This window comes from Mercurialis annua, linkage group LG2 (genome assembly GCF_937616625.2).
Source record: "Mercurialis annua linkage group LG2, ddMerAnnu1.2, whole genome shotgun sequence".
Lineage (NCBI taxonomy): Eukaryota > Viridiplantae > Streptophyta > Magnoliopsida > Malpighiales > Euphorbiaceae > Mercurialis > Mercurialis annua.
Window position 1 is genome coordinate 13,983,316 of NC_065571.1, and position 72,089 is coordinate 14,055,404.

The window sequence follows — 72,089 nt, forward strand, 5'->3', positions numbered from 1 at the left end:
TTCTCCATTCCTATGCCCCAAACCTCATTTCATCTTCTCTCATATTAAGACTTCTCAAAACCCCACAAAACCAGTATTGTGTAATTATTCATTTACATTTTACAGTTGAATGAGCTTTTAGAGGAGAAGGTGCAGCCATACATTCGGAAGAGCGACAATGGAGTTCTTTCCCGGCCTATCATAATACAATCAGAGAATAAGGACAAAAAGGTTCGAATTTTCTCCCTCTTTACGTTTCAGTTAATTTCCCAAGGACTTGAACTGAGTAAAAGTATCAAGATTACTGTGTGAAATACTATTACTAGTTGCACTCTTCTAATGCAGCCATGCTATTCATTTAGCTGTAGCAGTGTACAAATAACTGAACCAAATTGACAGATTTGATTGAGTTTGATTTGAAATTATAAAATGAATTTAGTTGATTGGTTTGGTTCGACTTAAAATTTTGAAACTTGTAAAATTAGTTGGGTTTGGCTTTGTAAAAATTAAAATTTTGATTCACTTTGGTTTGGTTTGAACCCAATGCACGCTCCTATTTACCTGTATCTCGGAAGGTCTCTTTAGTTGTGCTGTGCTTGGATGTGACTATTTATGGCATGGCTGTGCAATTTAAGGACCTGCAGTTGCATTTTCATTCCATGACACATGCAAGTACATGTCAAACATATTAAATGATCTGTGTTGCCTCTTTCTAGTTTAAGACAGTTTCTGTAGCTGTTGAATAACGGCTTATTGTATATTGATGTATGATGTATGATCCATAATGACTCATTACTAGCGTAATATATATATATATATATATGATTATGACGATACTGGTAGCCCTATAATTTTTCTTCTACATATTACCAGAATGATGGACGATCCGTGACTGGATATTTCATAGAAGTTTCTGTAATCTATCTCAAGTAAATAATTTTATATGTATAGATTATATATTTTTAGAGGCGTACTTTCTGTAATCTATCGTCTTGGATAAGGAAATAGGAGAGAATTACATACATTTGAATGGCATTTGGCGGAAGTAGGCACTCAGATAACAAGTGCAGCACCAGATTTAAATTCCTCCCGTACTTACACCATTAATTGCTAGTTAGTAGTTACTACTCTTTGTCGATCTATAGCTTGGTTGTACACAACCTTCTGAATTGATATAAATACCGGGATTTTGCCACTTAATGCAGAGGAGTCAGAGAAGGAGATGGTGGTTCTTCTGAGGCTTTATCTATTGATCTTGCGTTACGAAGCTTTGGCTTTCGTTGCGGTAATTTTTGTTCTCTTGCACTTGATAAGCTTGTTATAGCTGCTTCTAAATGTGTTTCTTTCTCTCATGTATTTTCAATTTGCAGTTTGCATGATCTCTTAAGGCCGCTGCAAGTTCATGTATTTTTGCTAGCAATGCTGTAATACCTTTTTTGATGCTCATGATGAATTTTTGGTTCTGCTAGAATACCCATTTCAAATGCCTCTAGTTTCTTCCCTAATGTTTGGATTTTTTTTTTAAAATTTGTTAGTATGAGGGCTATGCATAGGCCGGTTCGGTTAGAACCAAATAGAAGCAACTAAATCAACAAATTAAGGACCAAATCAAAATCGAACCGAATTGAACTTTAGGGTTGGGCTGGGTTAGGTTTTTTTTTTTTTTTAAATATATATTTTTGTTAATTATAGACTCAATTATAGTATTAAAAACTCACTGTTTAAGAGTATCATATCATTTATCAACTTTGTTGCTAATGGATCTTTTTTTTAATTCAAAAATGGAGTATATTTTGTTTACTAGATTATAAGTAAATATTTATTAGTGAAAAGGAATAAAATAATTTTAACTTACCTTATCAAACTTGCCTAATTAAGAACTAAAATTAAAATTACTGGAGAGTGATTCACTTGAATTTTCAAAATTAAATATATTAGAGCTTTTAGTTAGACTTTATAAATAAAAATATGAATTAATTAATAAGAGATGAAAGAACTGCAATTAAAGATTAGAATGTAGGGAAATATTGTGTTTAAAAAATTCTTTAATATATTTGATTTTGCTCCCTTAAAAAGATGATGGCGTATCAATGATCTTATTTAGCATAGAAATAATAAAACAACATAAAAAATTAATTTTTTTTTTAAAATTTATAGTATTTATGATAAGAAAATAATTATTATTTTATAATTAAGAATATAACTCTTTAATTCGGTTAATTTGGTTCTTACTTGAAAGTAGAATTGAACCAAATCTAAAAATTTAGTTTTTTTTTTGAAATATAATCGAATTAAAAGTACAACCGGATCAAATGGTTAATTTCAGCTTTTTACAAGGAAATGAATAAAACAAAAGCTACTATAATCTTGAATCACCAAAACTTTAATTTATTTCTTTTTGGTGCTTAAATTTTATTTTCTTTCACAATAGTCATTGGCTTAATTCAAACTCAATTTTACTTACATAACAATTACTGTGACTATGGTACGGATGTAACGTGACAACGGGGCTATCAATATCCCCTTCCCGACTGCCACAATGGCAATATTCAATCTAAATTGAAAGGAGTGGCATTCTATTAGTTGCAATATAAATATAATTTTAATATTTAAATAGAATTTAATATGAGAAACATAAACATGTAATTAATAAAAAAAATTAGGACCTAAAACAACAATACAAGCTTAACATGATGATAATAATGGCCGTTTGAATCATGTTATTTACATAAGAAATATATAGTTGTAGATCTGAAAATTAAAACATAATAATATAAAAAAAAATTAAAGAAAGAAATAAAATATGATATGAACCCAAAACTAATTAATAACATTGTATTATATAATTCATTTGAAAATTAAGAATAAAATAAATTTCAACCACCCACAACAACAACGAGAACAACAACATCCTGAAATTACAAAATATTTCTTGAAATGCAAAACCCAGAAATATAAAAACATGATCTAAAACAACAAATTTCATAACACAGTTTTCAAACATAAAATTACATAAATATTTTTAATTTTTCCCAAATTAATATTTTGATATTATTATTATTATTATCAAACTTTGCTTATAAATAGAATTAATGGGTGAACCTATAACATTTAGTGATGACGGTGCATGCACGCTTGTAAGGGTTAACCTTTCTACGAGATTGTTGTTTGCATGAATAATAAGAACGTCCTCTTTTATTGCATGGTGTCATATTAGCCTTCAAAGCTGCATAGCTTAGGAACCTTTTGCCCGAAGCCAAGATCCGGCGGCTCGCTTCCGACTCCATCAACATCTCGTCCTCCTCGCCGACTTGATCGCCGACTAACCCGCCGCTGTAGTTTTTGCCGCCCGAGGTGGCGGTTGCATCCCTCACCACCATGGCGATGGTAATAAGGAGAAATACTAACCAAAACCTAAGATTCATTTTTGTTTTCAAGAAAAAGAGATTTTATTTTCTTGATTATGTTTTTTTGATATCTCAACTTTTCTTTTTAAAAAGAAAGAAGAGAATGGAGAAGGATTGGATGTAATTTGTGGCCTTTTTGTAGAGGATTGTGTGATTTTACGTATTTTACGTATAACCGTTTGTGATATATAGGGTTGTTGTTTCTTTTTTTGTTTACCTAGAATTTTGTTGTTGTCTCTTGAAATTGCTACAAATGAGGATTTTACTGAGAAGAGGGTGTAAAATTAAGGCAAAAAGACATAATTTTACCAATATTTATTTTTTTAACATAATATCCACTCAATAAAAGTGAAAATATCAAAAAGTAAAAACTATATCATGCAATTTAAACAATTTTAAACAATATTAGTTGAATATTAGAATTATAAGTAAATAAAGTTGGTAAATTATTCACTCGTTTTCAAAAAATAATAAAAATTGAAGTATTTTGGTATGCACAAAAATTAAGAAAGTTTGTTAATCGTATTTTTTTTTGTTATTATCTTCCTAAACTATGTATAATTTCAATTCCAAAAATAATTTATATATAATGGCTCAGTTTATTTAAAACACATTGGAATATATGAAATGGACTTTTAAATAAAATATAATTGAATCGTCGACTACAATTGGGATATAATTATCAAAATTATTCCAAAATTAATGTTTTAGTAAAATTGAGATATAATTGAAAAATTTAAAAGATGGGATATTTTGAGTGATGGAGTTTAATATTTATTTTCTTTTAAGTAAAATATATTTAAATATAGTAAAAGCGGCCTCACTCGCGTAATCCGAATTTTCCCCATTCGTATTTGCTCAGACTTATGGCAATACATGGTGATCAATACTGGAATGAGGGTTGTCCCTAAATCGTGCTAGGAGTGCCATTTACACCGACTTCGATATCTTGGATGCATATAATATCTTCCATTAGACCAAATGAGTTATGTCCATAATATAGTTCAACTCACATAAATTTATCATTTTAAGTCTGTTTATTTACCCTAAAATACCCTCATATCATACACTATCATGTTATTTTTTTATTACAATCCGATTTCACATATCGTGATCAGCGCTAAAAATGATAGTGGTAGCTTCAAAATTCATAGCTAGTAATTATTCAGTCAACACATATATACATTTCAATATATTCAATGACGATAAGTAAATCATAACAATTCAAGGATACTCAAATCTGAGCTTTAATCTTTAGTAGCATGTAGTGCTATATATTTCGACAACGCAAATCCACAAGCTAAACATATAAATACAATCATTCGAATCCAACTATAATTTAATAACTATCATTCACACGATATTTAACATACCAAATCCCAACACGAACATACATAAATTTGATATAATTCAGATACAACATAACTTAATTTTAATGATTATTGCAGTTCTATATTAAAATGTTTACAACATACTTTGAAATGAAAAAGGACTTCCGAGAAGAACAAAGTTTAGATGTGATGCTTCAAGCAAGATTTTTATCACTTCTTAAAAAGTGGAGAAAAACAACGGGTTAGTCGAAACTGAGTGTAGACACCTATTTTTCTGACAGGTAAAAAGTGATAAATGACTGAAGCATCCAATGATAATTTTCAGAGAAAATCGTCCGAGTGTCGAGCTATCTATTTGCTTGGTGCAATCTAAGTAGGTGTAATCAGTGCATAGCTGAGAACTTGAAGGGTTAAAGCGTAACTAGCTGTGAATAACCTATAAAACTCCAAAGAGATTGTAGTCTAAGTCCAGAAATTGGACTAATTGCAATATCTTAGAAGTTTATGGACCAATTTGCAAGTTTGACGGGGTGAAATTGACCATACTCAAACTAATAGGGTCCTAAAAGTTATTTTAAACACTTTCAGACACCAAATAACACTTCTAAATGTAGTTATCCCCTAAAATTAAATATAGGGTTGTTGTTTCTTTTTTTGCTTACCTAGAATTTTGTTGTTGTCTCTTGAAATTGCTACAAATGAGGATATTATTGAGAAGAGGGTGTAAAATTAAGGCCAAAAGACATAATTTTATTAATATTTATTTTTTTAACATAACATCCACTCAATACAAGTGAAAATATCAAAAAAATAAAAACTATATCATGCAATTTAAACAATATTGGTTGAATATTATAATTATAACTAAATAAATTAAGTTGGTAAATTATTCACTCATTTTCAAAAAATAATAAAAATTGAAGTATTTTGGTATGCACAAAAATTAAGAAAGTTTGTTAATCCTATGTTATTATCTTCCTAATATATGTATAATTGCAATTCCAAAAATAATTTATATATAATGGCTCAGTTTATTCAAAACACATTGGAATATATGAAATGGACTTTTAAAAAAAATAAACTTTTCATAGCGTGCTTTTCATCAACTATATTATTCAACTACATTATTTCAATTTTTTATTAGTCCTTTATCTAAAATTAATTAATATTTTCATCAACTTTTCGATATTTTAAATAAATATTGAGATATTTGATTGTTTAGTAATGTTTCCATATTCAATTTATCTAGTATGGAGGTGATATACAAAATCTAATTTTTATGGCCGTTTCTATAGTTACTTTGTGTTTATTTATTTTATCTACTTCACTGTTGGATGAATGTCATTACTATTCACTTAATAGTGATAAGTGGATAAAATAACATTTATTTAAAAAAAAAAGTAACTATAGACCTATTTTAATGGCAAATTATTTGTTTTATTATTTTTTGCTTCGATTTAGTTTCTTCAATTGTGGCATAGGCACGATGGTTAGGGGTGAGCAAAAACCGAACCAAATCGAAAAACCGAACCAAATAGAACCGAAAAAATTAATGGAGTGGTTAAAACGGTTAAATTGGAGTGATTTGGTGTAGAGTTTTGAAAAATATCGGTTTGTAGAGATGATTTGGTTTGTAGGCTTGGTTCACCGAACCGAACCGAAAACCGAAAATACACTACAATACGACGTAGTTTTCATTATTTGTGCCCCATACTATAAATACCTCTTTAAGATTTAACCCTAATTTTCTAACCTAGCCGCCACCCTAATTCTTTTCCTTCTTCCTTCTATTTTCTCATCTCCTTTCCTCTCCATTCTCTCCTCTTTCACACCATGGAACCTTAAATTCATCTGCCCTCTCATACTTCTATTTTTTCCGACTTGACCACCAACGCCATCCGTTTCAGTTTATGGAGTCAGCTGCTAAATGGTATATTTATAAGAACAATAGGCTTGTCGAAGGTATTGAGATGGAGGAGATTGATGAACATGCTTTACTTAGATATTCTTTTCCTTTTCTTTTCTGTTGTTTTTGGTTTTATGTATATTAATTTTGAATTTTTTGGTTTTTTAATCTGTGTTGTATACTACAATTTGTAATAATGATTTTGCTACAACATAAAAATGTATGGAATGAAGCTCTTTTTATTAAGAACTAATTGTTGAAGAATTTCCAGTTAATTAAAATTAAGAAAAAGTTTTAGTAAATTTGAACTCCTAGCCATTTGATTCTTGCAAGTTTGTGTTTTCTTATTCGGTGAACCGAACCGAACCGAACCGTGCACACCCCTAACGATGGTTCCTTGGCGGTGGATGCACTAGGACTACAACAGCAATAGAGGAGTTGTTATTTCAGACATCATCGTCAAGAATGCTGGAGTAGTTTTAGTTGATATCTTTGATCTAGTTTTTCAATTTCCGAAAATTAGATTTTAATTAGGCCACCCATTTGGTGGCTAAAAAGCCCTTGTGGATGACTGTTTTGCAGTTCTCATCATTTTACCTTGGAATGGCTTACTCATTAATGTTGAGGAGTTATTTTCTATTTGTATATATATCTTTCTTCATTTTAATGAAGTTCAATCTTTGACAAAAAAAATAAAAATAAAATGACCAATGAGCTCTAGCTCAAATGGTATAAGTGCTAGGCAGCAAACTGCTAGGTCGTGGCGATTCTTCCCACAAGCGCTCCCCCCTCCCAAATTATCAATAATAATAATAATAATAATAAAATTGAATAGTCGACTACAATTGGGATATAATTATCAAAATAATTCCAAAATTAATGTTTTAGTAAAATTGAGATATAATTAAAAAATTTAAAAGATGGGATATTTTGAGTGATGGAGTCTAATATTTTTTTTTTAAGTAAAATACATTTAAATATAATAAAAGCGCCCTCACTCGCGTTAATCCGAATTTTCCCCATTCGTATTTGCTCAGACTTATGGCAATACATGGTGATCAATACTGGAATGAGGGTCGTACCTAAATCGTGCTAGGAGTGCCATTTACACCGACTTTGATATCTTGGATGCATATAATATCTCACATTAGACCAAATGATTTATGCCCATAATATAGTTCGGCTCTCATAAATTTATCATTTTAAGCCTATTTATTTACCCTAAAATACCCGCATATCATACACTATCATGTTATTTTTTTTTGTTACAGTCCGATTTCACAGATCGTGATCAGCGCTAAAAATGATAGTGGTAGCTTCAAAATTCATAGTTAGTAATTATTCAGTCAACACATATATACATTTCAATATATTCAATGACGATAAGTAAATCATAACAATTCAAGGATACTCAAACATGAGCTTTAATCTTTAGTAGCATGTGGTGCTATATATTTCGACAACATAAATCCACAAGCTAAACATATAAATGCAATCATTCGAATCCAACTATAATTTAATAACAATCATTCACACGATATTTAACATACCAAATCCCGGGTTATTGATTCTGGGAGTCATTGTACTTTCCTAAATTTGCAAAATGGTCACCGAACAATTTTTTGTTCCAAAATGGTCACTGTACTTTGTGATTAGTAACTTCCGGCGATCACTAAATGAAATCCGATGACTTTTATCCTACGTGGCTTGCCGGAAGTTTACTCACACCTTCCTCTTTACCATGTCATTGTCGATATCACTCTTATTTTTCTACATCATCGTCTTTTTCCCTAATTTTTTAAACATTTTCCGGTAAAAATAAAGGTGTGAGTCAGCTTCCGGCAGGTCACATAGGACAAAAGTCACCGAATTTCATTTAGTTTTCGCCGGAAGTTACTAATCACAAAGTACAGTGACTATTTTGGAACAAAAAATTGCTCGGTGACCATTTTGCAACTATGGGAAAGTACAGTGACTCCCAGAATCAATAACCCCCAAATCCCAACACGAACATACATAAACTTTGATATAATTCAGATACAACATAACTTAATTTTAATGATTATTGCAGTTCTATATTAACATGTTTACAACATACTTTGAAATGAAAAAGGACTTCCGAGAAGAACGAAGTTTAGATGTGATGCTTCAAGCAAATTTTTATCACTTCTTAAAAAGTGGAGAAAAACAACGGGTTAGTCGAAACTGAGTGTAGACACCTATTTTTCTGACAGGTAAAAAGTGATAAGGGACTGAAGCATCCAATGATGATTTTCAGAGAAAATCGTCCCAGTGTCGAGCTATCTATTTTCTTGGTGCAATGTAAGCAGGTGTAATCAGTGCATAGCTGAGAACTTGAAGGGTTAAAGCGTAACTAGCTGTGAATAACCTATAAAACTCGAAAGAGATTGTAGTCTAAGTCCATAAATTGGACTAATTGCAATATCTTAGAAGTTTATGAACCAATTTGCAAGTTTGACGGGTGAAATTGACCATACTCAAACTAATAGGGTCCTAAAAGTTATTTTAAACACTTTCGGGCACCAAATAGCACTTCTAAACGTAGTTATCCCCTAAAATATTATTTAATACGAATTTAATGATTGTAATTATCAATTTAAGAGTTTTAACCTCACCCATCTTATCACTTTACCTCACCACTTCACTCACTTGCACACACCTGACATAACTCTAACACTTAGAAACCATAGGTCACCCGCAATCACTATAAATACCACCCTTAGACAGTCTAGCTGAGGTCGGAAAAATTGATTAGACCAAAGCACAATAAACCCTAGAAAAATACCTCTATTGGTCAAACCCCCCTACCACACACACACACACACAAACCGCACTCGATTTCAGTCCTAAAACAAAGCTAAACGCTTTAATCAATCAAGAACAAAGCCACTACATGCGTTTTGAAGCTGGATTCCGCTTCCATTTTGCTAGTAAACGAGGTAAGGACTCAGAACGGTACTTTTGAGGATCCTATGCATGTCTATATCACTTCTTTATCATGTCTGTCAAAATTACATATTTAGATTGTATGTTTAGTCCGATTTTAATTGTCTAGCTATAATTGTTGTAGTAATGCTCTTTTCACAAACTGCCATGAAAATTGGATTAGGGAGCATGTTTTAGGTACGTCGTTATATTTTTAATCTGTTAAATTCAAATATGTTAAATTCTAAACACTTAGTGAGCATGTTAACTACCCCTTTTTTATGTTCTTGGCGTGCCTGTCGTCTCATTATTAAAACTGTCTTAGAAAATTACAATTTTGGGTGTATTAATGATTGTTTAATCATTTTAGATCGATTCCAGAATATTTGTATATCTTTCTCTACGCGTTTGATGTTTTTTTGAGTGTTTTTGGCATGAAAATTGAATGGAAAACGAACAAAAACGACCAAACTGCTGCCTCTGCACAGACCGACGCTGCCGCTGGTATGGACTTGCGCCGCCGCCATGAAGAATTGGTGGCACCGACACTACAACCGGCGCCGAGTTCGTCCCTCTCCTTCTTCCCAAAACCGTCTCCAGATCCTCTAGACTTCGATCCAATATCGTTTTTAGGTTTCTGAGCTCGTTTCAGCTCGGAATTAGGCCTTGTTTGAGCCTAGATTTAGTGTTTTGATGTACATTAATTTTTCTGTTTTAGGATGGGCCAGTCCCAATGTAATCCAGGCTCCGAAGCTCAAAAGTGTGACCTATAATGTAAACCGGGCCCATGAGCCCACAACCGGCGAACCCAGCAACTTCCAGACCGGATTTCGGGTCCACCCAAACTCAGAATCGACCCTAGTTCAAACTAGTGGAACCGTATCGTGTTCAACTAACTTTTGTGTTCTGCCCGAGAACTAGTTCAAGCCAGTCACCCGATTCAATGAGGATTAAAAGTATTTCTTACCTTATATGTCTATCCAACTGCCCATGAGTATGATGAAACCGTTTACCGCTTTCCAAAAGCATGCAAATCCAATATTAATAGGCTAAAAGACTAACCACGTTAATTTAGCAATCAAATCAATTCCGGCCAATCACCAGACATTTTAGGATTGCATATAAAATGTAATTAGAGGTTGTATAGATTTTCAAGATGACTTAATAAAATCAATCGAACTTAGACTTTCAGTTTAGGCTTTGTGCGTGTAATCAATCCAAACCAGCCAATACTTGTTATCTGTTAGAAACCGCCAGGTTTAGATGTATGCTTAGGAGTAACTACTACTTGACCAGTCCATATTGAGTCATATGCGCGTCAAACGTGTTTACTGCTTTCATAAGTGTTTATTTCCTTCAACACCATATCATGTGAACTGCAATTGAATTTCGAGATGATATCGATACATCCAGTAGGTAAAAAGTAGAGGTTAATAAGCTACGCATGAGTCTGATTGGTCCACGAACTGAATCTTTGGTTGGTGTACGGTAATCTTACCCATAAGCGAGTAAGGTTATCGAGTCGATGTAAAAGGTATTTCCTAGCTGAGCTAGGTGGCGACTCCATATTATTCTAAAACCTATCCAGAATAGAGTCCTGCCGTAAGTCTGGGCGAACGAGAGCCCCGAAACCCCCGCTTCCGTTTCAAAATGAGTTAATTCATAATGCTTGTGAGCGGAGTGGGTTTCGGGGGCGCTCGCCCATGCTTATGACTGACTTTGAATCTGGTTAGGTTCTTAAAAAACGGAGTCGCCATCTTGCTTAGTTAGGAAATGCCTCTTATATCGACTATGGGTGAGATCATCGTACATCGGACCAAAAGACCGAGTTCGATGGAGACTATCAAAATTTGTACTTGGCTTATTGATTTCATTCATTTACTAGACATATCCGGAATATCTCATCTTAATCATACAAACAGTCCACATGATAAAGTGCTAGAAAGTAAACAAATATGAAAAACTGGAAATGGGAAAGCTAGAAAGAATATATGACACACATATGACTCGATCTGAACTGGCATGTGAGCATGTATCAAATACTCCTAAGCAAGCATCTAATTATGAGGTTTCTATCATGTAACAGACATACGTGAATTTTATTCTTTTTGCATGCACAAAGCCGAAACCAGATGTATATGTGAGATTGATTTTATTAGTCATCTTGAATGCCTATGCAACCTCTAATTACTTTTTCATGACATGCCTAAGATTGTTAGGTGATTTGGTGGATTTAAAGCTAATTAACGTGATTATCTTATATATCCTGTTAAATGGTGGATCTGAACATGTTTTGGAAAGCGATAAACATTGTAAATATACACATTTACAGTTGATATGCATGTAAGGTTAGAAATACTTTCAAACCTTGAAGAACCGAAGTGTAGGGCAGTCGTTTGTCTATCTGTGCGATCATATTCTAGATCCGAAAATAATATGGAAGTTCTCTTTCTTGTCGATACTGTTTTGCTAGTCCAAATCAAGGTCAATTCTGAGTTCAAATAAACCCGAAATCACATTTGGAAGTTTTTGGTCTTGGCAGACTTGGGTTTCGAGGCCCACAATAATGTGCAGCCCACTGATTTGATGTAGCAGGTCGATGCTAACCGAGGAGGGTTTGAGAAATTATAGAAAGCAATTTCTGCAACTATTACAAATTCATGGGCTCAAATGGAGCTCAATTTTGAGCTCAAACGAGCTTATAAACACAAAAATAAGCTTACAACTATAAACTGAAGATCTGGAGAGGATCTAGAGCGACGAACACCGGCCCCAAGAGAAGTGAAGGTAGCGCCATTTCTTGGTCCGAGGCACTTTTGGGAAAGGTACGGGTTCAGTCCAAAAAACGTGCAAAAACAATAAAAACACGCAATTAAGATTCTAGAGTTTAACATGTTCGAAATATATAAATTACAAATTTATTAGTTTACTTATCTCATAAATAATGATCAGTCTCAATTAATTTTTTAATCCAATTAAAAGTCTATTTTATCATTCTTTTAAAAAATGATTTTTAATTAATATATTTTGGTTCCTTTTTTTTATGAGTTAGGATACGTTTCAATTTTTTGGCCTAATGATAAATTAAATTAAACTTTTTGTCGGTTGTTGCAATTTTCATTAAATGTTTTAATCTTATAGTAATAGCCTAATTCCAACATTTTATTGCAATTTCATTCATTTTTTTCAATCTATTTAATTTTTTTAATTTTTCACCTCAATACGATACCTATTAGTTTTCTTTGTTTTTTTTTTTAATAATTTGTAGCTTCAAATTTTATTTTATATTGCTTCAATTATGAAAACAATTATGAAAATTTTAATTAGATTTTCATGTTATTTATTATTTTTATTTAAAAATATTAGAAGTTAAATTTTAAAATTCTGTAAAAATAGATTTTGCTTATTACAAAGTTAATTTATAAATTCAATTAAAAAGTAGAACAATTAAGTTGGATGAAGAATATTTGATTAAATTTGCAACGAAATGTTGAAATAAAACTATTATTATAAAAATTTATATTTTTGGATAAAATTGTAACAACCCATATAAATTTATATTTATTTTAGGGTTAATTGCAAATGCATACACGAATTTTACCCTAATTTGCAATTACAACATAAACTTTGAAACTTGGCAATGTCAATAACCAACTTTCATTTTTTGGCAAATTGGTACACCGACCAATCACGCAACGACACATAGCGCTATATTACAATGTCCACGTTAGTATTTTTTGTGTTTGGTGTATCGATTTGCCAAAAGTGTAAAGTTGGTTACTAACATTGCCAAGTTTCAAAGTTTATGTTGTAATTGCAAATTAAGGTAAAGTTCGTGTATAAATTTGCAATTAAACCTTTATTTTATTACTAGGCCTATTTGTTTAGAAAGATTATTATATAATTCTATTGACCAATTTCGAACTCTCCTAACGTTAATACTCAACTCTTTTTTATACGGTTGAAGAAAATCTAGAAATTTTTCATAAATATTTGTTTTGTAGTTTAAAGGACCAAAAATAGAGATAAAACCAAAATAAGGAAAAAACGAAAGAAAATATTAGAGTTTTTATAAGGCTTAATCACTAAAAAATGCCAAATCTATACGTCTTGTATCAATTATAGCCAAACCTTTAAAAATCACCGGATTTAGCCAAATCTTATATATTCTGTTTCGTTTTTAGCCATTTTTGAATCGAACCGGTTTTTCTGACACCGTGTCGTCCACGTCACCGCCAACTAAGCAATTGGCTGGCATGTCAGCTGAAATATTTAAATAAGGTTTGGCTATAACTGACACAAAAAAATAGGTTTGGTATTTTTTTGGTGAATAAATCTAATTTTAAAATTAAATAATTAAATGATTAATTATATTATAGTAAAATTCATATATATTTAAAAAATAATATTTTTATTTAACGCTAATTAAAATTAATTTATTTTTTAATAAATTTAAATAATTCTAATAATTTTTTTATATGATGGATATATAATTAATTTAAATTCTAATTTTAAAATTTATTTATTTTAAATTCCAGTCGTCGGTTCTTTGACACCGCCGCCGTTTGAGACTCAATCGTTCGTCTTCCAACGAACAATCTGAGAGTAATATACACAATAAACATACAACAGTGTTCGTAATTCAACTATACACACATAAACATAAAAATAATCACTGAATAGACTGCTTATTTAAAGGACGAGTGTAATTAATTTTTCATTTTTTTTTAAAAGTGAAACTTTTTGTGGTGTAATCAATATATATCATGATGTTTATAAGTATAAACGCATATGTCATTTTACTTGGCATAGTCAAAAACTTACCTTAATTTACACATAACTATTTTATTTATTATCTAAATCCAGTCATAACAAGATCTCAATAACATTAAAAATAATAAATCAAGTTCAAAATCATCATGAACATTAAACCCTTGCACCAAATTTAATTCAACATTAATTCCTAAGTAATACATTAATTCATTTTTTTAATTACATATTTATTAAAATATATTATAATATAAATTTATTAGATTTAATTAGGTTTAATAAAAATTAAAATTAATTTTAATTAGTATTAAATAAGAAATATTAATTATTTTTAAATATATATAAATTTTATAAATGATATAATTAATTTACTAATCATTGAATTTAAAAATTGGCTTGAATTTAAAATTAGATTTATTCACCCAAAAAATACCAAACCTATTTTTTTGTGTCAGTTATAGCCAAACCTTATTTAAATATTTCAGCTGACATGCCAGCCAATTGCTTTGTTGACGGTGACGTGGACGACACGGTGTCAGAAAAATCGGTTCGATTCAAAAATGGCTAAAAAAAAACAGAACATATAAGGTTTGGCTAAATCTGGTGATTTTTAAAGGTTTGGCTATAATTGACACAAAACGTGTAGCTTTGGCATTTTTTGGTGATTAAGCCTTTTTATAACTCAATTTTATGATTTTTGAATGTTTGGTGGCGATCATCGTATTCTTGCGTTTATGATAATATATTTATGTAATTCTTTTGAGAAATTGAAATTCATATTCAAGTATAGTTGGTGATTTAAACAGATAATAAAAGCAAGGAACCAAAACTGGCAGAGGAAAAAAATTGTTGATGGAAATAAAAGTGAAGAATCATATCGTTTGATTTTTCACACAAGGGGAATTAAAATGTGGATTATGATAAATATAGAAAGTATTATAGTAGTTTGCTCTTACATATTTGATTAGGAATAAAAATTTAATTTTTTTAATAGGCACATAGTTGGGTATATTTGGATTATAGAAGATGGCATGTTTTAATGATGGGAAAAGGTATAAAAAAACCCTCGTAGTTTTTACAAAAGTACAAATCAGCCCTTTTATTTTTTTGGGATATAATAAAGTCCTTTTTGTTTTCAAATAGAACAAACAACCTCTTCAATCCAGCATCATTAGAAACACTCGTTAATAGCTGACATGTCTCTCATAATCATATAGAAAAAAAGTTTAAAAATAATTTTAATGTTTAAAATATTTACCGAAAATTTGAGGGGGTAAGTGTCCCACAGGTAAACTAAAAGGGTTTATTTTTTTGATTTTAAGATAATAAGGGTTTAATTATTTAATTGTAAAAATACGAGGGCTTAACTGTGCAAAAAAAAAATAAAAAAGCTCATCTATACTTTTCAAAAAAAGTCGAAGATTTTTTTATAGTTTCTACCTTTAATGCTAATACACTTTTTATTTTTGTATTATAGATTTACGTTGGAAACAAAATGCACTAACTATATATTTGACTAATAAAGTAATGTTAATTTATTAAATAATTATTTTATTCTTGATAATTATTTGCTATACACACAAGTATATAAAACAAATATCAAAAATTTTCAAATTAGAAAAAATAATTATCTAAATAAGAAACTAACTGATTTAACTTTAATATTTTTAGTTTCTGAACTATAACTCCAAAATTCATTTTTTAATTAGTAAAAATGAATAACATCACAACTAATAAATAATGTATTTTTTGAAAGTTATTACAGAGATGATAGTTGTATAACAAAACAAGCTCATCTTTATGGATAATGCTTAATATGAATAATTAAATAAATGACAATTATTTTTTCATCCTAAATTGCCTCTATACCACAAATATAACAAATAGCAAATTGAAAGTCTAAAAAAAGATTGCATATCTCAAACTATATAAGGAAAACATATGTAGTACTCATCAATTCAAAACAATTATTAAATAAGTTTTCATTCTTTTGAAAATATAAAAAGAGAAAAGTCAACACAAATATACACCTTATAGGACTCGATTGTATCTTAATAATAAATGGAAGTCACAGTTGCAAGAAAAATATTAATCACCATGTTAGTGGTATCTATATGTGTAGGGGTTGGAGATTCTTGGGAATGGCCGTGGAAATTTGATGATTCTAAAATTGATAATACTTGTTTTGAAGATTGTTATTCACAATGCATGAGCGACATTATATATAATCCTCTATCTTGTAAGAAGAGATGCAAGCTGATTTGTCGATCGGAGAGATCAAGTTATTCTTGATATATTTCTATAATGTTTAATAATTGTCGAATATTCTAATTGTTAAGTTACAATTTATAAACAAATTGCAAAAAAAGGTTAGAAAAATAATAGTTGAATTTTTAATAATGTAAAAGTTCGTTCATATTAATTTGACCTCAAATACTTCAAATATACTTGCTATAATTTTGTATACTTGTAAAATTTACCGATCGCATGTCTTTAGTGGATAACCATAGTAAAGAATGCAACATATCACATTTTAATTATAAGGCTTTTATTTTTATAACTATAAATGTAGAGAAAACGACATTCCTTCTTCAAAACCATAAAATATTTCTAAATAAATCCTATGATTATTTTAAGAGGAGGATAAGAACACTTGAGAGCTAAAATTACTATAAACTACGGTTTTTTAAGCCTATTTGACTACAAATACGGTTTGATTATAGGATTTAAAATCTTATATAATAAAATCATAATATAAGTGAAATTGTTAATATCAATTAGGTAAGGTGAGAGTCTTGAGTGTTTTTAGCTCTACGATTACTTCAATTATGCCTCACTAGTCGTAAGCCCCGCGCATTTGCGCGGATCAAATTTATATATAATTTAAAGTATGATAAAATTTTAAAAATATAAATAATGTCAAAAAATTAAAGTGTTGTAATTTGTAAACTAATAAAATAATAATATTAAAATGCATTCCAATAATCTTTGTAATTGATTTTTAAAATTAAAATATATTTTAATAACATTTTAATTTTTAAATTATATCCAATTTGAAAGTTTTAAAATTTTATTTTTATATCCAAACTTTTCAATTTTTTATCAATTGTGACTAAACGTTTATATAAACCTTTTTTAGAAATTAGACATTTTTTTCATATTTGGTCGTAATTGATAAAATATGTATATGTTTGAATTTGAAAATGAAACTCAAAATTCTGGTTACAATTGCAAAAAAAGATGATTTTATATTAAACGTAATTGTAAAAATTAAAAAATTTGGTTGTAATTAATATAAGATATAAATATTTACATTTAAAAAATGATAGGCTTTAGTAAAATTCTTAAATGAGCTATTACATTAAAAAACCGACATAATAGATATTAGCACTTTTAAAGCTTATTTTGAAATTAAAATATCAACTGATATAAAGTTTTGTACTTTTTTATACCGATGAATCCATAGTCTATTTATTGGATTTGCAAGGTTATACATACTAACTGCTTTCACTAAATTAGTTAGTAAGGTTATATATATATCTTTACATTAATTAAATATTATCTCATTTCTAAAGTTATACATACAAAAAAACCATACAATATTTCATTAGAAATCATCCATATTAAATAAATCAATAAATGAACTTGATATAATAAAACAAATCCTAGCCGCATATCATCCATCTCCCAACAAAGAAACTAACCCTATTCTTGGCTTTCTTTAAGGCCACCTTCCGATCAATATTTGATCGGCGGTGGTCTCATTTTTCTTTAATTCAGTTTTTATTTACATATTTTATATATAATTATTGTCTTTTGTTATTTTATATTTTTATTTATGGTTGTTCTTATCTCTCCTTCTATGGAATTTATGTTTCCCTTCGTGGAAATTTTATATTACCCTTTATGGGATTTGATGTTCCTTTTGTGAATCTTCTATTGCGGTGCAGATTTGAATTGTTTATGATGGAATTTTTGTTTTTAGGTTTTCAATTGAATTCATTCAAAGATATAATCCAGTTGAACAATTGAGGTTGAAACTGTCAGAGCTGTAGATTGTATTTTGATAAAGTGCACTTTGAATCTAATGCCCAATTGACGAAATCCAAATCAGTTGCTTTCAGAAGACATCGTAATGCTTTATCAACAATTTGCAATTTTCGATTTCATATTGCTATCGGAAATTCTTATCTCATTTATTTATGCAAGAGGGTTGCAGCCTTTGTTTATTTATTTGTCTTTTAATGTATTCGCAAGAAGTTATATGCTTGAATTGTAATATTTTTTCTAGTGCTGCAATAAAGTCCTACATTTCTTCTAAAAAAAATAAAAAAAAAATCAAAAGATCGTCAAAAAACAAAAAAAAAATATATAATATTTATTATCTTTTCACTACTTAAAAAAATAAACGAAATAAGAAAAAGATCAGAAATAAAAGGAGATCTAGTTTGAATTTAAGCTATATTATTAATGCACACTTACATATTAATTATGAAAATATGCGGATCTCATTAGCTTTTTCATTTTAGCATTTGCATAGTTATCTTTGTTATTCTAACAATTAAACTAATGTACTTTTAAATTTTAACCTCCCTTTGTCAATTGTGTGCGGTGAAAGTTTATGCAAAAAGAATTTTCATATTCAAAACAATAGTTAAATTCATTTAAAGATATAAAAAATACTCTATCAGTTGATTATGGTCGTATTATATGGAATATATACATTAAATTTCTGAAGAAATCATTATAGTACAAAAATAATAAAGTACAATATAATTTATAATTCACAATATATTGCAGTTTAACATCAGTTAAAGAAAGAAAGTTTTATTTCTTCACTTACAATGCAGAGAAAACATAAAAAAATCATACCGCTAATTAAGTATCAATATTTGAAAATGTGTACTTGATTCTCTTTGATATAATTTCCCCGTTTTCAATACAATAATAAAAAATGAAATATATGTATTAGCAGTTAATTTAGCAGATAAAAAAACAAAAAAAAAACAAAAATATCACATAGAAACTTAAAAGATAAAATAAGTAAAAGAAGAGAAAAAAGCATATAAAAATATTATATCAAATAAGAAAAGACGGTGTTTATCAAACTGTAATTTAACTCCTGCTTTTGTTTGTCATTATCAAAATTTATTTAAGATGAAGACTTATTCAGTTAGAGGTAACAGTGAACCCAACAGAGCTATGTCTTTTTATTTTCAAAATATAAAACCAAATAACATAACTACATTTTCAAATCATTCCAAGAATTCTCTTTTTGAATCAAAATCAAATTACTTCAATTTATAATGTAACTGAAACAAACTCTTTAATTCAATCTTACTCAAAAATTCCAAAACTCTTTGAGGTAGTTTATCACTTGTCTTAATGACAATTATTCTTCCGCTACAAATTTCATAAGTCATTCTGATTCACAAAATACAACCATGTATGATACTTATTGATAGCAAGAGTAATCATCATTTAATAATATGTACAAAATACAATAATATATTACAATTTGTTCAATCATTCAAAGGCATATTAAAGCCCCAATAGATTGTAGAACAATTAAACATACCTTCTATTTGCTGTTTATGAATAGTTTCTCCTCTATAAAATAAATAAATTAACATGATGCACGGTTTGGAATCTGGAGACTGCACGGCTTGGAATTGAAAGGAAATTAAAAATAAATAAAATAGGTAGTTTATATAGATTAGGATATTGATATAGATTGGAACTCATAACAAAACTTCCATTAAATAATTAAATTAAATTAAGTATTTTAAAAAAAGTGGAGACTATGAGAATGTTCTATTTGGTGAGAATCAATGAGAGCTCTCCGTTGGTCCTCTCAATTATATAATATATAGATTATATACGTACTTTAATCTCTCATCATTTACGTCATTAATTTCATTATGTATGCAAACATATGAAGAAGAAGTGCATGCCTATAATCAATAGGTGTGTGCATGTTCTTTGACGGGCGTACGCTCTTCTTCCATTGGCATCTATCCATTGAATTTTATGTTTGATTCTTAATTTTGCTCTTGGGATGTTTTAGTTAATGTAATATACGCCAGTATCGGAAATTAAGCGTACCTGAATCGTATACAATTAGAATTAATATATCCTAGTTGATTCGATGGGATAAACTTAACTAATGACAGAAACACGATATCAGCATTAAGTACTTTAGGACGAAAGCGTTAAGAGCCAAAAATGATTGAAACTCATGTTAGATATGATGAACAAGTGTTATTCACTTATAAGTATTGTTCACTTATTTGAGGAAAACGAGGAAGTGTTATTCACTTACTTGATAGGTGCGAGAATGCTTATATAAAAATTCGATAACCTATTTAAAAAATCTTTTCCAACCGAAATTTATGTTTTCTTATTTGGAAGTGTATGATACAAACTAACATGAATACTTATAAGATCTTTGGCTATTTTAGGATTGATAAAATTAAATAGAATCCATTAAAATAACATTCACGATAATAATCAGCTAGTGGTTAGAAACCGTTTGATTGATTAAGATATTTAGACAATTGCAAAAACAAAATGCACATCAGTTAACAAAAATAATTGTTTTCATTTCTAAGATGCAGGACATCATAATTCATTGTTAGAAATATTTAGAATATTTGAAAGGTAAATTGAATGATAAAAGAAAATGTTTATTTTGTCAAACCAAAAGACATTGGAAAAGATTTTGCATTGAGTTTTGGAATACTTAAAGGGAAAAGACGAGAGAAAAGATAATTCTACCGAGAATATGTCTATCTTGTGTTCCAATATTGATAGCTCATTTAAAAGTTTTGGTATTGGATACTAAAGATAGTTCTCACATTTGTGAAAGCGCGGAGCGGAGGGTGCGGGTCTGAATCGTATATTTCAATTCAAAATCTTAATACACAATCCGGGTGTTGATCACATCAATATGATAACATAAGATCATTGTATCATCTAGTTTTAATAGCAAACATCTAAGAATCCAAGAAGAATGCCTCTGTCGATTCTCCAATGATTCTTATAGTCCCGAAAGTACAATGACCTCAAACTCGTCCACATGAGTATTCTCCCCAATTAATCCTTACCCAAAATGATTAGATTGATTTCCTCTGTCGAGAGACCCAATCTCAACTCTCATTACGATCACCTCCTTACTCGGATGCTTAAAAGCGTCTCCAAGTGTTTAATGATTGATGAACTTATTTTTTGAACACCTTCCCGCGACCTTAAGCTTTCTTAATGTTCCCACTTGATCTCAATCAAGTGAATAATCTAAAAAAATTAGCAACTTCCTTTTAATAACTATTGCATATAGCTCTAATTAAACTGCTTAGCTTATTTCAAGCATAAGCTTATGTTGAGAGAATTTGTGTATGATTGTACTAATAAAAGAAAATTCATCTTCTTTATAAAGGGTAGAGCTCTTACTCTCCTTAAGACATGTGTTAGGTTAAGTGTCACACACTTAGTCTAAAGTTATGCTCCCATAAGGCACATATCATGCATATGTGTAGCCATATAAAGAACATGTATACCCAGACTAACATTTAGTTCAAGGTCATTTTCATCATGCATTGGTGTTAATCCTACATGGATTATTCCATTAATTTTAATTAGTGCTAAGTGTGACGTATTCCAGTAATTAACCACTCTTAAGCCACTGACCACTAAATTTGGTAAAAGTACAATTAGGCTCCTACTAGTTTGTAACTTTTACAAATTAGTACCTAATTGAACTTTGTTTTCCACTTAAATCAAATTTCGAGATGTGCTAGTATTTTTATCAAATTCGATATTTAGTAAAACAATCGTTTGCATACCATATTGTGCGGCTAACTAGATTCAAATCTATATGTATAATATCCCATGTTTTTTCGGAAGTTTTATCGAAGTTTCAGCTTATTTTCTGATTGTATACATGTAGATTTTTGTCCACGTGTTTGAATTTTCATTGGCTTGTTGTCTGATCAATGCATAGATTGAGATTCTAAGTGATCATCTATGTGGTTTCATGTTTGGGTTGCATTGGATTTGAATCGGGTTTTAAATCGTTGTATTTTTGTTTTCGTCCGAAGTTTAAAAAGTGGTTTTAAGTTGTTGGACGATCGTCTAAAAGTTTTAGACGATTGTCTGTATTCAAGATTTTGGACGATCGTCAGATTTTAGAGGATCATCTATTTCGATCTGTATAAAAAATTTGAGTTTTGTTTTAATTTACATTTTTGCTCGAGATCTCAAACTTAAACACCATTTTCTTCCATTTCAAGCTGATTTCACCTACCCTAAACCTAAACTAAGTTGTTTTAAGATTCAATCTTAGTTTTGAACACCCTTTTTATGGATTAAGAAGATTTAGGTGCATGCAAATGGAATTTTGAAGTTTTTCAAAGTTGATCATTCATTATAGAGTTGAATTTCTTTCTCAAACTTTTGAATTCTGAGTTTTTATTATTGAAAGAGGTTAATGATCATCCATGTGACTCATTATCCTTGTTTTCATGTTAGTTCAAAGATGGATTGGTGGATTGTACATGTTAATGGTTTGTTGTCCATGCTAAACATGTTTATATGACTTGTTTATGGATTTATCATAGATTAGGGTGACATGCATGTTAGTTTTTGTCAATGTTAGTGGCTGGGTTTGACATGCATTATCACGACCCAAATTATTGAGCTGAGACCGACGCTAGGGAATGGTAGTTCCGAAACCCATAGCAAGCCTAAAACTCACTGAAATATTTTTGCAAATATCAATCATACACTGACCTTACAAACAGAAGCATTTATACAAACATACATTTAGATACACTAGTAAAACATTACAAGTTATAGGGCCTATCGTTTTTGTATCCTGTACATACTAGACCGACATAAACTACTAGTGTCAAGGTCACATCACGGGTATCCAAATCCGTGGTACAAAATACAATAATCGTAGTCAACATAAAATCATGTTGATGTACTAGGCCACAACTCTGGTCAAAACATTATACTACTGCAGCTAATATGGAAGTCAGGACTGTTCATTGCAAAATTGACTTCCGGTCAAAGGATGAACTTCTAGCAGAGTCTAGAGTCAAGGTACCTGAAAAACATTTTCAACAAGAGGTTCAGCTTAAGCTGAAACAAATGATAGAAAGTTGGGTACCAAAAAGATACAAATTAAAGGTTTGGTATAATTTTGAATCAAGGCCCAAAGGTTCGGTACCATTTCTTTCAATAACCCGGGATTGGGCTTTTGCCCTAATTTTGAACAATACGTTCGATTTTGATTTAAATAGACTTTAAAACGGAAACGAGGGCGTTCTAGATGATTTAAAATGATTATGATATGAAATGCGATTGGTTTGTCTTAATGATACGACGTTCTAATCAAGTTATGGATTATTCAAGTCGATTAAAGAAAAGATGTTAAAAATATATACTGAAAATGAAAATATATGCTTATTGTTAGGATTTGTTTATAATCTATAAGATATGTGTATTATTTCTAGAGTCAACTTTAGAATTAGGATTGTTTATGTGAATTATATTTTAATGTCTCAATCCTACATTAGATCTGACGAGTCATCCAGCTATCGGATCAGGAACTCAAGGAGCTTAACGGTTAGGATTTACGTGGTTATTTTAGGATAGCGATTTCTGTGAGTTTGTATTTATTTACTTTGAATATTTAAAAATGCATTTTCTTATATTTTTAAATGTTTTATATGAATCGCACTGCATACAGTATTTTGAAACTAGTATAAATTCGATGAAACATGCTACCTATTGGGTCTCAATAGGACTACATGTGCACCAGAAATATCAATCTAGGATTGTGACTTAGTAAGGATGGCAGAGGGTAAGTCTTGATACATTTTAAATATTAGATACAAGATTAGTATGGTTGAGGCTCTAGGGACTAGGATCTCGGTGGAGGTAGACTCTCGGGACCAGTATCTAGTGAGTTAACTCGGTAGACCCGTGAATCTCTCAGGACTCACATCTTGAGAATAAGAAATAGTCGATGGTTAACTCGCTAGAGCTATGAATTTCTCAGGACCGTGCCACTGAACGGTTAACTCGGTAGAACTGGAATCTATCCGGACCGTGCTAAAAAGAACATATTGATATGTGTTTATACAATCATTATAAACAAAATTAGAGACGAGATTAATATTATATTTGTGATTTATAGCTATTTGTGGATTAGGTTTTATTCGAATCTGTATTTATCAGTATGCAAACAGTACTTATATCATGTGATTTAAAGTTTTAAATTGATATTCCTTAGTAATTTATATGAACTCACTCACATTTATCTAACACGTGGTTTCCAAACATTTTACAAGTTTATATAAGTTTGTTGGAGTGGACTTCCACGTTCTTGTCTGAAAGTCTGATTTTAAAAAGTATATGTAAAATGATATTTTTATTCTAGCATCGTAGTAGTACTAGAACTATGTGTTTATTCTACACCATAGGCTTAGTCTATAAACTTAGCGTGCTCTGATAATAGTTTTTGGTATACACTTGGGATATTGAAAGGCTGTATATGTTATCTGGTAAAATGTTTATGGCTACAACAAATTTGACCTTGGAAGCTATTTAATAGTAGATATGCTTATCGAGGTATTTAAATAATGAATGTTATAACGATTTCAATGAGTTTTCGAAAACGAATCTTGTATGTTATAAAGTTTTTAAAAGCGAAACATTTACAGTGGTTCGGCTTGCTACGAGTTTCGGAATTACCACTCCCACTCCCTAACAACGGCGTCGGCCCAAAATTTTAGGTCGTGACATTATATAAGCCCTTATCGATAGGGATGGCAATGGGGCGGGGTGGGGATGGGGAAGCTATCCCCATCCCCGTCCCCACTTCTATGGGGAATCCACATCCCCGTCCCCATTTATTTGATGGGGTTTAATTCATCCCCATCCCCATACCCATAGATTCCCCATCCCCATGGTGATCCCCACATCCCCGTCTAATTCTAATATAAATATTTAAATATTTTTATTATTTTCATAAAATATTTATAAAAAAAATACTATCTGTTCAATATTAATAATAATAAAAAATTATAAATTACATTATCCAAAAATTAATTAATCATCTAAAATATTCAGCAATTTTAAATATTAAAATAAAATAAATAAAATAAAATCGTTAAAAATCATTACTTAATATTCTGATAATTAAATAAAATTATTAAAATTTTGGCCAATATATTAAAAATTGTAATAAATTATATAAAAATAAAGGCTTAAATGCATGAAAAATCATGAACTATCGCGTGTTTTTGGTATTTAACACGAACTTTGAATTTTGGCTTAAAAATACATGAACTTTCAACTTTTTGCAATTAAGACCAAGTGTGAATTTTTTTTTTAAAAACGGCGTCGTTTTAGGTCCAAAGCGGCACCGTTTTATGGCCAAAACGACGTCGTTTTATGTCCGAAATGGTGTCCATGTTATTATTGCAAAAATTTGAAAGTTTGTGTATTTCTATGCCAAAATTAAAAGTTCGTGTTAAATACCAAAAACACGCGATAGTTCGTGATTTTTGGAGCATTTAAGCCAAAACTAAATTGGGTCCCCATGGGGACGGGGATGGGGATCCCCATGGGGTGGGGACTACACTCCCCGTCCCCTCCCCATCCTCGTGGACGGGGAATAATCTTCCCCCATCCCCATACCCATGGGGACAATTGGTGGGGATTCCCCGCCCATTAGGGGCGGGTCCCCATGGGGATCGGGGAATTCCCTCCCCATTGCCATCCCTACTTATCGATTACTGTCTTGCAGTTCTCATCATCTTTTATACATTGTTTAATCAAATCTGTTGAGAAATCGTTCATCTATGCATATTTTGTTAATTTTAATGGAAAATTTACCCTATGATAAAAAAACTTCTATGGCTAATCAATTATGTCTTGTCACATGAAATCTGATTGGTTCAATATGCAATCAACACTAAATTTAATTTTTTCAGTCTAAATGATTGATTATTAATTAAGTGTCAACAAAATGCGATTGTTGTGATAAAAATACATCTTTACACCTTTTTTGACATTCAGCTAAGAAAACATGAGGAACATTGTTTATAGGCTTCTTTAAATAAGTACCCTACATGGCTATATTTAATTAGATTTTTACTGTTGACCAAAAAAAAGTTGATGACCTATTTTTTATGTTTCTAAATTGCACAAATAACTTTATAATATTTGAGGATTACTGTCAACTATAAAAAAGGAAGGAAGTGGTTACAAGAATCAAAATCTCCTATAAAATCTCAAATCATATATATATATATATATATATATATATATATATATATATATATATATATATCAAGTAATATTCAAAAATCTTTAATAATCCTTAAGTATAGTAACTGATAATTTGAATTATATGCCATAAACGGCAAAAGGGAAACCAAAAAAATAAAATGATTAAAAAAATGAAAACAACAAGCATTTGAGAAACAAAAAAAATCCAGCGAGAAATTCATCAACTCATCATAAACAATCAACAAATATGAATACACAATATAAATTCATTTATTTGTAAAAAAAAACTGATATACTGTCAGTTTACATGTAATTAACCATTAATAAATTAAATTTAATAAAAAAACTATTAACATCATAAAATCATTTTTAGATAAATGTAACAATAATATATCCTAAAATTAACAGTACATCAAATTAGTTAACTGTCAGTTAACCAGTAGTCACTTATTAGTTAACTTTAACTAATAAAAAAATAAATAATTAACATTATGTATTCATGTTTTAGATAACCAACACAAATATAGTTAACTAATAGTTAACCGTTAGAAAATATATAATTACCCCCTAATTATTTTAAAAATTATTCAAATATAACAAAAAAACAACCGAACATCAAATTTCAATTATTTTAAAAATAATCATACGTATAAAAATACTGTTAGTTAACTTTTAGTCACATATTAGTTAACTGTAATTAAAAAAAAGTAATTATCAATATATATTCATGTTTTAAATAAAAAAATCATACAAAGTTAATTAACTATTAATTAACCATTAGAAAACATATAGTTAACCTTAATTATTTTTGAATAATTAAAAACATAAAATACAAATTAACATGAAGTTAATGCAGTTAACTATTAGGATATTATTAATAAACCATTAGTTAACCAACTAGAACATCAAGCCATAAAATACAAAAATTGTTGTTGTTTCGCGGACATAAATTACAACGATTACATCAGATTCAAAATGAACAGAGAATACAAAAAAATCGAACACAAGAAATACAAAAACTCCATGTTGTTAAAGAAAAAATAGCACTTTTGATTCCATCTTGTTGTTATAAACAACGAACCATCTCTCTTCTTTAAAACTACCGAGCCGCCGTCACTGCCGTTGAAAAAGACAAAGAATATGGAGTTGATGTTGTACTTGGGGATGGCACGAATGGTTGGCAATGAGTGGGTGGCTGCCAGAGCGTAGATGAAGAGATTGCCGGTGGAGAGAGGAGAGCCGAAGGAAAGGATTTCACAAGAGGGAAGGAAAGAAATCGCCAAATGAGAAGGAGATGCGGACCGCCGTAGAAAAAGAAAAAATGGTTGGAGGAAAAGGAAAAGGAGAGAAACAATTAAAATAAAATGGAAAGATTTGGTCAATGGAGTAATGGAGAGAAATATGACAAAAATCTATGAAAAATCTAAGATAAATGGAAACATGCAAATCAATTATGAGAGGTTACCAATAATGAGAGAATCATGGGAGGTTACCATTTTGGATAGTTGTATTTTGCTAATTTAAAAAGTATCTTTGTGCAAAGCAAAATTATTAAAATCAAATTAAAAAATTGGTAATAGTGTAATTCAAAATGAACTTTTGCTCTAGTAAAATTTAAAATAAAATAGTCTAAGCTAGTAACCTGGGTAATTTTCTCTTGTTTATATTGGCCCAAAATATGAAAATGGATCATGGGATTAGATGGGCTTATTTAGGTATGCGGCATGTTTAACAAATTAGATTAGTATTTTTAATGATTATTTATCTATTTCATTTAAGAGTTTTAGTCCAATTAAAATATAGTTTCCTATTATAAGGGGGTTTTATTTTTAGGGTTAATTTCATAAAAAATCATGAACTTTGCACGAAATTTCATTTTAATCACGACTTTTAAAAGTTGTCATATAAAATCATGACCTTTCATTTTTCTTTCAAATCTTTCACCGTTTATTTTCCGGTATATTTTTACCTTCCATTTTTTTTCAACTCAACCGGATTCCGGTTGCCACGTCAGCAAAATACACTGAAAATTAATTTGGTGATGGATTTGAAAAAAAATGAAAGTTCATGGTTTTATATGACAACTTTTAAAAGTCGTGATTAAAATGAAATTTTATGTAAAGGTCATGATTTTTTTATGCAATTAACCCTTATTTTTATAAATAGCTGAGTCATTTTATTAATAAAACATAGCTCAATTCATCAAACAAAAATCAAATCTCAGACTTTCTATTTTAATCTTCGAATTAAACCTTAATTTATAAGTAGTTTTAATATTGATTTTTTTTTAGTTGCTTAACCTCTGAATTAATATTATTAATGTTAATTCCGCTTGAATTCCCAAATTTCCGGATTGGTACGTACTGGATTTATTTTTGTGAGTCACATTTTGACTTGCCGATTAAAACATCAAATTATAGCAGAATCTGATTATTAATTCAAAGCTTTGAGGTTCAGATTATTTCAAAAAATAAATAAATAATTAAAAGATAACATGGCAGATGAACACTTGTTTAGAGTCAATTAATCAATTTAAAATTATATACCATTCTGCCGACAGAACCAACTTCTATTCGTGACAATGAAAGAAAATCGGACTTTTATGAGAGTACCGAAAATTAATGTGAATTCAATTAAAGTCTTAATTCATTTCATTAAGAAAATGACTAACATCTACCCTTAATTTTCTTCTCTATAAAACTATACACCTTGGTCCTTAGCAAATCAATTGATTGAAATTAAATGACCTGAATCTCAAATGGTATAAATACTAAAACAATAAATTGTCAAGATCGTGAGTTAAAATTTTTCCACAAGGCACAAACACTCCTCCTCTACAATTATAAATAAAAAAGAAATGCTTGTGAAGAAATAGAATTTACGATCATAATAAAATATTATTCAGCTATATACAATTTGAATTATAACTCGTTGACAATGTTATTTTACTTGAAATAGGAAAAGAAAAAAATTAATTTTCGAGCATTTATTTTCAAATAATTTTCTTAATTTAATTTTGTAACTCTAAATAACTATTAATTATAAATAATTTGATCATCAACTATTAATAAATAATTATTATTCTAAAATCTAAAAAAAAAAAAATCTTCCATTATTGTTATTTTTTTCTTTTAAACAGGATATATGCCTTTGCCTTATGCTATAAACGTGGAGAGACCGTGTGGAGACATAAAACTCAAACTTCCATATTTTCGTGTGTCAGTTTTCAGCAACGTGGCGATTTGTAACTGAAATCAAGAGTCACTTTTTTTTAAATTTTTTCATTGTTGGATTAGACAAAGGCTCACTGGATTGCTCCACCAATAGAAAATAAAAACAATAACAAAAATATATCTTAAAAAAATTTATTTGTAGATTTTAAAAAATTATTATCGGATCTATATAAAAAACAGAAAAAATATATATTTATTTATTTATTGAGTGTTTATCCCATGCATTGGTTGTGCCATGTCATAATTACAACAAGCCAATGGGGATTTGCGATAGGGAATCTTTCATTTATTACTTAATTTTTTTATTATGAATTTTTCCACATGGCTAACGCACCATTGGTTTGTTGCACGAATGACATGGCGCAACGGTTGCGTGTAATAATTTTTCTTATTTATTACTATAATTTTTTTTTTGATGAATTGGATCTTTTATAAAAAAGCCATAAGAAATGGCAAGCGGAACAATCCTGTTACAATCTAGAACAAGAAAACTAAATTAGATGAAAAACAGAAAATCAAGATTATTGACAACATCTAAAGCCGAGTAAGGAAACTGACTATGAGAACTTTTGTAAAAACTAACCAACCGCCTTCGAGATGCTTGTGTTAACCAACCAATAAACGTCCGTGTTTTCTTGCTTAAAAATTCTTCTATTTCGCGCCGTCCAAATTTCCCAGCATGAATATAACCAAATGCTGAACCAAAGATCTTTATAACGACCTCTACTAAAACTTCTCCACATAAGAAGCAAATCATGAACCGAGTTTGGAGCTACCCACATCATACCACAACCATTCAAAAGTAAATTCCAAAACTTCCAAGCAAAAGCACAATGAATAAAGATGTGGTTTGTATCTTCTATGTCCGAACAAAACGAACATTTCAAACCCTCAACATCAATAATACCTCTCCGAAATAAGAAACTAGTGGAAGAAATTCTGTTTTGAACCAACAACCAAGCAAAGAAACGCACTCTCGGAGGAACGCAAGCATGCCAAATAAAACATAAATCCCATTGCACATGCTGAATATAGCTGGAATAAGCCTTAGTAAAAGTTAAAGAAGAGTAACATGCACTTCCATTTTGCCAAATAAATCTGTCCCGATTTGCTGCAGTAGAAACCGTGACAGCAGCTACAGTTGCTTGAAGATGCAATAGATGTTCTTGTTCTCCAATGCGCAACCGACGTCTCCAGTTCAGGCGGGTCCAAGACAACGTGTCATGATCAAAGACGTCTCCTACTCTTGCCGCTGGAAGCATAGTCAATCTGAAAAGATATGGATAAATGCTGGACAATGACTCCAACCCAATCCACACGTCATTCCAAAACCGAATCGACAAACCATTCCCAATACGAATATTGATTTGAGATTTAAAAAATCCCCAGAAGATCAAGTCTGAAATGCAAACTTTAATTATGCCTTGCCAAATATGAGATGTTGAATTACGACATCCAACTAGCAAATTCAGATCAGCCCAAGAAGTGATATTAGAACCATTTCCCATGACTGAACACCACAAAGATGAAGGGTTCTCCGACAAAAGTTTCCAAATCCACTTAAATAAAAGACTCCGGCTCTTTATATTAAGCGGAGTAATGCCGAGGCCCCCACAACGGAGAGGCAAACAAACTTTATTCCACGCTACCTTACAAATGCATGTACTCTGAAAAGAACCATGCCAAAGAAAATTTCTCATGTAACCTTCAAGTAAGGAAGCCACAGCTGCTGGAATAGTTAAAGAGCTCAAAAAATAAACAGGCAAACTAGATAAAACTGATTTAACTAGAACGAGACGACCTGCCGGAGATAATAAATGACCTTTCCAAAGAGAAAATTTGGATCTAAAAGCGTTAACAACCACTTGCCAATCAGCTGCTTTAATAGGTTTAATGGATAGTGGTAAACCCAAGTAAGTCATGGGTAGAGATTCAGTTTTGCAATCAAAAATCGTCAAAGCATTCTGAAGAGAGGAATCCGAAACATTTACTCCTACCATAGAACTCTTATTGTAATTTATTTTCAGTCCTGAAATCAATTCAAAGCACTGCAGGATACGCAAAGTGTTCCGTAACATGTGATCGTCATTAGGAATAAAAAGAAGCGTATCGTCTGCAAATTGAAGGATTGATAAAGATTCACTGTAACCCTCGAAATAAATTCCCTCCAAAAGACCCTTCGATTTTGCCGACTCGAAAATGGCCTTTAGACCTTCAACCGCAATGACAAATAACATCGGAGATAGGGGATCACCTTGTCTCACCCCTCTCTCCATTCTGAAATTTTTTGAGGGGCTGCCGTTAATTAATACCGCTAATTGGGAGGAGTTAAAAAAATCTGATATCCACTCAATCCACTTCGGAGAAAAATTTAACTTGTGAAGCATTTTGAGAATATAATTCCAAGAGATACTATCAAAAGCCTTTTGAAAGTCTAGTTTTAACAAAATAATTTCGTCTTTACGCTTCTTTGATAGATGGAGGATCTCAGACGCAATCATAAAACAGTCACCTATGTTGCGCCCCTTCATGAAAGCAAATTAATTTACGGAGATAATACTTGGCAGTACAACAGCAAGTCTAATGGATAACACTTTAGAAACCAATTTAAGGAGACCATGTATCAAGCTCAATGGTCTAATATCCTTGATATCACAAGCACCTTTGAATTTAGGAACAAGGACTAGAAATGCAGTGTTTAAGCCAAAAGGGACAGCACCTGTTACATGGAGATTTGAGAAAATCGTCAAAATATCCTCTTTCAAAAAAGACCATGCACGCCTGTAAAAGAAGTGATTGAAGCCATCAGGTCCCGGAGCTTTGTTCTCCCCACAACTATTCAGACCAGCAAGAATTTCCTCCTCGGAAAAGCATCTAATCAGCCCAACTGGCTGTTCATCATTCAAAGACTGCAACGGTAATTCACCAACAGAAAACAACGGCTGAGTTTGACGCCTAAACAAATTCTTATAGAATTTGAAAATATGCTCCCTGATATCTTCCACCGAATCGTAAGAAGAGCCTTCAATAGTTATCCCTGAGATGTAATTGTGCCTATGGTGAATCGAAGCCATTGTGTGAAAGAATTTAGAGTTGTTATCTCCTAAGAGATGCCACTTCACACGAGATTTTTGCCACCATAACGACTCTAATTGCTTAGACGTAGCTAAAGCTTTCCCATGTAGAGAAACCAACTGATCTTTCTCAGAAGAATTCAAAACACGATGTTCATTAAGAGAAACAAGAACAATGATATCCTGTTGAGTAGAAGCAAGATTTGCGTTTAAGTTTCCGAAATAACTAATAAAAGCAAAAAATATTCTTTTAATAAAAGCAAAAAAGCAAAAAATATTCTTTTAATATTTAACTATTGAATATTGAGTAAAATAATATAAAATCTCAAACGACACCTTACAAGGGAGTGAATAAGGTATTGTAAGCGGAGTAGGATTCAGAGACCACTCGTCCAAGTTTATAACAGACCTCTATTACGAAATAGATTTTGAAAAATATGAAGTCGCCACCTAGCTCAGCTAGAAAATGTCTTTTCTATCGAATGGATAATCTCACTCGCTTATGGGTGAGATTATCGTATGCCGGACCAAAAGACCGAGTTTGTGGACATTTTATCGAAACTCGTGTACTTGGGTTATCCGTTACGTTTATTTAATGAACATATCATTTTATATCTCATCTCGAAATTCATGCAGTTCACGATATAATTTGCTGGAAATTAAACACGTATGAAAGCAATAAAGGGATCCATATAAGACGCGCATATGACTCGATCTGACATGTGAGGCAGGTAACAAATACTTCTAGACATACATTTAGTCGTGGTGGTGTCTATCATGTATCAGATAATGGGTGGTCTGGATCGTTTTACATGCACAAAGCCTAAAAACTGGATTTCTAGGTGTGATTGATTTTATTAAGTCATCTTGAATAACTTATACAACCTTTATTTACATTTTCGTGACAGTCCTAAGAATTCTAGGTGATTTGCTGGATTTGATTACTAAGTTAACGTACTTAGCCCTTTAGCATGTTAATATTTGGATTTGGCAATGCTTTTGGAAAGCTTTTAAAAAGTATCAACATACACACTACGCAAATGATAGACATACAAGGTTAGAAATACTTTTTAACCTTTTAGACCGGAGTGCCTAGCACTCGATGCATTTTGTTCGTCGGTGTGGTCTGAATCAGAATTCGATTAGAGCTTGGAAGTTCTTTGTCTCGTTGATACAGATCCACTAGTTTTGACTGCAGTCCATTCCGAATTCAAACAAACCCGGAATGGTTTCTGGAAGTCTCTGGTTTCGTCGGTTGTGGGCTTCGAGGCCCGGTTGGCTTGGCAGATTACAATTGTGGGCTTTGAGGCCCGAAATAAATTGGGTTTGACCCGTTACAAATTAGAAACAGATTCTACAACTAAATTTGTATATAGGGGGCTCAAACGGGGTCCAATTTCGAGTTCAAACGAATCCGAAAACGCGAAAACAAGTCTGGATTGGGTTCAGAAGGATTTGGAATTGGTTATGGGATGGGCATATGGTATGATCATGGCGCCAATGTCGGTGCCTGCGGCGAAAATACATAGTGGTGGCCGCGCCACTATGGTCTCGTGAAGGTGGCAATGCGTGGGAGGGGCGGCAGTTTGTCGTTTCGGCTCGAAGACATGCAAAACAACTCAAAAACACGTCAAACGCATAAGGAAACACTCTGGAACATGATGGAATTGAAATATAACATCTCAAACTGAATTAAACACCATAAAATACAAGTTTCTAAGCTTATTTCATGGCTATCATGGGAAAACAACTAAGAATATAAGAACATGAAAATTATGACAATTTGAACCTAACATGCATTCTAAGCACTGTAATTGAATGAAATGTGGATATGATATATAAAACACGTGAGCACAACCTAAAAACATGTTTCTAATTAATTTGCATTGAAGTCATGCAAAAACATTGGAATTTATAGTTATGGAAGTTTTAGCAATTTATGGCAAAAATGGATAAAATAATCTAAATATGCATCCTAACATACAAATCAATAGTTGATGCTCAAAATCGCAAGTGTACGATGTTGAATAATCAAGTGATAAGTAAAGGTCGAATACACAGAGAAGTGAATTTAGTACCAAAATAGTTAATCAACTATTATTTGAACGGGTTAATTACATATAAAATCACCACCTTTACACAAATTTTCAAAAATAACACGATGATAAGTGTATATTTTACGTCATTCAGAGGTCATTTATCTACTAGTTTTTAGTATTTTATGATGTAAAATATACGCTTATTTAGTTAATTTCGCTTATTTGTTAAATTATTTGTAGAATGTAAATATTTAATGTTTCTTGAGTTTTTAGGAATAAAACAGAGTTAAAATGCAAAAATAGTCAGAGCCAGAAGGATTCGAGCTAAGTTCAAGAAAGCCAACCAAGTTTCGGGTTAAACCGAGTAATAACGAATCGAACCGGAAAATACGCCACAAGCAGCAGCTCAGCCGGCCTTCAGCCGGCCCACGACTATGAGCCGGCCAAGGGCCGGCTGACTCCTGATCTCGGAGTTCAAATCCGATTCTTGGGAATCGCGTGGGGATTCTTGGCCGATACTTTCACACATCTTCCATAAGCAACATATATTGGGTTCACACTCAAAGAGATCTTCCTTGGCTTGCACTCAAAGTATGAATCAAGATGAGATTTAATCAAGCTATCTTTGGAAACGAGATAAGTGAACCCTGATTTACTCAAGACGGTTATGGAAGAACTTGCTCCCTACTCCGCTCTACATGGAAAGAAGAGATCCAAAGCTTGATCATCACTCAAATTCCATGAAGAGAATAGAGATTCTTGGCTTGAGCTCCACTCCTAGCAACTCTAGAAATAGCTTGCATTTGTGTAGAGAAAAATAATCTTTCTTTTAGAGATCAATAAATCTTTCGGGATCTTAAACATCTTTGAGATCACCTTTGTAGTTTTCATCTTAGATCATAGACAAGCCTTTAGAGGTAGTCTATTTTAGTATCATTTTTACTCTATAGTTTGGGATTATTACGCAAAACATATTGGAATTCCGGAGTTAAGGTACAACATTATTGAGAGATCAATTACCGTTGTGTTCTTGTTAATCATGAATTCCATATATGTTATTGTTGAATTTCCTTTAATTATGAGTAGCTAAACCCATTTTCGGGGATTATTAATTGGACTTATGTTTACTTAATCATATTGGGATATTGGATTGTTGTTAAAATGATGTGTTAATTAATGTTCATAATGCTTGAATGTTTTTGGCCAATTCATTCACTGCCCTATGTTTTAATTATGACTTGAGAGAGCTTAATTGAAATAGATCAGTTAATTAACAACGTATGAATTAATAACACGAGAGTGAGTTAATGAATACGTGTTCTTGAGGTTTGCTTAATAAATATCATTTAATCACTTGATTTGGTATTTTATAACACGAGAGTGAGTAATCTGCCTATTAATTGGTTATTTGTATATTTTTATCTATAGCGGCTTGAGAGAGAGTTATAGATGCATTAGACTAGCCTGAACCATAAAATTGATAACATAATCCATATATCCCATGAGATTAATGACATAAAGAAAATTAATAATCCCTGATCTTCCTTATTATTGTTTAAACCCATTTTTATTCAAAGCTTAATTTTATTCTAAATTAAATCTGCTTAATTCTATTTTATTCATTTTAAATCACTTCAACCAAATCATCTTTTTGGCTATCCAAATTGAGTATCATAATTGGGTGTATTTAGTTGCTTTCCTTGTGGGTACGATATCTGGACTTCACAGTCTATATTACGAGTTGACACTGTGCACTTGCAGCAATTTTTAATCAACAAGTTTTTGGCGCCGTTGCCGGGGAAAGCATATCTTTAACATCTAAGTTAGGATAGCTCGGCTTGTTTTAGTCTTTTATTTTCTTGTTTTACGCGTGGGTTTTGTTGTTTTTGTTGATACAGGTACTCTTCTTGTAGTGTATGCATAATACACGTCGCAAAGGTCTACCTTTAGAAACATTTCAACCAGATCTCACAACTTTTGAGCGAAGCATCAGAAAATCAGCTCAAAAGAATCTAAATATGGCAGATGAAGATGGTAATCCGCTTGGATTGAATAATGAAGGGGATAACAGAGTAATCCCCCAAAATCTGCAGAATCCGCAAAATCTGCAGAATCCGCAGAATCTGCAGAATCCGCAGAATCCACAGGATCTGCAAGGACAGAATAATAACAGGCAGAGACAACCAACATTGATGGAATTCTTCCAGCCGAATGTAGGAAATACTACGCATGGTTACTTTGCACATCCTGTGCGGGCAAACCATTACGAGATTAAAACCAGTATCATTCAGTTGTTAGAAGCCCGCTGTCAGTTCTATGGGCTACCAAATGAAGATACAAATGCGCACATCTCGAATTTCCTGGAGGTGTGCAGTACATTCAAGCTCAGTAACATGACAGAAGATGAAGTTTGGCTGCGCTTATTCCCATTTTCTCTGAGGGATAAAGCAAAAATTTGGATTCACGCTCTGCCTAGAGTTGGCATTAACAGATGGCCAGATTTGGCCAAGGCATTCCTGAACAAGTACTTTCCCATGGCGAAGACCGCAAAGCTGACTAGAGATATCATGCTTTATCAGCAATTGGATGGAGAATCAGTGAGTGACGCATGGGAGCGGTACAAGGAATTGCAGAGAAAAGTTCCTCATCATCATATTACCAGAGAGAATTTGATCCAAAATTTCTATAATGGGTCAAATGATCAGACCAGGAGTATCATTGATACAGCCGCAGGAGGGTCATTGATGAGGAAGACCACTAATGCAGCATTTGAGCTGTTAGATGAGTTGGCAGTGAACAGCTGTTCTTGGCCAACTGAGAGGGCGAAAGCACCTGCTCAGAGAGGAGTGATGGCAGTTGCTACTGACCCAGTAGTGGAGACGGTCAAGTCACTACTACAGGATTTTCTCACAAAACAAGTTGTAGCACCCAACACTCATAGTGTTGCTGCAATTCAGAGCAACTGCGAGGTTTGTGGAGATCCTAGCCATATGGCGAATGAGTGCTATGTGATGTCGCAGCAGTTCAACGAGCAAGTCAACTATGTGGGAGGACAGAGACCAGGAAATAATCCATATGCTGCTACTTACAATCCAGGGTGGAGAAATCACCCAAATTTCTCATGGAAGGATAATGGAAATCAGACCCACAATCAGGCAGGTCCTAGTTTTCAAGGAGAACAAAGACCACAGCAGAATCAGGGTAACTTCCAGAATCAAGGCAGCTTTTACCATCAGAACAATATGCCACAGCATCCACCTGGTTTCCAGCAGAACGAACATGGAGAGTCTCTGCACAGCAAAATTGATAAGATGATGGAGTTGATCCTAAAGAAGGACGCAGAGACTCAACAAGCACTTAAGAATCATGCTGCTACTATTCACAATCAAGAATTGCAAATACAGCAGATGGCTAAAGCACTCCAAAACCGAAATCTAGGTGGTTTACCGTCCACTACTGAGGCAAATCCAAGAGAGCAAGTCAAGGCGATAACACTAAGGAGTTCAAAAGTGTTGCCTAAAGCTCATGCAAAGAAGGTTATATTAGAGGCAGAAAAGGAGCAGTGTGAGGAAAATGAACCTGAAAAGGTAGTCACTAAGCCTACTCCATTACCGTCGTATGTACCAAAAATACCATTCCCACAGCGATTGAAGAAGCCACAAGACACTTGGAAGTTTCATCAGTTTTTAGATACTTTCAAGAAGCTGCAAATCAACATCAGTTTGGCTGATGCATTACGAGAAATGCCGCATTATGCCAAGTTTTTAAAGGACATCCTTATGAACAAGAGAAGCTGGGATGAGAAGACGGTTCCATTTACTGAAAATTGTAGCTCAATCAGCTTGAGCAAATTACCAACGAAGCTTGATGATCCAGGGAGTTTTACTATTCCTTGTACTATTGGTGATTTGCAAACTACTAATTGTCTTTGTGATTTGGGCGCTAGTATAAATTTAATGCCTCTATCTTTGTTTAGGCAACTACTTGGTGACCAACAGGTAAAGACCACCCCAATGATGCTGCAGTTGGCTGACCATTCGGTCAAGAAGCCATATGGGATCGTGGAAAATGTTTTAGTTAAGGTCGAAAAATTCATATTCCCAGTGGATTTTGTCGTCCTTGACTATGAAATTGACAAAGAATGCCCATTGATCCTTGGACGCCCATTCATGAACACAAGCAGAGCACTCATTGATGTAAATGCAGGCAAGCTGACTCTGCGGATAGGGGAAGAAAGCGCGGAATTTGAAATGAAGAAGAGTGAGCAATGCTTGAGCAAGGAAGAAAAATGCATGAGGGTCGACTGTGTTGAGGAAAGCGGGCATGACAACAAGAGGGAAGTTATATACTTGTCCATTCCTGAGATATTCCAAGAAATTGACCCATCAATCAAAGAGGGAACAATGTGCGAGCCCTTATATGATAAACCTGCGCAATCAGTAGAAAAGCGTGCACCTTCGAAACTTCCACTTCCTACAAAACCACGAAAAGGTAAACCCAAAAAATGGGCAGGGTGGAAGTTGAGACTCTGTCACAAGGCTAATGACATAGGACCATTACAGCCAGAAAACCTCAGTGATGGTAAGTTTGTTATGCTAAACACTTCTCAAGGATCTTGTGCAGGCAAGCATATATCAAAATGGAGTGGACCATTCAAACTTCGGCGCAACATTGGTCCAGAAGTAGTGGAATTGAAGAGCGCGAATGGAGAAAATTTTAAGGTTCTTGGACAATGGTGCAAACCATGTCTTAGAACTTTTATTGATCAAAGACATGAGCGAGTTGCTCTAGTTGATCCTCCATGAAAATATTGCTACACGGTCAAGGCTAGTGACCTTAAACAAGCACGATTTGCCTTTAATTTAAGTTTTTAATTATGTTTAATAAATTGGGTATTCAAAATAAAAAAAATAAATAAAAAAAAAAATTCAATTTAAAATTTTGACCCAATAAGTCAGCCGGTGCTCAGCCGGCCCTCGAAGTCAGGCCGGCCAAACACCGGCCGATTAATAAAAGACGAAAAAAAAAAAATATATTTAAAACTGCAATCAGTCCTTCAGCCGGCCTGTAGCCGGCCCACGATCTCAAGCCGGCCAAGGACCGGCTGATGATCTGAATTCGTTTAGTTATCTTATGTTTTAGTTTGATTAAGTACTTATTAGTTCTATTATTTTTTAGTTTCTTTAGTACTTATTAGTATCTTATGTTATGTAGCACTTTTTATTTCATTTTTTTTATGTTATTTTAACGAGTTTTCTTTAGCTTTTATTTGTTATCCAGCCCACCACCATGAGCTCAAAAGCAGGCATTGTTATCAGTCAAATGCGGATAGCAGCTCTGTGGGAAAATTTTGCTGCAATCCTAAAAAGGGGAGAATTTTTATTATTATTCTTCTTTTGGTGCACTTTTATTTACATTGAGGACAATGCATTCTTTTCAAGTGGGGGGGTGGGGAAAGAAGAAAAATAATAAAAATATAAAATAACTAATTAAATAAATTAGAATAGATTATATTAATAAATAGTGTGAGGAGGGCTCTTATTTTTTAATTTTTTCTTGTAAATTTAATGTTTTAGACTAGTTTTGAAATTTTATCATTAATGGTTATCTCCCGGTCAATGAATGTCTCGAATGCATCTTCTAGTTTAAACAATTAAATATTGATGCTTGCCTAATGAAATGCAATTTGTATGACATGTTTTGATGAGATTATGGTGAATTCTGATGGTTGGTTGTGAAATCTCGAGCAAGATCAAAGTTACCTAATGCGGATGCATGATGTGAGTAAAATTGGTTAATTTTGACAATTTTGGGCATAAATTGACATGATTTCATAGGAGTCAGGTATGTGGCATAACATCACCATATTTTGAGCGTTTTGAGCCTTATTAATTATTGGTGATTGTTGATTGCATGAAAAATTCCTAGAACTTGCTCGGTGTCCGTTCGAGACTATACGGCTGAGTTTTTGACAACTAAATGATTATGGCATTAGGATTACCCCATTCTTTTAGACCACTTTCAAAAGTCTACCCTTTCTACCCTTAGTTTACACCCCTTGAGCCTTAGCCATTTCTTTGATTTTTATAACATTTCAAACATTTACCCTTTCACATTTCACCTCTTTAAACACCCCAATTTGACTTGGTCAACTTAAGTTGAGAAAAGAAAGGTGAATCTAACTTGACGATGAAATAGAAACTGTGAACAAGTGTTGAAAAAAAAAAAATAATTGCCTTGAAAGAAAAGAAAAGAAAATAAGATAAAAAATATGAATAACAAAGAAAAATAAAATCAATAAAAATTAGCAAAAGAAAATGAATAAAGAAAGGCAAATAAAAGAAAGAAAAGGTCACTTGTGCGAAAAAAATTCCAAGCTAGTTCATTATTTCATACTTCATAGAAAATGTTGTTTTCCAAGTCAAGTTGTAGCCAAAATTATCCAAATTCTCCTACCCCCAACCTTTAGCCAAGTTACAACCCATTTAAAGTCCATATAATAGTTGTCATTTACCGAGCTAAATAGTGGAGTCCTGGACTAAGAGCAAGCTTATGGCGAATTTGCATGTTTAGTGAGCTTCATTTTCACACCCGAAACACTTGAGTGTTAGAGTGATATCTTGTGAGAAATTGTGCTTATTCTTGATGCTTATGAATGATATGCCATAACTTGTCCATCGATTGTTTTGACTAATTGATCGCATGTCCCGCAAATGATTGTAACCTTGTGATTGTCTTGAGTTAACATGGTACTAATTCAAGAGGATTCTCAATGTCATCAGAACGAGACATTATAATTTCATTCCTCATTTGTGTGCATCTCTTTTAGTTGTTGACATTAGACGATTGCATTCATGATTTTCATCGGTCGGGAGTAATGTTGTTGACAGTTGTTCAAAATTGCGTAGGTAGTTAGATTTGTGTTTATAAATAATCATACTCTTGCTTGAGGACAAGCAAGGTATTAGTGTGAGGAGGTTTGATAAGTGTATATTTTACGTCATTTAGAGGTCATTTATCTACTAGTTTTTAGTATTTTATGATGTAAAATATACGCTTATTTAGTTAATTTCGCTTATTTGTTAAATTATTTGTAGAATGTAAATATTTAATGTTTCTTGAGTTTTTAGGAATAAAACAGAGTTAAAATGCAAAAATAGTCAGAGCCAGAAGGATTCGAGCTAAGTTCAAGAAAGCCAACCAAGTTTCGGGTCAAACCGAGTCAAAACGAATCGAACCGGAAAATACGCCACAAGCAGCAGCTCAGCCGGCCTTCAGCCGGCCCACGACTATGAGCCGGCCAAGGGCCGGCTGACTCCTGATCTCGGAGTTCAAATCCGATTCTTGGGAATCGCGTGGGGATTCTTGGCCGATACGTTCACACATCTTCCATAAGCAACATATATTGGGTTCACACTCAAAGAGATCTTCCTTGGCTTGCACTCAAAGTATGAATCAAGATGAGATTTAATCAAGCTATCTTTGGAAACGAGATAAGTGAACCCTGATTTACTCAAGACGGTTATGGAAGAACTTGCTCCTACTCCGCTCTACATGGAAAGAAGAGATCCAAAGCTTGATCATCACTCAAATTCCATGAAGAGAATAGAGATTCTTGGCTTGAGCTCCACTCCTACCAACTCTACAAATAGCTTGCATTTGTGTAGAGAAAAATAATCTTTCTTTTAGAGATCAATAAATCTTTCGGGATCTTAAACATCTTTGAGATCACCTTTGTAGTTTTCATCTTAGATCATAGACAAGCCTTTAGAGGTAGTCTATTTTAGTATCATTTTTACTCTATAGTTTGGGATTATTACGCAAAACATATTGGAATTCCGGAGTTAAGGTACAACATTATTGAGAGATCAATTACCGTTGTGTTCTTGTTAATCATGAATTCCATATATGTTATTGTTGAATTTCCTTTAATTATGAGTAGCTAAACCCATTTTCGGGGATTATTAATTGAACTTATGTTTACTTAATCATATTGGGATATTGGATTGTTATTAAAATGATGTGTTAATTAATGTTCATAATGCTTGAATGTTTTTGGCCAATTCATTCACTGCCCTATGTTTTAATTATGACTTGAGAGAGCTTAATTGAAATAGATCAGTTAATTAACAACGTATGAATTAATAACACGAGAGTGAGTTAATGAATACGTGTTCTTGAGGTTTGCTTAATAAATATCATTTAATCACTTGATTTGGTATTTTATAACACAAGAGTGAGTAATCTGCCTATTAATTGGTTATTTGTATATTTTTATCTATAGCGGCTTGAGAGAGAGTTATAGATGCATTAGACTAGCCTGAACCATAAAATTGATAACATAATCCATATATCCCATGAGATTAATGACATAAAGAAAATTAATAATCCCTGATCTTCCTTATTATTGTTTAAACCCATTTTTATTCAAAGCTTAATTTTATTCTAAATTAAATCTGCTTAATTCTATTTTATTCATTTTAAATCACTTCAACCAAATCATCTTTTTGGCTATCCAAATTGAGTATCATAATTGGGTGTATTTAGTTGCTTTCCTTGTGGGTACGATATCTGGACTTCACAGTCTATATTACGAGTTGACACTGTGCACTTGCAGCAATTTTTAATCAACACACGACCTTTAAAACGTGTCAATTCAGGGCATCACTTTTTATTTCTTTTTAAAAACAACATGGGCACGTTTTTTGATTAAATTTTGCTGACTTAGACACTCGATGAGAGTGCCACGTGCCACGCCACGTCAGTAAAAATGCCACTAAAAATGTGCCCGTGTTATTTTTGAAAAGAAATGAAAGGTGGTGTCCTGAATTGCCACGTTTTAAAGGTCGTGTTATTTTTGCAATTTCGTGTAAAGGTGATGATTTTATATGTAATTAACCCTATTTGAACCAACGACTTTAGTTTTGAAAGGTTTTTAATTAAAACTAATAAAAACAGAAAATAATAATTTAGAGAATAGACAATAAAGACAAATAACTCAGAATATTGCTTTCGTATGGATTATCGATAACTTACAAATATAACTTATATCAATCAATTTTAATTGTTACATGCAATGGAGGATAGATCGAAGATGCTAGTTCAATATTCCTATAATGTTGCTAGCCTATTAACTATAACCCGTTACCCCGAATCACCCTTACTGCCATGGTTTACAGAACGATAGAAGATAAATGGAAATTAATAATCAAGGCATTATCGATTATTTATCCACATAGACCACATAACTCAAACATGATGGTCAGACAATACTTTGTAATTATGCCTTAGTTACCCTTCTCCAATTAAATTGCTTAAGTCCCCTCCTCAAAATTTATTCTAAGTTTATGTAATTGTTAGCTACTCAATCACAAGCATTACTCTCAATAACTAAGGATTGCATTAACAAAGAAAGATATAGAAATTAGTTTTCAGAATTTAAACCTAGCATCCATACTACTCACAATATTCCAAGTCAAGAAATTTAGCTAGACATAATCAAATGAACTAGGCAATCAATAATAACAAACATAATCAAAACAAAAGATTGAAATAAAAATACTTGAAATAAAAACCTGAAATTATTCGGAACACACACTTTCGAAAGATTAAGTCTTCAAATAAAACTAAGAACTAAAAGAAAATTAAACTAATGCAAATTGTTTGTGGAATAGATAATAATAAAAAACTAGATGATTACATAGCCTTGAGTTGGGTCTTTATATAGGGGAAGTTCTAGTAGTCTATTACAATTGGAATTCAAGTCGGGGTAAAAATCCATTTAGAATTAGGACTTGGAGCAAAATCCCTTCGTCAGACGTTCCTGCCGGGGAAAGAGGTCCTGCCGTCCGGCAGCAATGTGCCTTGCCCGACAAGAAGTTGCCACAACAGCTCTTCCTGCCGGCCGGCAGGAATGGCTTCCCCGGCAAGAAGTTGTAACTTCTCCTAAATGCCGCAATCTACTCCGAACTTCTCGCTTTTGATCTTTAAATATCTTGCTTTCCTCCAAATGCAATATCCTACAAAACAAACACCTTTCCAAGTGTAAAATCTTTAAAACAAAGCAATAACACAATTTTACACTTAAAAAAATGATATATAAAATACACGCATCAACAACGAATATTAGCATAGCATTATAAGTGATAATAGATATGAATATTCGGTCCTTAAAAGTACAGTTTCGAGCCTCTAGCTCGTTTTTCGCTAATCCGGATGTGAAATCCAACTTCAGATCTATGTGCAGCTCTATGTTCTTGAATGACTAAAGCGTCTTAACTTGTTTGATCGACTAGCTTGTGTGTGTTGGATTGTGTGGTTCGGCTATGGCTCTCTAATTTAGGGGTTGATCGTGCTTTTTTAGGGTGATTAATTGACAACCTTTAGTTAGCCTGATTAGGAGTTATATTTATAGTGGTTAGGAGTAGTTTGGGATTAGCTATGTTTATTTAACTAAATTCGTATTAAAACTTGCAGGCTAAGGTGGTGTTTGATAAAACTGAAAATTAAGTGCTGAATTTTAAGTTCTGAAAATAATAATTGCTGTTTTTTAAAGTGCTGAATTAAATAAGTCCGTTTGATAACTGCAAGTCTGTAATTACTGAATGTTATTAAAATTATTATATTTACATATAAATCATTTAATGATTAACTATTTTAAAAATAAATTACTAAATACAAATAATTTTTAAAATATAAATAAATAATTTTTTTAAAATATTATAAATATTACATATATTATAAATAAAAATTATAAATTTTAATTGCTTATGTTGATAATTAGTCTTTAAAGATATAATGATTCTCCCATTTAACTTGAAAATTAGTCTTTAAAATAAAATACTAGTTTTTAAAATTCCGAAAAATACGTTTAAATATGATAATCAATGTTGTGTGTTACAAACGGAGGTCCAAATAATATTTAAGAGGGGATATATTAAATAATGACATATAGACTATAAAAAAATAGAAAATAAAATATTCATATTTAAAAATATAGTAATTTGTAATTTTAAGTGCTAATTTAAGTTTACGCTCATTGCGATATTAAAAAAAATAAAAAAATAATATATGTTAGATAAAATATTTTTATTCGTGAATAATAATTGAAAATAATAAAAATATAAAGTTTATTAAATGATAAAACTAATATTTAATAACATAATGTTTTCAGTAAAAAAAATAAGTCAAATGTTTTGAGTTATTATTTTAAGTGGTTTTTGACTTAATTGAATAAATTGAGTTGAACGTTTTTGAGTTATCAAACCAACTTAAAATAATTAAGTGCTTAGTACATTAATATAAGTAATAAGGTGGGTTATCAAACACCCTCTAAGTAAAGTGTAGTTAAAAGTCATTTTTGGTGTCCCAAAGTGTTAAAAAAGGCTTCTAGGACCCTATGAGTTTAGCTATGGTCAATTTTAGTCTGTCAATCTTGCAAATTGGTCCATAAACTTCAAAGGTATTACAATTAGTCCAATTTTTTAGACTTATACTACTATTTCTTTGGACTTTTACAGGCTATTTACGGCTAAGTAATTATGTTTTACTCCCTTGTTGGCTAAAGGCCTTTATCCTAAGCCCTAATTTTGATACTAAAGCCCAATAACATGTCTACTTAGTGTTGCAAGGCTCATATTATAGAAGGTTCATAATCATTCCACCTTGGAGAGCAAGAAAAATCGTTAAAGGGCATTTCGGCAATTAGCTTAAGCATATCAAAACTAGAGGAGAAGATCAGACTATGACAGTGTACCTTGTACTACACAATCAAGCTGCCAGTCACTACCAAACAAGATGTTCTCAACCTGGTCTAATTAGCTCGGCTAGCAAGAGGCTCCGCCATTTAACATTTTGTACACCTTGCATTTATATATGGATAAGAACCAAGGAAAATGACTCAGCCCTAATTCTAGAAGATTTCTGGAGCCTATATATACCTCTCCATCAACCATTTACCAAGTGTGGAGCATCAAGAGAGAAAACCTATCACCACCACCATTGTGCTTCATAAGTTGGTTATCCATATCAAAGAAACTAGGGTTAATTTTGAATAAGAGTTTTTACCGCCAAATATCTGTAAGCACTTGTGAGTTATAGACTAACTTATGGATAGATCTAGGTTTATAATATCAAAGGGAAATAGTTCGCCTGTAATACCCCGTATTTTTGGGATAAGTATTTATTGGATTAATTGCATTATTTTAGCCTATTGGAGCTAAAATAAGGGAATTTTTGTAAATTAGGAGGAAAGAAGCGTTTTGACGAGTAATGAATTTTAATAAAGTTGGACTATATTATTAGATTAAATTATTTAGAATTAAATTTTATTTCGTATTTGGATATCGAGATAAGTATGTCGGAATTTAATGGAAAAAAATGGGAGAAATTTCCATTAAATAAAATAAATGATTTTAAAATGGATATTTAAATAATATCCGTAAATTTTGTCATATGGATTATTCAAAGAGAATCCAAAAATATTTGGAATATTATTTAAAATACGGGTTTAAGCGTGACTAATAAATTATACAGCTAAATAATAAATTTTGAGGATAAGGCGACAATTAATATTTTGGAATAAAAGAAAAAAAAAATAGTCCGTATAATTTATAATCAAACAAAGTTTGGAATTAGCCCGAGAAATTTAACGACGTGCTTAATTAATAAAAGAATGATTAAATAGAAGGAATTTTTGGAATTGGGTTAAGAAAAGGATTACATTAAAACTAGCCCATTTGAATTAAAAGCCCAAGCCCCAAATTAATAAGTTCAGATATGAACAATAGCTTAACTCAAACATTCCAGAGGCTTCATTCATCATCATCACCCATTCTTCTTCTTCCCTCTCTATTCAATTTCAAGACATGGAGAAAAACTTGGGTTCTTGTAGTTTAAGCTCAAATTAGCCATCCTCTACCTATTGGAGCTTTAATCAAAGGTTAGTAACTCTAATTCATAGATTAATTTTGAATTAGAGGGTTAGGGTTTATGGATATTCAATTGGGTTTTTAGTTGCATGTGTTAAAAATTAACATTAGATGATTAATTAATAAGTTTGAGGTTAATTAAATGGTGAATTGAGGGCTGGAAATTCTGAGTTTAAGTAATGATATTATGGTTAAACAATTATTGGTAGGGATTAAAAAGTTGGGTTAGATTAAGCTAATAAAAATTGAATTGGGATGTGTTTTAATCAATTAGTATTAGAGAACTCAAGATTTTCAAAAGCTGGAAATTTTTCTAATTGTTACAAAATTGTGATTTTTGAGAACCGGAAATAGGAGTCGGGTTTTGGCGGAGGGGCGAAGGCCGGAGAGAAGACCGGTCAGGCCAAATGGCCTGACCAGTCTGCTCATGTTGAGCAGACTACGGTCTGCTCAACCAGAGCAGACCACGGTCTGCTCTGCTGAGCAGACCTGTGTCTGCTCTGCTGAGCAGACCTGCGTCTGCTCAGCCATGAGCAGACCGGCTGGTCTGCTCAATGGGCAGACCAGCCGGTCACCCCGAACCCGCGCTCCCCGGATGATTTTTCGATAAAAAATTGGGTGTTTTCAGAATTTTAAATGAGTTAATTTAAGTGTTATTGTAGAGTTGAAAATGAAATTTTTAATGAATTGGGTATATAATTTTCAAATAGAAGTAAAAAGGGGTTATATCATAAATTTTATCAAACTTAAAGTTTTAAAAGGATGAGGTTTACAAATGTTTAAATAAATTTAATTTAAGTTAGGAAGTTTAAAGAATGATTTGAGAATTTGGAGATTTATATGGATTATGGCATAAATTAAATTTAAGCCTAAATACTTGAATGTATAGTCTAAAGTTAAAAATTGGTTTTAAGTAGATTTAAAATGATTGAAAAACTTAAGTACGGGGTTAGTGCGATTTATATATTTAGAAAGAAAAATTGTTACAAGTGAAACTTGTAATATAATTAGTTAAAGTAATAAAGTTAGAAGTTAAGTTAAACATTTAAAATTTTGAATTACTAGCATAAGTTTTTGGTTAGTGAATCAAAGTGATATTAAGAAGGCAAGAATGAATACAAGGACTTAGCAATAATTCAAGTTCGAATACTTGAAATTTTATTCGAAAAGGAATGAGTAGACGAGTTTTAAATAGAGTATTAATTTAGCATTTGTTCATATTATAGATTCTACACGTGGGCGGATTGGAGAATTAGAAGAATTGGAATTAATCAACGGACTATTTTATATTTTGCAATTGGAAAATTTGAATTTAAGCGATCGAGGTGAGTTCGCGATTTACTTTCGAGTATTATTATTTTTATTTATAAATAGATACATGTATTTGATTGAATGTTTTAATTTAAACCTATATATTTGTTTATAAAACTCATATTGATATTAATAGAGCTTTATTAAAATATTTTAAATAATAAGTTTATGACTTTTATTAACAGTTTATTTTATGCTATAAACGAATAAAATATATTACATTTTATTAAAGGTCGCATAAATTGAGTTTGAAATATATTGAAAAATGTTTGATACTAGACTTTGATTTTTATAATGAATAATGCGATTTATAGTTGATGATGGCTAGATCGTGAGATCGCCTTTGAAATAGCATCGTTTATTTGAAAAGAGCATGTATTATTTAGTTAATGCTCTTTATTCTTTTTAGACCTTTAAGCATGTATATTAGTATAAAGAATTTGAGAATTTTATTATAATACTTGTTATTTTGATAGCTTCGCTATATGTATGTTTATTATACGAGCTTATACATTGTTTGTCCTGTGGAATTATTATTTAAACCCAATAAGTGATCCGTGGGAAACGAGCTACCTATTGGGCGTCAATAGGCTGTGTGATCACCAGTACTGATACGAGTCGAGTCTAGGCGTCTATGGTCAATGATTTGAAATGATAAATTATGATTATCGATCGATTAATGGAATAAGGAGGATAAAAAGAAATGTGATAGACACAAGGTAACTCGGTCGAACTATCTCGGGACCTGTGTCTAGTGGGTAACTCGGTCGAATTATCTCGGGACCCACAACTTGGGATTAAGTAGTGGCATGATGTAACTCGGTCGAATTATCTCGGGACTATGCCACGTGGTAGCGGGTAACTCGGTCGAATTATCTCGGGACCCGGCCACTCGGACGATATGATTCGAAAAACAATTATCGTTGATTATGTTCTATAGGTTCATAGCATTTGGGTTTAGGGTTTCGAACGGATCCGATATTGGAAACTATTAAATTATATTTTATGTTTATTTATGTTTATCAAATCGTTTACTATCGAAGTATGTTTAATTAATTGTTTATTATCGAGGTATGTTTAACTATAAACTATTTATTGATCATAAAGTAAAGTATATTTTATCGTTAATGCGACCTTATCTTTAAGTATAATACTGTTAGTAAATTGTGAACTCACTCAGCGTTGTCTGACCCCCCAACAGTGTTTTCTTTCAGGATTAACATATGACGATGTGGTCGAGCTTCCATTCGTTGTTCCGGAAGTCTCAGTTATGGGAGGTCTTATTCTTCTTAGAGCTGCAGTAGTCATGATAGTAGACCTAGCTAGTAGCAGACGATTTATGTTTATATTATGACCTGCTAAAATGATGTATTTTGGAAAAATGAATTATCCAGGGATTTAATATATGGTTAATTGGTATTTTATACAGGTGTGGTTATTTAAGTTTACAGGCGTTATATTGCCGATTTTTCGAAAATGGTTTTATTAAGTATTATAACGATTTTGGAAAAGCGAAAAAATTTTTTAGATAAATTTAGGCTTGCTACGGGTTTCGGAACCAAAATTCCCATTCCCTAGCGCCGGTCGCGGCCCTCGATTTCGGGTCGTGACAAATGTGGTATCAGAGCAGTTGGTCCAGGATACCACTGCTTTGTGTGAGTCTACCTAGGAAACTACTGCAGCACATAGGATTCGAGTCATGTCTTTTGCATGTTGTCTTCTGTTTTCTATAGTTTCAACCTTCCTATTTAGGATATAAGCCGCGATTATTGTGTGATACTGCGTGCGACTTAAATAATTAGTATTTATGCGACTTGGTGACTAGGCTTAGGTAGGAAGTAATGTATAGTGTGAGGATGTTATGATAAGCATACGATATAAGCGTTTAAGGATGACTGATAGAAAGGCGTAGATTTAAAGAGGCGGAAGAACTTACCAAGTTACAGAGTTAAAGTCTGGAGAACTTACAAAGTTAAAAGTTTATGAATTAAAGTTAATTGTTTAAACGATTTTAAAAGCATAATTGTGCCTAGACCCGAGATAGAAATGCATTATTGCCACGACATGAATAGAACTGCATCACTACATACACATTAAATGGAAAGAATAATAAATGAATTCATACATTAGTAGGACATGCATCATGCTCATTTGGCCTAGACAGGAGGTAAGTTATGGCAACTCTTTGGGGATGAGAGACATCATCACCCTAGAGCACAATTATGCTAATCTTTAAAGGATTTAAATGTGATTTTTATAAAGGGTCATTTTCTTTGAATTGTAAGATAATTGAATTATTTTTTTTAGAGATTTGTTTTAAAACGTAAGTATACCTAGACCGGAACTCTGTAACGAAGGTAAAATGCTCGAAGTTAGGTAACAAGCAACTCTAAAAGGCATGACGAACGTGTATTAGAACACAAAATAAAGAATTGTGTTTTGAATATACAACGTTGGTAGTAGTTCAACGAACTATAGTGCGAGTAGAATAGTAAGGCGTATCTGTATAGCAATATATATATGATTAAGCAATGAGTTAAAATTTTCTTATATGTAAATGAGGTATTTAGGATACCATGCTATAAGATAGTAGATGTATAAAGAAAGATAGCAGAACCTAGTAAGCGAATTGTTAGACTAAGGTACTAGAGATAAGGGGCGATCTTTACTAATTGAAGAAGCGAATTTTAATCGATATTGGGGAATTACCAAGATTAGTAAAACTAAAGTATCTTTTGATGGAACCGTTGGATCGGTTTGACGTTGGAGTATGACATTCCTAAGAAGATTATTTAGGAATGAACTGCGGTGATCGTTAAACGGAGAGCCAGACGACGGTGTTTATGAAAGTATTGACGGGAGATCTCTATTAATAGAAAGGACCATGCTAGTGAGCCAGCTGTGGGAATATAAGATATATTGAGATTATTTATGGAAACTCCGTAAAATACGAATATTGTGAAGTATTTGGTTAAGGAGGTTAAGATACGGGGCATGTGCATTATACAAAGTAAGTTAAGAAGTTAGAATATCGGATAAAGAAACTACGGAAGGCATGTATGGAAATGTATGAAAAAGGAATATGAAGTGTAAGATTATGAGACTTGAGTCCGAACAGCAAAGAATGCAAGTTATAGTACGATAGCTATAAAATATTGTTGATGACTCTTAAAGGGGAACGTGAACGCTCCATGTGAAAGGTCACCACATGTTTCATATCGTAGATGGTACTAGATATATATTATTTGAGAACTTGTATATTAGGACCAACGAAGGAATCAAAGTACATTAATGTTTAAGTATATAACATATTAAAGACAAAGGTAATTGGATAAGAACTTTGTGATGAGGATAAGAAAAAGAACAACTTTATACAAGTAAACAAGGTTGTATGCAGTTGACATGAGAATTAACCATGTACAGGATGAGCGACAGTTATGAAAGAATGATTTATAATAGTATTAATGGAGGGAGTGAGATACCTAAGGTTAAATATATGTTAAAGATAAAGGGGAGATGATTCTCAAATCAATAGACGATGATGGGAACAATAAAGAACATGAAAGTATAAATAGAAACAACAATAATAAGAACGTAAGCCATGATAATAGTTATGAATAAGGTATTGAAGAAGGCAAATTTTTTTAGAATTAATTACTCTATCGTTGGCATTATAGAGTAAAATGAGGAAAGGGTACGATAGATTTTAAGTGATACCTAATATGGAACCAACTTCATAACACTCGATATGAGAGGCCATGAAATGGGTAATTAGTATAAAACAAGGAATATACCCATCTACTATAGGACATCGATAAGGATATCGTGTACAAACATGTACATGATTAAATGTAAAGAAGGCGGAAGACGTCAAGAAAAGTGACATCCGACCCCGATGAACTTATACGTCAAAATATAATTGTTGAAACAGGATATGAGAAATGACTCATGAGGGAATAATATGAACTACTTATGAAATTTTGGGAAAAGATTGAAGTAAGGAAACTTCACATATGTGTTCTTGACCAATGAAACAGGACGGAAAGATGGTATATGAGTTGTGAAACTTTAAGGAAGGGACAAACCATTAAAATGGATGTACAAGGTCGTAATAGAAGAGGCATGGAGGAACGAGTAAGCATGTTAGCTGTTGGCTTTAAATTATTAATGAATTTATAGTATAGGGTTCCGGCGTCCGCAGAATGGATGCAGACATTTGATAAAGAGATTTCGATGGATTATTTAATGGCAATGTGAGGTGAAGGCGAACGTAACTACGAAAATTTCATATGGACTTTGGTTTTATATCAAGTGGGATAATCCAAAAGTTATAACTACGTTTGGACTAGTAATTAATTTCGGATAAGTTCAAAGAATTCAACTAAAGAAACTACATGTCGAATTAAGAAAAGTTTAGATGCCTGGGGTAGGTAGTTTAAACAATCTTTCCGACCCCTTGTGCGTGTCAAGGTCAATTTGAATCAAAATGGAAATTGTAGAGAGAGTTGCAGAGAGTTCATTTAAAGAAAGTAATAAACAATTGGACGATTTTAAGCGATTCATTTAATGGTTTAAAGTTACCATTAAATCATCAACATTTTGGAATCCATTGACTTTGATAGAAGCTATAATATCAAAATTTCGACAATTAGAGTATCACGAACTCATTTATGATTGAAGTATTAGTTCGTCTGTGTTTGGGACGCGATTTTGTATTGAAATTGGTTGAAGTTAAGAGAGTTTATTGGATTTAGGATGAAAAAAAGAAATGAAATGAAAATCAAAATAAAAATAAGTGATTAAGATAGCTACTTTGGAGGTAATTTTGAGCATGTTCGCGGAAACGTTATATAAAGATTTTTAATAACACGCGAAGAGGGTATGTCGGAAAGGATAACGACAAACCCGGATCGATCTCGGAAAACAAGACCTGCCTTAGGCAAGCAGGCAAACATATACCCTTAAGTAAGCCTATGAATTAAATGTTAAGTATATTTTAAAGCTAAGCTAGGAAAGCCACTTCTGGATCAATTTTCGATCCCAAGAAGTGTTATTTTGGACCTAAGACAAAAATGAGAGTTGTAGACGGTGTAGCATAGAACAAGTTTCAAGTGATAAATTAAAATTTGCACAAATTTTGGACATTGGTTTGATGGCCTGAAGTTTGCTAAAAATGTACATTTACTAAGTTGAGAAAAAAACGATTTTTAGTTAGTTTGGGAAACTAACTACATAATACTTGGATAACAAAGAAATGAAAATGAGTACATGTTTCAAAGAATTATAGGATGAAGTATTCTATGAGATTATGCCTTAAGGGAGTAGCGGAAGTAATTAGCATTAGTAAAGAAAAAGAAGATATTGAAATAATTGGATAATAAATATTATGAGAAAATTCGAGGACGAATTTTTTTTAAGGGGGGAAGAATGTAATACCCCGTATTTTTGGGATAAGTATTTATTGGATTAATTGCATTATTTTAGCCTATTGGAGCTAAAATAAGGGAATTTTTGTAAATTAGGAGGAAAGAAGCGTTTTGACGAGTAATGAATTTTAATAAAGTTGGACTATATTATTAGATTAAATTATTTAGAATTAAATTTTATCTCGTATTTGGATATCGAGATAAGTATGTCGGAATTTAATGGAAAAAAATGGGAGAAATTTCCATTAAATAAAATAAATGATTTTAAAATGGATATTTAAATAATATCCGTAAATTTTGTCATATGGATTATTCAAAGAGAATCCAAAAATATTTGGAATATTATTTAAAATACGGGTTTAAGCGTGACTAATAAATTATACAGCTAAATAATAAATTTTGAGGATAAGGCGACAATTAATATTTTGGAATAAAAGAAAAAAAAAATAGTCCGTATAATTTATAATCAAACAAAGTTTGGAATTAGCCCGAGAAATTTAACGACGTGCTTAATTAATAAAAGAATGATTAAATAGAAGGAATTTTTGGAATTGGTTAAGAAAAGGATTACATTAAAACTAGCCCATTTGAATTAAAAGCCCAAGCCCCAAATTAATAAGTTCAGATATGAACAATAGCTTAACTCAAACATTCCAGAGGCTTCATTCATCATCATCACCCATTCTTCTTCTTCCCTCTCTATTCAATTTCAAGACATGGAGAAAAACTTGGGTTCTTGTAGTTTAAGCTCAAATTAGCCATCCTCTACCTATTGGAGCTTTAATCAAAGGTTAGTAACTCTAATTCATAGATTAATTTTGAATTAGAGGGTTAGGGTTTATGGATATTCAATTGGGTTTTTAGTTGCATGTGTTAAAAATTAACATTAGATGATTAATTAATAAGTTTGAGGTTAATTAAATGGTGAATTGAGGGCTGGAAATTCTGAGTTTAAGTAATGATATTATGGTTAAACAATTATTGGTAGGGATTAAAAAGTTGGGTTAGATTAAGCTAATAAAAATTGAATTGGGATGTGTTTTAATCAATTAGTATTAGAGAACTCAAGATTTTCAAAAGCTGGAAATTTTTCTAATTGTTACAAAATTGTGATTTTTGAGAACCGGAAATAGGAGTCGGGTTTTGGCGGAGGGGCGAAGGCCGGAGAGAAGACCGGTCAGGCCAAATGGCCTGACCCGTCTGCTCATGTTGAGCAGACTACGGTCTGCTCAACCAGAGCAGACCACGGTCTGCTCTGCTGAGCAGACCTGTGTCTGCTCTGCTGAGCAGACCTGCGTCTGCTCAGCCATGAGCAGACCGGCTGGTCTGCTCAATGGGCAGACCAGCCGGTCACCCCGAACCCGCGCTCCCCGGATGATTTTTCGATAAAAAATTGGGTGTTTTCAGATTTTAAATGAGTTAATTTAAGTGTTATTGTAGAGTTGAAAATGAAATTTTTAATGAATTGGGTATATAATTTTCAAATAGAAGTAAAAAGGGGTTATATCATAAATTTTATCAAACTTAAAGTTTTAAAAGGATGAGGTTTACAAATGTTTAAATAAATTTAATTTAAGTTAGGAAGTTTAAAGAATGATTTGAGAATTTGGAGATTTATATGGATTATGGCATAAATTAAATTTAAGCCTAAATACTTGAATGTATAGTCTAAAGTTAAAAATTGGGTTTAAGTAGATTTAAAATGATTGAAAAACTTAAGTACGGGGTTAGTGCGATTTATATATTTAGAAAGAAAAATTGTTACAAGTGAAACTTGTAATATAATTAGTTAAAGTAATAAAGTTAGAAGTTAAGTTAAACATTTAAAATTTTGAATTACTAGCATAAGTTTTTGGTTAGTGAATCAAAGTGATATTAAGAAGGCAAGAATGAATACAAGGACTTAGCAATAATTCAAGTTCGAATACTTGAAATTTTATTCGAAAAGGAATGAGTAGACGAGTTTTAAATAGAGTATTAATTTAGCATTTGTTCATATTATAGATTCTACACGTGGGCGGATTGGAGAATTAGAAGAATTGGAATTAATCAACGGACTATTTTATATTTTGCAATTGGAAAATTTGAATTTAAGCGATCGAGGTGAGTTCGCGATTTACTTTCGAGTATTATTATTTTTATTTATAAATAGATACATGTATTTGATTGAATGTTTTAATTTAAACCTATATATTTGTTTATAAAACTCATATTGATATTAATAGAGCTTTATTAAAATATTTTAAATAATAAGTTTATGACTTTTATTAACAGTTTATTTTATGCTATAAACGAATAAAATATATTACATTTTATTAAAGGTCGCATAAATTGAGTTTGAAATATATTGAAAAATGTTTGATACTAGACTTTGATTTTTATAATGAATAATGCGATTTATAGTTGATGATGGCTAGATCGTGAGATCGCCTTTGAAATAGCATCGTTTATTTGAAAAGAGCATGTATTATTTAGTTAATGCTCTTTATTCTTTTTAGACCTTTAAGCATGTATATTAGTATAAAGAATTTGAGAATTTTATTATAATACTTGTTATTTTGATAGCTTCGCTATATGTATGTTTATTATACGAGCTTATACATTGTTTGTCCTGTGGAATTATTATTTAAACCCAATAAGTGATCCGTGGGAAACGAGCTACCTATTGGGCGTCAATAGGCTGTGTGATCACCAGTACTGATACGAGTCGAGTCTAGGCGTCTATGGTCAATGATTTGAAATGATAAATTATGATTATCGATCGATTAATGGAATAAGGAGGATAAAAAGAAATGTGATAGACACAAGGTAACTCGGTCGAACTATCTCGGGACCTGTGTCTAGTGGGTAACTCGGTCGAATTATCTCGGGACCCACAACTTGGGATTAAGTAGTGGCATGATGTAACTCGGTCGAATTATCTCGGGACTATGCCACGTGGTAGCGGGTAACTCGGTCGAATTATCTCGGGACCCGGCCACTCGGACGATATGATTCGAAAAACAATTATCGTTGATTATGTTCTATAGGTTCATAGCATTTGGGTTTAGGGTTTCGAACGGATCCGATATTGGAAACTATTAAATTATATTTTATGTTTATTTATGTTTATCAAATCGTTTACTATCGAAGTATGTTTAATTAATTGTTTATTATCGAGGTATGTTTAACTATAAACTATTTATTGATCATAAAGTAAAGTATATTTTATCGTTAATGCGACCTTATCTTTAAGTATAATACTGTTAGTAAATTGTGAACTCACTCAGCGTTGTCTGACCCCCCAACAGTGTTTTCTTTCAGGATTAACATATGACGATGTGGTCGAGCTTCCATTCGTTGTTCCGGAAGTCTCAGTTATGGGAGGTCTTATTCTTCTTAGAGCTGCAGTAGTCATGATAGTAGACCTAGCTAGTAGCAGACGATTTATGTTTATATTATGACCTGCTAAAATGATGTATTTTGGAAAAATGAATTATCCAGGGATTTAATATATGGTTAATTGGTATTTTATACAGGTGTGGTTATTTAAGTTTACAGGCGTTATATTGCCGATTTTTCGAAAATGGTTTTATTAAGTATTATAACGATTTTGGAAAAGCGAAAAATTTTTTTAGATAAATTTAGGCTTGCTACGGGTTTCGGAACCAAAATTCCCATTCCCTAGCGCCGGTCGCGGCCCTCGATTTCGGGTCGTGACATCGCCGAAGCTAACAAATCAGCTTATAAGTTACAAACTAGATTTTGGGTAAAACTAGGTTGTTTTCTTAAGGTTTTATCTCTAGCCCGTAATAGAGATTGAAAAGTGGAATACTTAGAGATGAGGATCCCTAAGCAGTGGACATAGGTAGGGTTGCCGAACTACTGTATAATCTGGTGTCTCATCTTTATGCTTTCCTTTATGTTTTAATTAACCTCATCACAAAACTGATTTTAAAAAGAGATTTTCTAAAAAACTTTTGAGAAGGATTTTTCAAACTAATCTGATTCAGTTTACTTAGCTTTATGTCTTGTATTGATAAGCTCGCAAATCATTCATATTTAATTAACTTATCTTTACTAATGTGCATCAACTCAAGCTGAGTTAATAGCTTATAAGTTGATCTTACTTGTCTGTCAAATCCTCAATATTTGAACAACTTACCTTTTACTTGAACTTATTAACTTAAGCTAATTCTATAGCTCTTTAGTTGATTTTTTGGAGCTATCGAATCTTTCATATTTGATTAGTTTGGCCCGACTAAAACTCTATCTGCTTAAACTAACTCTATAGCTTATCACATTTTAGCAGAAAAAAGTTAAAGTCTTTTTTTTTATGAATAAAATTTTATAAAAAACCTCAAGAGAGGCAAAAACCAAACTCACGAAGCTTACGCCACTAAAGGCTACGACTCCGAGAAAGAGGAAAACAGACTAGGAGAAAATAATACAATCCAAGTTCCTATACAAATCTGATCCTGAATATACAAAACTAGGATGCTTACAAATGTAAAACTAGGATGCTTGCAAATGTAAAAATTGAAAGTCTTAATTAACCTCTCTTTTGAGCTACTGCTGGATCCAACAAGTATGCACATTATTTTTCATTGTCATTAATTGCATGGAAAATTTGGTGCTTTATCTTGGTGAAGTGTGATATTTTATGGTCTCGCCTTCCGCGGTTTCTCATTTTTTCAGCTTTTGGACTTCTATTTCTCATTTCTTTTTCAAAGACTTATGGAGGTTAATTTTATTTTTTGGCGTTTGGTGGAAAGTTTGGAATAATAGGGTGTTCAACGGTATAATTCGCATGAATCTCTTTCTTATTTATGTATAGGCAAGGCGGTTCAATTCTATTCTTGTTTTCATTCTCATTTTCCTTATAGCAGAAATGATGTTTTTAGTTGTTTGGATAATATCGTTGCCTCTTTTTGATTGATCATTTTTTGAATCTTTTGCCTTCCACTTCTTGTGTTAGTGATTAATAAATCATTATTTATTCAAAAAAACTTAAATTATTAAAAAAACTTATATATTGAAATTAAATTTTTTAAAAATATAAACATTAATAGTGAAATTATTCCGATCTTATACTAATAAGTGAGATACAAATAATTTCAAAAACAAAAAAAGATAAACATAACACCTTGACGCATAATTTACCCTAATAGTGACTAAGCTATTGTAAGTTTGCAAGTCAATGGTGGACAATTGAGCACCTTATGCTTTTTTTTTATTGTTTTTATATATTAATTATATAAATAATTTTTTTAAAAATTATATATGCAGTCACCTTTACAACTGATATGACTTTTTTTTATCTATATTTAAACTATTTCTAGCTGGCCCATGTATCCATATAAAACCTTGTATTTAGATCAAAATGATTCCCTAAATTAATTATTAATTTTTCAAAATATTCATATAAATTTTTATATACACGTATAAATGTTCAAAATGCTCTTTAAACGACTTTTTAGTAATCTATATTTTGATCTCCAGAAAAGTTTCATAATTACTTTAATTTTAAGCCCCACTGATTATTGTAAGTGTTGTCATGACCCACTCATTCTAAAGTGAGTCCATATGCAAACCAACTAAATCTAACGTAACTGATAAATTGTTAATTACATTTGGATTTGCATTAATAATTTTAACCTAAAATGTAGTCGTCTTTATTTTAAAAGTTGCTCGTGATGATGATAGTGCCAGCGCAAAATAGAAGATTCTTTGTTAATCTTTCTGGCTAATGGACCTTTCTTACTATAATTGTTAATCATAGTAGCTTTTTACTAACTAATCTCTTATTTTATAAGTTTTGGAATATAATACATCGTGAGCAGCATAACAATAAAAATAATAAGTTATTATAGGATTTATTTCATATAAGATGACCACCTTTATACGAATTTTTTAAAAAATAACTCGACGTTTAAAACTTCTCAAGACACCATTTCTAGTTTCTTTTTAAAAACAATATTGGCAATTTTTAATGACGTTTTTGCTGATGTGGCAGGACACGTGACAGACCCATCGGGTGTCCAAGCTAGCGAGATTTTACCTAAAAATGTGCTCATATTGTTTTTGAAAAGAAATGAAAGATGATGCCTTGAAATGATACGTTTCAAAAGTCGAGTTATTTTTGAAAAATTGTCTAAAGATGATGATTTTATATATAATTAAGACATTAATCCATACTAAATTCCATCTATGTACTCTACGTTTTTTATTTACTTCTGTCCTACTACGAAAAATATGGATAAAAAATCTCGGATGGACGGAATTTAAAAATTGAATCACTTACCGTTAGTTATCGGTCTAAATTAAAATAAGTGGCAAGATTTATTATAATGTTCTTCTACTTCGTGTTTTGTTTATTTGCATCCTTTTACTGTACGTTATTTGTTTATTTCGTCATTTTTTGCATGCCGTGTGTGAAATTATAAAATCTCATAATTTTTTGATTTATATACAGTTTGTTTTCTAAAATTGCTCATTAAATCAATTATGTAATTTTTCTCATGTGACGCCTACATGGTACTGATATGGTATATGTCACACATTAGCGCCACATAAATAAAATTGTGTATATAGTTAGACAAAATTGAAACGAAATCATGCGTTTCAGGATAAATTGAATAAAATTGAAACGATTGGATTTTTATGAGACTTTTATGAAAGATTTGGCCGCTTTAATTATTTGGCTTATAATTTATTGAAAGATTAGAATGATGCCATTTAATACAATTTTTAAAGTTTTGTCCATTTAGTGCTATTAATTTTTGGCAGTACATGAACGAAATAAAAAAATAGAGCTGAAGTGAAAAAAACATTAAATACAGAAATTTTAGAATGAGTTTTCCATTATATACAAATATCATTTCGATAAACAATATGATCGTATGAAAATCATCCAAGTCTAAGCTATTTAAGTGCCATAGTCGCGGATTCAAACACCGGCTAAGCTCTTTGTAATAAATAAAGTGGTTGGAACTGGGTTACTAACCATTACAATCCGAGATTAACAGGTATATGGATTTACGAGCGGTATATATTCTAAAATTTAATAGTCATTAAGAGTTTTTCGGTGGTGTGAGTACTCGTCAAAATAATAGTTACACCATTTCCTTATTGGCTACTACCTATTTTTTTATTTTAATAATTATAAAATTTATAAGAAAATTTAAATCAACGATCATAACAGTTTGTTATCTCTATTTGAGTTATAATTTTTTTGTACTATCCATTCCCTTTAATGATAGGATAACAATCATTCTATATGTGTCATGCAAAAAACGTTAAATTAGGGGTCATTCATTCTAATTTGTACAATTTGTTTTCTTAATTGAGGGTTAGCAACTAATTAATTATTAGATTCATTTTTACTTTTGTTAGTATACATTTGTTTTAAGCTTCACCTTTTCTTGAAGAAAGGTTTAATTATTTAACCAGCTAAGCATAGAGCTTATATGATGAATTGGCCTTGCTCACGTAGAGTTTGGACAATTTTCTTAATAAACAATACATTACCTTAAATAAATAGATAAAAAGAATGACGTGATTAACTATATTTCTATATTTACACTAAATTGATAGACCACTGATAATATGATATGAAACGGATCACTTATTTATTAAAACTTTAAAATAGATCTTGGTCGAAAATAACATTTTTTATAATTAAAAATAAAAGCGTTTGTGGAAAAATTAAACACACGACTTAACAGTTTGCTGTCTAACATTTATATACCATTTGAACTATAAAAAAAATCTAATTTTAGAATATAAATATAATTATCTCACATAAATAATAATAAACTATATTTATATTCTTATAACGTGTTGATACAGATGTTTTGCTTTACAATTTTGCCTCCATTAAATAATGAATATATTCTTTGAGAAAGAGATAAAGGCAATAGGAATTATGATTATTATTAAATCACCACTAATGTTATACGTTGGCTATACTGTTCTTGGCTCCTCCTTTTTACTTATGAAGTAAAATTGAATTGGATTGGAATTGCTTGAAATTTATTTCTAACTTAAAACATGTTTAACACACCATTTATTATTAAATGAAATGAATAGTATAAATTAATAAAAATATATAATTTTAATTAAAATTGATCTAGACCATTCATTTTATAATGAATGGTGTATATTGTAAACACGGCTCCCTCAAGTTAAAATAAATTTGATGAAATTTTAATCCTTTTAAAATTTATAATCATAAAAAAATTATTTAACATAATTAATGATAGTAGTTTCCAAATTTTTAGATCAATTAAAGATAATGTTCTTTTTAAAAGGTCAATCATTTAAAAATATTATTTTTTCAACTCTTTTTATTGTTTATAGCTTTAAAATTTAAAATTTTCAATTTTAACTCATTTTCAATTTTTACTTCAATTATGTCTATTTGTCCAAATTGGAGTAAATAAAAGTTCAAGCTTTTTTTATATTATTTACATTTATATTTTTAACATTATTAATTCATAAATTAAATAATATGAGATATTTATTTGATTTTTTTAATTAATTAAATGTCTATAATTGAAAAAGTAAAAATTTAAACATAAATTAAAATGAAAGATTATAAAAGACGATGACATGAACAAATTTTTTTATATTTTTGGATAATTATGTCTTTTATAAAAATTATTTAAAGATAAAATTAAATCGTCCCTGCTCCTAAACTCAAGGGCGGAGCCAGGTTTTCCCCAAGGGGGGACCCTGACCCCTCCCAAAAAAATTCTTGACTTAATAAATCTCTTACAATTTTCTTCTTTTATAAATAAAATATAATAGTTATACTAAATTTTTTATATAATTAGCCCCTAAAACATCTCTTTAATTGTTTATATTTTTTTCCAAAATATAGTTTTTTTTTTGGATAAATAATTAGTAAATTAGCTCATCCATGAACAATGGATGGCAAAAAAAGACAGAAAAAATATAGTTATTAATTTAGATTTTTATATAGTTTGACCCCTCTTAAATTACTTTCTGGCACCATCCCTGCCTGAACTTATCATATAATATAATTTTATCTCAATAAATTTTAGGATAGAAAATACCAGACTGATCTTTTATTCTTTTATAATTGGCATATTTCTAACGCCAAGTTAGAACAATTATTGATCGTATTTTTTTCTTTTGTTAATGGTACATAAAAAGTTGTAGAGAAGTATCAATAAAAGCATATCACAAAAAAGATTGTGAACTTTTCAGATGTGGTGGACCTTACCTGCACAAAGTTTTGATAATGATTCCAGGCCAGAATGAACCGAAACTGATTAACTACTAATTTTTAGTTTTAACACTTTAAAATATAAATTGTCATTTCTTTTTTGCAAACTTGTATCAAATGATTTTGTGATAAAAAATGACAATATGAACGCCAAAATTTATGGTACTATATCGTTGTTGCATCGTTTAGTATGTAGTTTTTATCGAAAACTAATTTGTGCTTCGAATCGTATTTTATCTTATAAAAAATAAATATTGGACCATGCAAAACCTTAACTCTAAATACACCAAAACCCTAACCCTTACCACTGCAGAACCACCACTTCCGGACAGCATGCGCTACAGAACATAGGATTTGTAAGAGCAGGTTTGTCTTCAACGCATGATAGAACTGGAGACAAATCTCGCGTTATTTTTCTTTGAAAATTTTCCACGTTCATGCAGTTTTTCTGATTTGGAGAGAGCTTTGCTAAATACAAGGTCTTTAGGAGAATTAGCCTTGCACCGAAACTGTCAAAAAGAGGTCGCACCTTCGGTTTTCTTCCACCGATTAACGGAAATGATATTGATTTGATTCTCTCACAACTCAATATGATTATCATTTGGAAATTCAAATTGCGGGCTTTCCGTTCTTGATTTTTTGGAGGGTTTGCAGCAAGATATTAAACAGGCCTTTAAAAAACAGGTTGTTCTAAAAACAAAGAAAATCAGTCGATCGTGTTTTTGTGATGGCCGTTCATATGCCAATGTGATTTCAAAAGGGAACAATTGCAACGACTTACATGATCCTCAAGATTCAGTTCAAGATATTAAGGCGAAACTTCCCTTGAACCATAATTTTGTTAGGGAGAGTAATTTGGATTGGTTGGAAAGATCCATTGTAACTAGATTGAATTCAGCTCAATCAATTCTGCAGGCCAGTAACTATATGTTATCCAAAGACATTGTTTTTGATAATGTCTGATGATTTTCTTGGATGGTAAATCAAAGCAATTAATGGATTTCTTCCATTTCTTTTCTAAGGAAAATTGATTTTGATTCTCCAACTCTTTAAATGACTTGGTTGTCAATTTCAGGCATTGCTCTCTCACTTTGGTGTCCGAACATTTTTGTTTGTATAGCTAACTGTTTTGGTGAAGCAGTTATGGTTCATCCACTAGTTTATGTGAAAGAACAGTTAGATTCGGGTTCCGTCCTTATTTGCACTACAAATGGTTGGATCAACAAAACTTTCCCAGTAGTACTTGGAGATGTCAATTTTACAGTCCATGCCTTTAAAGTGGGTCAACCTGTTTATTTTAGTAAACATAATGAACAAGATTCATACTCAGATATTGAGCTTAGTTCAGAAAATTTGCAATATAATGAGGTTGCCCGTTTTCCTATTGAAGTGAACCATTAGAATGACCCTCAATTGGATGATGAGCAGCATCGTTTTACAGAGGATACGCTACTTTAGAACAATATTAATTTGGTATCTGAAACACCTTTTGTTTCTGCAATACCTAATTCAGAGTCCCTTTTGGAAATAATCCAGGAGGTTTCTTCTTGTCCTTCAAGACCTGTATGTCACACAAAAGCTTACACATAATCTATTTTTCATGAATCTTCATCTTGAAATTTGGACAACAACCCTCCTCCATTGAATAATGGCAATTTTACTATCATGAAAAAGAGGTATCATAAGATTATTTCTCCTTCTGGTAATCTGAAATCCTCTTTACACCGTCTCTCCTCTGATAATCAACCTTCATCGGCAGATTTTGATAATATGAACATGTTGATTCTTTCGGCAAAAGAAAAAAGCTTCAGCTGGGTCTTCTGCTGAAAATTCAGCTGGGTCTTCTGTTAATCAACTTCTCAAGAATTTGGAACAAGATTTGGAGAATCAAAAATCTTGATTATTTTTTCATCAAGGTATTCGTAAGTTTTATGTCGTTGTTGTTTAACTTTATTTCGTGGAATTGCATAGGTGGTTTGCTGAGCCATCGAAAGCAATGTTTCATTCGGAACCTAGTTAGTAAAATAAACTTTCTTTTATTGGTCTGGTGGAATCAAAAAAAGAAAATATCGATGCTTTTCTTGTTAGAAAGCTTTTGCCGAATTTAGATTATGGCTTTGATTGGGTTTATTCTATTGGGGCATCTGGTGTCCTTATACTTATTTGGAATACGATTCTTTTTCATAATGTTTCGGTGGTGAAAGGTGCTAGACGGATTTGTTTTGATTTCCGTTTTGGTTCTTACTACATCCAGCACATTCTCATTTACGCTAGTAATTAGCATCTGAAAGATCCTCTCTGTGGGCAGAACTTCTTCCTCTAATTAATTTCTCTGACATGATTTTTATTAGTGGCGATTTCAATGAGATTTTGGTTCTTGAAGAGTGCCTTCATTGTGTGGGGTTCTCTACTTCTATGGTCGCTCTACGTGACTAACTTTATGAGTCAGAATTAGTAGACCTAGCGCTTGAAGGCCGTTCCTTTACTTGGAGGAATTCTTTTTATAAATATAGAATTTTTAGATGTTTTTCTTTAGTGGTATACATACTTGGATGTCTCTTTTTTTATCTGGTTTTCTTGATGGATTTTCTGATCATATTCCTATTTTGCTGCAATCGGATGTTAATATTGACTGGTGACCTAAACCATTCCAATCGATAGACGCTTGGTATCACTCCGAATTTATTTCTTTTGTTTCTAACTCTTGGCTGGCCATTGCTTCATCATATCATTCTATGCCATTAGTTAGAAAACTGAAGGAGCTTCACATTATGATTAAAAATTGGAATGTAGATGTTTTTGGAGATCAAAATAAGAAAATTCAAGATCTTTCCGATGAGGTTTCAAGGCTGGACATTGCAGCTGATTTACGGCTATTTTTTGACGTTGAAACTGCTCGCTTGGCGGAGGTTAAAGGAGACTTATAGAGGGCTGAAAAAAATGTTGAGGGTTTATAGATTGAAAAATCAAGGCTGAATTGGTGTATTAAAGGGATAAGAATTCTAAATTCTTTCATAGTATTGCTTTGAAGCATTTCAGGAACAATCTCATTTCAGCTGTCACAGTTGGTGATACTACTTTCTCTAAGCCTGCTGACATTAGGTTCCAAATAAGATCTTTCTTCTCTTCTCTATTTGAAAAGTCTAATGTTGTTCATATAGACATTTCAAGCCTTATTTCAAGTCTATATGATTAACTCAGGCTGAAGAGATAGTTCGGCCTTTTAATAGAGCCAAAATTTTTACAGCTCTTTGTTCTTGTAGTGTCACGACCCGAAATCTCGAGTCGAGACCGGCGCTAGGAAATGAGAGTGTCCAAAACTTGTAGCAAGCCTAAAACCACTATAAACGTTTCATGATCAAATCAAATAAACAATTATACAAAACGTTTTCAGACTAGCTTTTCAAACGATACGATATCAAACATCTATTAACATTCTGAAAACTATACATAGAAACTAGGGTCTTACAATGCGATGCCATATGAAGCATTGTCCTATTTCTCACATCAAAAGCAAACTTTTTAAAGCGCAGACAAACTATACGAGTTTACAAAATACCAGAGTATAACGATACATAAAACTGTTTGACAAAACCCATATAAATATCTAGGACTAGACTGCTACAGCGCTATCAATAGAAACCTTCTTTATACATACTTCTAAACACAGACTTCTGAAGCAAGTATATATGTCCATCACGTCAAAAGACTATTTACCTGAAAGTGGTTAAAACAACAGGGTCAATAAATACAGGGTGAGTCCATAGTTTACAAGTGAGTATTCGATAAAACAAAAAAATGCTACAATTCATTCATTTATATGCATCCGAATATGACTTTCGATTGAAACCGTAATCCTCGATTCAATGAATCTTCTTTGCGATTAAAATGATTAGCTTAATCCTGATGGTAGGTTAGGGGATAGTTCAACCAAGTCAATCAATACCATCTGGTACAGTCACGAGATAGTTCAACCAAGGTGACTCGTACCATCACTCAAATCCAATGATCGATATGAGTCTCAGGATGGTTCAACCAAGGTGACTCGTTTGATACAGGTCGCGGGATAGTTCCACCAAGCTGACCTTGTATTGTCTTCATAAACAACGAAGAAGCATATTGCTTGAACTTAACTAGTGATCACGTAGTTCCTATTGCCGTCCAATAGGAAAGCATGTGTCATCGGATCTATACTGGTTTCAAGATAACGATGCGTGCATTTCATACAAAGCATTCTCGATAATTAATCATGCTATGCAATTCGTATAAATCACTTTGCATTTAGAAAGCAATGCATTTTCAATTTATCAAAAGTAAACACATATAAACTCACTCCTTGCTATTCCAAAAACTTTGATCACACGACCCCCGCCAAGTTTCACGAGCTCCTTGTGCGGTAGCTGGTTGCCTCGCCAGATCTAGGAAACAAACAAATATAACTCGAGTAAGAATCTAACTCTAAAGAACTTCTAGACTCGAGATATAAACATATATGTAACTCGTCGAGTTCTAATCGCGTCTAATCTCATTATGATCCATCTTTACTTATCGATCTACGCTACTAGCTCTATACGGCTTTAGGTTTGCGATTTAAACCTTAAACCTAAACTTCTAACTCCGTATATCAAAATCCTAATCATAAACTTCATGTTCCATATCCAAATTCCACATTTTCAGAGTCCGTAGGTCAAAATCAAGCTGAAATGCATCTTACGGGTCTCGGGATGGCATTCCCATGACAAAACAGGCTTGGTATACCTTGCAAAGCCTTCCTCACGTCATGAGGGGTCCCCTCACGTCGGGAGGAGCATCCTCACGTCGTGAGGATGCAATCTCCGACCCCCAAACTCCATTCCGACATTTTTCCAACTATTTCGCACCTACCCATCATCCAAGCAATACTCCAAACAGTTATATACATTGGAAAAACGCTTAAAACGAATCAAATACGTGTAAATGGTACGGTTTCACTGTAACCTAACTATTATAACCAAAAATCCATGCAAAACAACCAAACAAAAGGCAAAACAACATGATTACCTTGATAGCCCTTCAAGTTATGATCGTTTTGCGATAAAAACCGTCAAATTTGGTCGAGAAATAAAAGACCTAAGTGATGCCGTAGTTTGATCGTGAAATGTTGAGTTTTTGGTTCTGTAACTTCATTTCTCAAAATGAAGAAGAAAGCTTAATCGTATATATTGGCTAAAGTACATTTAGGCTCAAGCAGCTGAATCTCGTACTTTAACTCAATTCCTTAATTAACGTCCGCGTCTAATTTTAAAACAGTATCGGAATTATACGAAACTTCACCGATAAATTCTTAAAATTAATTTATGGACGACGACATAAAAATTATTAGCTCATGCCTATCTTTTATTTTATATTAATTTTTTTAGATTTTCCTTAGTCCCGTTAATACCCGGTCTAACGAATTATAGTTACCAATAAAAATTATTATTCCGCGATCAATTTAATAAACTTATTTCGACTATAATTCTCAACTGATTTTCCATTTTCGACCTACTTGACCTAAATTTTATAATTTAGGACACATGGCACAATCTAATACCTTAAAAATTTATGGGTTATTACATTCACCCCTCCTTAGAATAAATTCGTCCTCGAATTTAAATCTTAGCCACGTACTCGGAATAAACAGATGCGGATATCTCCGTCGCATATCTTCGTCCGTTTCCCACATGCATTCTTCAACAGATTGTATCTCCAAACCACTTTCACCATCGGAATCTCTTTGGTTCGAAGCTTTCGTACCTGCATATCGATAACCTCTACTAGTTCTTCTTCGTATGACAGTTCTTCGTTCACTTCTACTGTCTGTGGATGAATCACATGAGAGGGATCCAACACATATTTCCGAAGCATGGAAATATGAAACACAGGATGAACTTGCGACATATCTAGTGGCAAGTCCAGCTTGTAAGCAACCTTTCCGATACGCTCCACAATCTGGTATGAACCCACATACCTTGGAGATAGCTTTCCTTCCTTTCCAAAACGAACTACACCTTTCACAGGTGATACCTTGAGAAAAACACAATCTCCGACTTTAAACTCTATATCCTTTCTCTTTGGGTCTGCATAACTCTTCTGTCAACTGAAAGCAGTGTTCAAACGTTGTCTAATCTGTGGTACCTTCTCCGAGGTAATCTGAATAATCTATGCTCCTGTGAACTTTCTTTCTCCGAACTCATCCCAACAGATATGGGATCTACACTTCTGTCCATATAGGGCCTCATATTGAGCCATCTCAATGCTCGAATGATAACAGTTGTTATAAGAGAACTCTACCAATGGTAAGTATGTATCCCAAGTTCCTCCAAAAGCCAAAACACATAAACAAAGCATATCTTCTAATGTTTGAATCGTCCTTTCAGACTGACCGTTTGTCTGAGGATGAAAAGCAATGTTGAAGTCTAACTGCATTCCCAATGCTTCTTACAAACTTTTCCAGAAATGAGAGGTAAAAATTGAACCTCTATGAGAGACAATCGATTCAGGAACTTCGTGTAAATTGGCAATCTTGTCTATATACACTTGTGCTAACTTCGCTGCTGAGTACGTCATCTTGATGGGAATAAAGTGTGCGGACTTTGTCATACGATCCACAATCACCCATATAGAATCAAAACCTCTTTATGTCTTTGGCAATCCAACTACAAAATCCATGGTGATCCTTTCCCATTTCCATTCTGGAATAGGTAAAGGTTGAAGAAATCCAAATGGTCGTTGATGTTCCAACTTGACTTGCTGACAAGTCGGGCACTTGGCTACAAACTCTGCGATGTCCTTCTTCATTTCATTCCACCAATATATGTCCTTCATGATGTCACGATACATCTTGGTTGATCCAGGATGTATACTATACATCGATCCATGGGTTTATTCCATGATCTTTTGTCTCAAGTCATCCAGATTTGGCACACACAATCTAGTACCATGCCTTAACGTTCCGTTGAATTTGCTGAAATCTTGATTTTTTCCTTATTAAACTTCATCTATCAATCGTTTCAGTTGAGGATCCTCCGCTTTTAACTCTTTAATTTGATAAATCAACGTTGGTCGAATACTCAACTGAGCTAACAAACTTCCCAGGTTTGAAACATCAAACTTAACTCCTTGGATATACAGCTTGTGAATCTCATGAGCTAATGGTGTTCGACACATTATATTAATATGTGCAAGACTGCCTGCATACTTTCTGCTCAAAGCATCCGCCACCACGTTGGCCTTTCTGGGATCACCCATATAGCGAAGATCAATTCATCTTTTATGGTTTTAATTCCTAATGTCTCGGGTTCTACAAATATTGGGGATTATCGCCCAATCAGCTTGGTGAATGGAATTTATAAATTGCTTTCAAAGTGTCTTTCAATCGGATTAGCTCCTCTTTTTCCTTCTGTGATTTCAGACCGTCAACACGCTTTTATTAAAGGAAAGAGTATTATGAATTGTGCTATGATTGCTAATGAATTAATTCATTTTATAAAGAGAAGGAAAAACAGTCTTCGTGCTTTGAAATTTATTTTTCACAAGGCTTTTGACAGCCTAGGCTGAAGTTACTTGTTGAAAGTTATGTGATCTATGTCTTTTCCAAATATTTAGATATAGTGGATGAGTATTTTTTTTATCTTTAGCCTTTTCTTTTGTCCTTGTGAATTGAAGCCCTTCATATCCTTTTTCACTTAAAAAGGGAGTTCGGCAAGGAGATCATATATCTCCTTACCTGTTTGTGTTAGCTGCAGAGTGGATGAAACGTATCCTGTAGAAATCCACGGAGATGGGTCTTATTGTGGGTTTGCTTACTCTGATGTTTTTGAGCCAATTTCTGTTCTCCAATTTGCTGAAGATACCATTCTCTTTCTACCTTTTGATACGTGTACTTTTCGGCGCTTTGAATTCATTTCAGGGCTGAAAATAAATTTATACAAGAGTTATTGCTTGGTATTCATGTTTCAGACTCATATCTAAGTCCAACAGATGAAATTATGGACTGCCGTATTGATTCTTCTTCGATAAATTATCTTAGGTTACCTTTAGCTGTGCGCCGTCTTTCGGTTTCTACGTGGGATCATGAATTCAAAGGTTTGAATCAAGATTATCTCTTTGGAAACGCATTTGCTTTCGGCCGCAAAGAGATTAGTTCTGATGAAGTCAGTTTTTTTATAGTCTCCTAATTTTTTTT

General features: G+C 32.1%; 3 protein-coding genes, 2 long non-coding RNA genes and 1 other non-coding gene across 6 annotated transcripts in view; 3 read left to right on the forward strand and 3 right to left on the reverse strand.

The window, feature by feature from the left end:
- The window catches only part of LOC126669543 (uncharacterized), an 11,743-nt gene extending 10,259 nt beyond the window's left edge, over positions 1-1,484 (forward strand). The window contains exons 11-13 of the mRNA XM_050363033.2: positions 106-210; positions 1,185-1,264; positions 1,350-1,484. Coding sequence (XP_050218990.1) covers positions 106-210; positions 1,185-1,217 — 138 coding nt within the window. The 3' untranslated portion in view covers positions 1,218-1,264; positions 1,350-1,484. The remainder of the gene's footprint in view (positions 1-105; positions 211-1,184; positions 1,265-1,349) is intronic.
- Positions 1,485-2,932: 1,448 nt separating this feature from the next.
- On the reverse strand, positions 2,933-3,490 carry LOC126669655 (protein RALF-like 4). Its single transcript, XM_050363178.2, has one exon. It carries the CDS (start codon positions 3,402-3,404, stop codon positions 3,069-3,071), a length of 336 nt encoding a protein of 111 aa, XP_050219135.1. The 5' UTR covers positions 3,405-3,490; the 3' UTR covers positions 2,933-3,068.
- Positions 3,491-32,412: 28,922 nt separating this feature from the next.
- Positions 32,413-35,514, reverse strand: LOC126668238 (uncharacterized). The gene is made up of 3 exons (XM_050361442.1): positions 35,416-35,514; positions 33,288-33,421; positions 32,413-33,172 (listed from the first exon to the last, which is right to left on the reverse strand). Exons 1-3 carry the CDS (start codon positions 35,512-35,514, stop codon positions 32,413-32,415), a joined length of 993 nt encoding a protein of 330 aa, XP_050217399.1.
- A 2,020-nt stretch (positions 35,515-37,534) lies between these two features.
- On the reverse strand, positions 37,535-37,641 carry LOC126670803 (small nucleolar RNA R71). Its single transcript, XR_007638799.1, has one exon. It is a non-coding gene; the product is annotated as a small nucleolar RNA R71 (small nucleolar RNA).
- A 10,135-nt stretch (positions 37,642-47,776) lies between these two features.
- LOC126666892 (uncharacterized) lies at positions 47,777-50,651 on the forward strand. The gene is made up of 3 exons (XR_007638003.2): positions 47,777-47,925; positions 49,141-49,239; positions 50,427-50,651. It is a non-coding gene; the product is annotated as an uncharacterized LOC126666892 (long non-coding RNA).
- Positions 50,652-55,290: 4,639 nt separating this feature from the next.
- LOC126666893 (uncharacterized) lies at positions 55,291-58,166 on the forward strand. The gene is made up of 3 exons (XR_007638004.2): positions 55,291-55,441; positions 56,656-56,754; positions 57,942-58,166. It is a non-coding gene; the product is annotated as an uncharacterized LOC126666893 (long non-coding RNA).
- The last annotated feature ends 13,923 nt before the right edge of the window (positions 58,167-72,089 follow it).

Excerpts from the sequence above, each read along its gene's own strand:
- LOC126669655 (XM_050363178.2), bottom strand. The coding sequence starts at position 3,404 with ATGAATCTTAGGTTTTGGTTAGTATTTCTCCTTATTACCATCGCCATG.
- LOC126668238 (XM_050361442.1), bottom strand. The coding sequence starts at position 35,514 with ATGTGTGAAAGTATCGGCCAAGAATCCCCACGCGATTCCCAAGAATCG. Across the intron at positions 33,422-35,415 it reads CCCTTGGCCGGCTCATAGTC|AAAAGACATTTTCTAGCTGA; the intron begins GTGGGCCGGCTG and ends TCCATTCGATAG. Across the intron at positions 33,173-33,287 it reads AATACCTTATTCACTCCCTT|TTATTTCGGAAACTTAAACG; the intron begins GTAAGGTGTCGT and ends TGCTTTTATTAG.